Source organism: Bidens hawaiensis, unplaced genomic scaffold (assembly GCF_021521415.1).
Source record: "Bidens hawaiensis isolate Kalapana, Puna unplaced genomic scaffold, B.hawaiensis_p1.1 tig00049939_1, whole genome shotgun sequence".
NCBI classification, from domain to species: Eukaryota; Viridiplantae; Streptophyta; class Magnoliopsida; order Asterales; family Asteraceae; genus Bidens; species Bidens hawaiensis.
In genome coordinates, this window is record NW_027498952.1 from 7,351 (window position 1) to 79,439 (window position 72,089).

The 72,089-nt window shown below is 35.8% G+C and overlaps 2 protein-coding genes and 2 pseudogenes across 5 annotated transcripts; 2 read left to right on the forward strand and 2 right to left on the reverse strand.

Annotated features, from left to right (window-relative positions):
• Positions 1-10,359: 10,359 nt before the first annotated feature.
• Positions 10,360-13,896, reverse strand: LOC143598324 (PH, RCC1 and FYVE domains-containing protein 1-like). Of its 2 annotated transcripts, none has more exons than XM_077076564.1 (4): positions 11,953-13,896; positions 11,422-11,568; positions 11,069-11,331; positions 10,360-10,843 (listed from the first exon to the last, which is right to left on the reverse strand). In XM_077076564.1, the coding sequence occupies exons 1-4, from the start codon at positions 13,894-13,896 to the stop codon at positions 10,687-10,689; spliced, it is 2,511 nt and encodes an 836-aa protein (XP_076932679.1). In that variant the 3' UTR covers positions 10,360-10,686. The 2 variants fall into 2 exon arrangements, with proteins under 2 accessions (XP_076932679.1, XP_076932678.1); XM_077076563.1 differs by having other exon boundaries at positions 11,932-13,896.
• Positions 13,897-16,704: 2,808 nt separating this feature from the next.
• On the reverse strand, positions 16,705-20,378 carry LOC143598320 (UDP-D-apiose/UDP-D-xylose synthase 2-like). Its single transcript, XM_077076561.1, has 9 exons — positions 20,100-20,378; positions 19,315-19,407; positions 19,114-19,221; positions 18,808-18,922; positions 18,587-18,720; positions 18,384-18,485; positions 18,198-18,290; positions 17,973-18,108; positions 16,705-17,049 (listed from the first exon to the last, which is right to left on the reverse strand). The coding sequence occupies exons 1-9, from the start codon at positions 20,376-20,378 to the stop codon at positions 16,937-16,939; spliced, it is 1,173 nt and encodes a 390-aa protein (XP_076932676.1). The 3' UTR covers positions 16,705-16,936.
• Positions 20,379-33,818: 13,440 nt separating this feature from the next.
• LOC143598322 (ribonucleases P/MRP protein subunit POP1-like) lies at positions 33,819-38,931 on the forward strand (annotated as a pseudogene). Its single transcript, XR_013147095.1, has 10 exons — positions 33,819-34,289; positions 35,136-35,232; positions 35,347-35,442; positions 35,541-35,738; positions 36,411-36,508; positions 36,594-36,941; positions 37,033-37,141; positions 37,620-38,143; positions 38,345-38,532; positions 38,733-38,931. The product of XR_013147095.1 is annotated as a ribonucleases P/MRP protein subunit POP1-like (transcript).
• Positions 38,932-55,739: 16,808 nt separating this feature from the next.
• LOC143598319 (protein argonaute MEL1-like) lies at positions 55,740-61,704 on the forward strand (annotated as a pseudogene). Its single transcript, XR_013147094.1, has 22 exons — positions 55,740-56,102; positions 57,302-57,491; positions 57,582-57,731; positions 57,919-58,050; positions 58,127-58,233; positions 58,315-58,418; positions 58,519-58,655; positions 58,764-58,880; positions 58,962-59,072; positions 59,149-59,211; positions 59,296-59,415; positions 59,495-59,637; positions 59,724-59,845; positions 59,929-60,066; positions 60,159-60,286; positions 60,364-60,426; positions 60,500-60,563; positions 60,652-60,787; positions 60,888-60,961; positions 61,047-61,141; positions 61,233-61,264; positions 61,355-61,704. The product of XR_013147094.1 is annotated as a protein argonaute MEL1-like (transcript).
• Positions 61,705-72,089: the final 10,385 nt, after the last annotated feature.

The following is a 72,089-nucleotide window of genomic DNA, read 5'->3' on the forward strand; positions in this document are numbered from 1 at the left end:
AAAAAAGGGCGGTTGATGTAGGTGACGATGGTGGTTGATGCATTAGATGGGAGGTTGACGATAGCCGGTGATAATCGGAAGTTAACCGGTGATGGAGAGGATAGACCGTTGACAGAGAATATGCAAATGAGAGAAATTACGTTAGGGTTTGATGATGGAATTGTTTCATAAATAAATGAGATGATATTACATGTTTAAGGACTATCCGGGGTTGGTAAGAACCCATGACTCGAGAAAAATATTATTTGATGATTAAGGGGTTATTCAAAAAAAAAAAAGAATGTTATAACCAGTTTAAGGGCTATCCAGGTTTGGCGAGGCTCATGACCCGCATAAATTATCATTTGATTATGAAAGGGTTTCACAAATAAATGAGATGTTATAACTCATTTAAGGACTATTCGGGTTTGGTGAGACCCATATCCATGAATTCAGATCAAACGTATAAGAAACCTCAAATCACAAATCAAACAATCTGGTAACTTAAGAGGGGTTGAGGACTGAGGAGCAACCAGAAATAGATAAATATATATTTTTTTAATGCAGAATCCTTTCAACAACTTAATATTAAATAAATAAATAACCTTGTATATCACTAACCACCCCCCTCCCCACACACACACACATTTTCACACATTTCTACTTTCTCAAACTCTCAACTCTTCAAATTAAATTTTGTTTCACATTGAAATACATTTTTGCACAATGAATCCGTTTCAACTTTTTCCAGTTAAAACAGGTAGGCGTAATTTGAATTTGTGTTAGTCGAACCGGTTAAATAAGTAGTTATATTTTTTTATGAATAAATTGTTGCATTTTTATAAAACAGTTATAAAATTTATTGTTATTTTAAATATTAAAAAAAATAAATATGTTTAATATTTTTGTATTTTAAAAAATAAATCAAAACAAGCAAAACCATGACAATGAGACGACACTCTGCTTTGGGGGAAAGTGGAAAGAAACTAGAAAAAAATAGAGATTGCTTTTGTTCATGTTATCGTATAAACCTTGTTTTCAACAAAGGAAATAATTTAACGTAATTTTAACCTCACAAGAGCAAGTTTTCTCAGTCATGGTGTACATTGCGTGTTGTTTTCCAGGACTAAGAATAGGTTTACATGAGAAACCCGCTAGAAGTTCATAGGCTAGAGCCTCGTGGGCACTTCAACGATCAAGTTAGCCATTCAGGAAGGAGATGCCCGAAACAAATAGGCTATCTTTCTTTTACAAGGGAGATCGGGGCAAACCTCTAACGGGCTTTACTAGTATGCGCCTAGAAGTGCACAAACCGGGTATTTTCAGGAATCGGAATCGGGCATGGTTAACAAAAGTCAAAACCGGATCGGGTAGGAACCAGTTCTAGGTATAGTCGCGTATTTGACCTGGTTTTCCAGGTTTTTTTTTCGAGTTTCGGGTAGGTTCGGGCGCGGGTTTTGACCGGGTATTTCCTGTTCCAGTTCCGCGAGTCCGGTTCGGTTCTGGTTCTGATATTCATTTGCATTACCTCTCAACTAAGATATCTATGTTAACATAGCAGTCGCCATTTTCAGCTCACAACCTTCATATAAATTACACGAATAGTATGTGCACACTAACGAGCCTAACATACCCCATTGAATTTAGGCCCATTTTTGTATTAAAAATGAAGCTAATTTAATAAGCCCAATCCATGCCGAAAACACGATAGAATCAATAGAGTATCTTTGGCAAGGAGCTTTTAGGGGCTTCAAGCTTTAATCTTTTAAGAAAAAGCTTCTACACAACAAAAAGTCTTGTTTGGTTCAATGGGCTTAAAGCTTTTATATTAGGAGAAAAAGCTCTTTTTCTAAACGCTAGACTACTAGCGTTTGAGAAAAAGCTAAGCTAGAAGCTTTAACAATTGAATTTACAATTTTAGTACTTCAACTTTCATCAACTTTTGTTAATTTATATAATAGTTACATATTTTATCCTTATTCAAAACTAACTACCCCTATGACTCTTTAAAAGTCCATAACTTTTTCATACGTTAATATTTTTTTAAACACATTACATCATAAAAAATAACATTTTATTCTCTTTAATTTGAGTATGATATTAATATACTTCTTTACCGGTTATGATTGGCAACAAGTCGAGTCAGACGAGCTCGGGTCATGTGTAAGACCAAATTAGGGTCGGAACGAGTCGATAAAAAATGGTTAATTTACTTCGGTTCATGTCGGTACGGTTTTGAGTCGAAAGGGGCCAGGTCAAAACATGCTTCAGAATAAAACGGTGTCGGGTCGGAAAGGGTTTCAGATCAAAAGAGGTTGGTTTAAAAAACTATCTATTTGAAATTACTGTATATTTTAGTTTTATTTCTTGATTTTCGCCACCGATTACACGCTTACTACCTTTGCACGAAGTACACGTTTGCATCCGGGTTATGCGTGCACTAATATCAAGTGAACACATACCGACACTAATTATGCGGTTGATGTCAGGTTGCGCGCGCACTCCACCGCACCGCGCTGGCACCCAATTAGTTTTATTAAAAGCTCCAGCTACTCTGTCAAATACCTAAATATACATCTAAAAAGCTCAAGCTACTCTGCCAAATACATAAATATATCTAAAAAGTACCAGCTTCCAGCTACCAGCTAACAACCACCAGCTAGTTATGCCAAACATACCCGAAAGCTACGAGTTTCAACTTCTCATTTTTCATACAAATTCTAACCATTATACAAATCTAAAGCTTTTCTAATTTGTTTATATAAGGCAAAATAAAATTTTATCGAGGCTCGTTAGTTGGAGAAAGCCTTTAAATAGAGGTGTACAAAACCGGTTTTAAATCCAAACCGAATTGGTTTGGTCAACGCCTGGTCAAAACCGGTTTGACTCAAACCGGTTCGGTTTATAAAACGGTTTAGACACAAGATAGGTCGACCTGGTCACGTTGGTTTGGTTCGGTTTATAAACCGGTTCGGTTTATAAACCGGTTTGGTCGATCTTAAGAGGAACCGGTCCTGAAACTGGCGGTTTGGGTCGGTTTGAGAACCGATTTGGGTAAAACCGGTTTTAAACCCAAACCGGTTCGGTTCGTTTTGCCTAAAACCGGTCCCAAACCGGTTTTTTTATACATCTCTACCTTTAAATACTTTTATTTAAGACCCAATTACAAATTTTGTCCTTTAAAATAAGACGAATTTCGGTTCGTGTCCTTTTCTAAGTTTCCTTGCAGGCGGTGTACTTTAAACTTTTTTTTCCTACAAGTTTTGTCCTTTACGCTAACTGGGTTAGAAAAAGTCAGTTAAATCCCATCACGTGAGGCGCATGTGAGGGTACTTTTGTCCTTTCATATATCTCTGCAACTAAGCCCTCTGTATCACTCTTCCCCCTCCCTCTCAATCGAATCAATTCCCGGCGATTAAAAACCTTAAACCCTCGTGTCCGACGCGACTCAATTAGGGCTTCAATCAATTGCACATCATTCTCAGAACTTAAACACGTAAGATGGATGATCCTCCTCATCCTCGATTCTACATTCGTGAAGCTGATGAACAATCAAATGCTGATGCGTTTTATGGTAAGTTAAAACTTTAGGGTTTATAATTGGGTTTATTTAACTAACAGCTGTTTAATCTTGTTTGTATAGTAAATAATCCACATTTGTTCACGATCAAGATGCACCATGGTGACAGTTTCACTAAATTTCCTGGACGGGTTTATAACAGAGCCGTTGTCCATTTTGTTGACATGCTAGATATTGACAAGTTTTCAGTTCACGAGCTTGATCGAATCTTGCTTGAATTATCCTATCCTACAGATAAGGTTAGATTCTACCATTATGTAGTACCGGGTTCAGAATTGGATTGGGGGCTTAGAGCTTTGGGAAGTGATGATGATGTTAGGGGATTTGCTAAGTATATTGGAGCTTTTAATCACTTAATGAATGTGTATGTTGAGCATGAGTTCACCTCTGTACACACATACTTCTGCTCAACCTCAAAATTTACCATTGAAGAGATAACAAATGAGGAGTTTCTTGCAAGCGAGGTCGTACTAGATAAAGCAAACTCAGTTAAGAAAATGTTGTTGTTGGAATGGCAAGATAGCACAAATGAGGTAGTTGTGGAACAAGACAAACAGGATGCAAATGTGAATGTTCAAGAAGAGAATAATGTTGGTGTTGTTGAACAACAAGACCAGATTGATATATGTCATGAGGATCCAGAATTTGACCCTATGTTTGGAGAGGATGCTTTTGGTGTGCAACCTACAAATGAGGTGGAGATTGATTACAATGGTGATGTAGATGGAGGTGGGGATGGAGGTGGATATGGTGTGCAGCCTACAAATGAGGTGGATATGGATTACAATGGAGGTGGGGATGGAGGTGGGGATGAAGATAGTGAAGATTCTTCAATTTCAGATGAAGAAAGTGGAGATGAGTCTTCAAGTTCAGATGAAAGTGGAACTGATGATAGTAGGGATTCTAACTATGAAATGAGAGATGAGAGTTCTGATGATGATGAACATCTAGAGGGTTGTCCAGTTAAGAAACCAAAGAATGTGAAGAAATCTAAGAACAAAAAAAAATCTAAAAATGTTAAGAAAACTAGGGATGGTGATGAAGATTCAGAAAGTGATTCAGATAGTGACTTCAACTATGAAGATGGTGAAATACATGATGTAGATGTAGATATGAGGGATTTCAGACTGCATACTGATTTTGAAGTTGGACAGCAGGATGCAAATTGTAGTTTAGAGGTTTTGGACATAGAAATGGATGATGTGATGTTGGATAATGATAGGATGTATAATGAGAAACAAAGAAAAGAGGGGGACATGGATTATCTTTTCCATGTGGAACAAGTTTTTGGTACAAAAGCAGAGGTGAAGGATATGATCAAGGCACATGCAGTTGAAACAAGAAGACAAATTAGGATAAGAAAAGATGATTTGGTAAGGGTCAGGGCTGTGTGTGAAGGAGATATGGAAGTGCAGGGGGTTGGATCTAGCAGTGCTAATAAAGATGAGGGACCAGTCCAGAAAAGTATTGGGGGTAGGGGAAAAAGGAAAGACCCACTTGCTATTAGATGCCCTTGGGTACTGTTGTTGTCATACCAAAAGAGAACAGCTTCATGGAAAATTACAAGGTTGATAAATGAACATAAATGCCTTCAATCTAGGGAAATTTATGCTTGCACAGCCGGGTTCCTCTCAAACCATTTGGTTACTGATCTTCAAGATGACCCAAAGCTGAAAGTTAAATCCATCAAAGAAAGGTTTCAAAGGAGGTTTGAAGTTGGTGTGTCTGAGATGAAAGCTTATAGGGCAAAGATGTTGGCCAGGGAACATATAATTGGAAATTTCAGAGGCCAATATGGGTTATTGAGGGATTATATTGAAGAGTTGAAGAGGACTAATCCAGATACAACAGTGAAGCTTGAATTAGAAGAATGCTCAGATCCAACATCTGAGACAAGACAATTCAAGAGGATATACATCTGTTTGGGGTCTTTGAAAAAGGGGTTCAAAGCAATAGGTAGGGATCTGTAGGGACTGGATGAGGCTTTCCTTAAAGGTGCTTGGCCTGGTCAACTTTTAACAGCAGTTGCTCTAGATCCAAACAATGGATACTACCCTGTTGCATATGCTGTAGTTGAAGCTGAAACATTGAACTCTTGGGAATGGTTCTTGGAATGCCTTGGTGATGACTTGGATATAAACAACAGATCCAAGTTTACCTTTATGAGTGACAGGCAAAAGGGTCTTATACAGGCTGTAGATAAGTTGTTTCCTTCTGCAGAGCATAGGTTTTGTGTGAGGCACATTGAAGATAACCTAAGATCACTCTTCAAAGGAAAGCTTTTAAGGGATGCTCTTTGGAAGCTGGCTAGATGTACATCACCTACACAATATGAGAGAGAGATGAACAACCTAAAAAACTTGAACAAAAGGTGTCATCTTTGGGTATCTAAGATCCCACCAGAAACATGGTCAAGGTCACACTTCTCTGGTAAGTTTTTAATTTTGTATCCTTTATTCTCTCATAACTTTCAAGTTTTGTCCTTTATCTGTTGTGTTTTGTTATAATAGGTAGAGCAATGTCTGATGTGTTGACCAACAACATATGTGAATGTTTCAATTCAAAGCTGGTAGATGGAAGGGACAAGCCTATTATCACATTGCTGGAATACATCAGAGAATATGTGATGAGGAAGATTGTTACTGTGTTGAAGGTAATTGATAGGTCATCAGGGTTACTAACACCATATGCTACACAAATTATGGAGTCAGTGAAGAAGGAAGCAAGCGGGTGAGTTGTATGTGAATATTTACTTGTCTTGTAAATGATGTGAATGGTTTACATATTTGGATGATAGGTACTCTGTGCATTGGAACGGTGAGGATCATTATCAGGTAACAGGTCCATATGGTGATCAGTGTGTAGTGAACATGAGCACAAGTACATGTGCATGTAGGAGATGGGAGATAACTGGGATACCTTGTAGACATGTGGTGGCATGTATTTGGGTGAAGGGTGCACATGACAGATCTGTTGGCAGGCCAGAAACATTTGTCAAACCAATTTACACAATGGATAGGTGGAAGGCAGTGTATAGCTACAAGGTGTATCCCATCAATGGTATGAGTATGTGGCCCACATCACAAGTCCCAATCCAGATCACAGCTCCTAAATTAAAAAAGCAAACTGGAAGGCCAAAGAAATCAAGGAAAAAGTCAGCAGTGGAAAGGGAAGATGGTGGTTCAAGGAAAAAGTCAAAGGTTGATGCAAAGGGCAAGGGAAAGGCTGTGGAGGGTGAAGGCCAGAAAGTGAAGGCAGTGAGAAAGACAAAGCCAAAAGGATCAAACACTTGTGGGACATGTGGTCAAAAGGGTCACAACAAGAGATCATGCATGAAAAATTTTGCAGATTAATGTGCCTACTGTTTGACTGTTTTTGTAGTTTTTATGACTTTATGGTATGGATATTTTTATGACTGTTTTTGCAGATTAAGTTGTTAGACTTTTTTTGAAGTTTTTCATGGTATGGATGTATTAAGTTGTTGTCTGGACTTATTTTAAGTTTTTCAAACACTTGTATGGATGTATTAAGTTGTTATGGATGTATTAAGTTTTTCATGTTTTTGAAGTTTTTCATGGTATGGTAATGGTTGTGCATAACTGCAGATGGATGGATCAGATGTTACTTATTTTAAGGGTTTGGACATATTTGCCCTTGGATCAGATTTTACTTAATTTAATGGTTTGGCAGTTTTTACTTATTTGCCCTTGGATCAGATCAGATCATATTATGCAGTATTCATCTCTTGGTTTATGGATGTTGTAGATGGATGTGTAGATAGTGCACAATGTGCAGATTGTGCATGATGTGCAGATTCTGCATAATGTGTAGATTGTGCATAATGTGTAGATAGTGCACAATGTGCAGATTGTGCATCATGTGTAGATAGTGCACAATGTGCAGATTGTGTATACAATCCATCCAAAAGTCCAAAATAAACTAACCAAAGATCCAAATTAAATCCAAAATAAACTGATGATACATTGCTTAAAAGGGATCCAAAATTACATCCAAAATAAAGTCAAAATACATAATACTTAAACTGCATAAAGTCCTAAATTAACTAATAAAGTCAAAATACAAATAGTCAACAACTTCAAATTCAGTCAACTAGTTACATTTTCATTGCAATTACAATTGCAATGAAAATGATCCAACTAATGACCAATCTGTTCTTCATCTTCCTTGCTTGTTCTTTATAACTCTCTAAACTTTGTTCAACCATGTTTTTCGATTTCAATAAGCCCGGGATAATCTCCAATGCCCGTTCACACATTGGTGGGTCACGCCATCCAAGAAAGGGGCAATCCGATGTCTGGAAAAGAGGAGAAACATGAAGTATAAACAATTGACTGGAACTTAAATCGAATTACACACTTACCATGTCCGGACAAGAGAAAAACCGACGACCTGGATTTCTATCAGTCCATGAAGTTCGAACAACTGCTACCTTGCCACAAACACAGTAAGCCATCATCAATTGAGCCCTGGTATTTGAATTTCGCATCGAGCCCTAATTGATTGAAGCCCTAATTGAGTCGCGTCGGACACGAGCCCTAATTGAAGCCCTGATTGAAGCCCTAATTGAGTCGCGTCGCCGGGGAATTGAATCGATTGAAGGTGGGGTTGGATTAAAAAGAGGGGGAAGAGTGATACAGAGGGCTTAGTTGCAGAGATATATGAAAGGACAAAAGTACCCTCACATGCGCCTCACGTGATGGGATTTAACTGACTTTTTATAACCCAGTTAGCGTAAAGGACAAAACTTGTAGGAAAAAAAAGTTTAAAGTACACCGCCTGCAAGGAAACTTAGAAAAGGACACGAACCGAAATTCGTCTTATTTTAAAGGACAAAATTTGTAATTCTGTCTTTATTTAAAGGTAATCTTCGGGTTTAAATCCTAATGGGCTAGCCTTAACTTGGGATAACCACAATTGAGATTTGGGCCCACTTGGAATTATAAGAGTAAAATATTTTTTGAAGTAATATGAATCATATGAGTAAATTAATTTTTTTTATGGAAGCGGGCAGACCCGGCACAATAAAATACAATTCTTTTGTCATATTCGGATTGGTGCAATGTTTTGTTTACTATTGGATCTCGTGTTAGTGATCATAAGGAGAGTCATGTGTGAATGTGTGATCAAGTTTTATGTTTTTAAAACAAACATGTTTTCTACATTAATCTATGATCACCGGTGAACTTCAGTTCTTAATGTGGCTACTAGATCATAAGATGAGTAGTCAAATTTTGAAGTAGAATGAAAATTGATCATGTTTATAATTTTATTATTTGTGTAAAGTGTTTATCGGCACCGTTTATAATCGAAACTCGTTTCAACTCGAATAAAAAAAAGATGGGTTTTGAATGATCTTTTTCTACCAAACACGTTCACACCTCTCAATACTATGTTAACCCAACCAACAAATCAATCAATCAATCAATCAAACATACCCGGTATTTCCCATCACGAAGCCTGGTCTATTATAAGTAGGGTCTGGGGAGGGTGGGATGTAGACACACCTTAACTCTATCCCTAAAGATAGAGAGGTTGATTCCGGCTAGACCCCGACTCAACAAATATCAATATCAAATATCTCATCCTCCAAAATGGCGCCAAAGGCAGCAGAGAAGAAGCCGGCAGCCGAGAAGAAGCCGAAGGCCGGAAAGAAGCTGCCAAAGGAAGCTGGAGGCGTTGATAAGAAGAAGAAGAAGAAGAGTGTTGAGACGTACAAGATATACATATTCAAGGTGTTGAAGCAAGGCCATGGGGATCATGAACTCCTTCATTAACGACATCTTCGAGAAGCTTGCCCAGGAGGCTTCCAGGCTTGCCCGCTACCATCACCTCCCGGGAGATCCAGACCGCCGTCAGGCTGCTCCTGCCCGGTGAGCTGGCAAAGCATGCTGTGTCTGAGGGGACCAAGGCTGTCACTAAGTTTACTAGTTCTTAGATTTGGGGGTTAGGGTTTGTATAAACTTTTATATTAGTGGTATGTAGAATTTGAATTTGTGTTACAATGGAAGAATATTTAGCTTAATTTTAATCAATTCTGCCGTTTTGTGTTGAAATTTTTATCATTTTCATATCGTATTTAATTGATGCTTTAGATATATGAAAATAATTTATAATGTATTTACTATATAAATTGGTTATCAAATAAAAACACAATGCGAGTTGAGCTCGAGCCTAGTAACTTTAGGCTTGACACACAGCACATACAAACATCTATATTAGAATACTTATTCACGATTAAGATAGGTTAGAGGCACGTGACAAGAAGAGAATGAAGGTGTGGCAACACTAAAAAAAACTTTTATCTACAGTAGGTGCATTTAAGAGATGTATTTTGATGATGTGACAAATTTTAAGAAGGATTAGATTGGGCTTTAATATGTCTAAACTATCGCATAGTGTTATGTACTGCTTTGTTAACAAAACCATTTTTGTAATCTGTAATGTTTCATAATCCCAATTAGTCATTAGATGTCCAAAAAACCGCTAAAATCTACAGATTACAAATTCAAGACAAGATAACAACGTGCTACTACTTTAGTTACCACTGATTATTATGCTATAATACTCCACATTATCCCATTTCAACACATAAACCAACCCGTTTGACCCGTCCATCTCACGATGACCACTATAATTTCATTTCATGGAAAGTTAATGATAAGGTGGGGTGGTGTCATATTTTGAGGGAATGTTAGAATTTGCCACATTCGTTTAACAAAAACAAGGCACAAAAGGTCCGACTCAAAACAACAACGAAAGCTAGACCATGAGGACAATACCACTTTGCACAGTCAACCAAAAGAAAAACAATCATCCAAAAGACATAAATGTGAAGCTATCCGATATTTTGTTTTTATGTTTGTAACTCAGTAATAACAGGATGGTCCTTGGGTTATAATTCTTTGATTTTAACTACACATTAGCTAAGATGTTAGAAGTTTAATATTACATCTCCACACTGCTGCCTCTTTCACATGTGACCCAAATTAGTAAAAACAAAAAGATAAATTATCTAATCTAGTGAAGAGCACCAAAATTGAAATCCTGATCGATATATGTCCAAGGCCAGTAAAGGCCAACCTGCTGAATTTTGTTAAGTGGCTAAGCTAGGTAGATGTGGATGGGTCCTGGTCAGGTGGCGCTTGAGCTGCAGATGTACTCGCGCCACGGTATGACCTTGACCGGCTATTATACTTCATCAACACCCTTTCTTTGTTTTCCTTCCACCATTCTTCTGCCTGCTCTGCCCCAAACTTTCTTTTGCTGCATTTTAGATAGATATATACATGAGAAAATATATTTATATATAAAGATTCATGTATTTATGAACTCGTAATGATACGTCTCTCTGCTTTCTATTTTATTTTTATTTTTTATCTATTACCAATATAATTTTCTTACCATTTTATGTTATCAGTAGTTTACTGTTATTATTTTTAGTACCTTTTGTTTTGTACATTTTAAGGTGAACATGCTATAGAAATGTACCTGAATTTAACTCGCTTGAATTTTCGGATCCCATTTGGAAATTCGACGAGAGTTACATATACACCCGGTTCACATTGTTCAACAACTTCTTTCGTTTCCTCGCCAACACAAGATTCATTATCGCTCTCTTCACTCCTGGATTGCCTTCTCCTTGAATTTTTCCTTGAGGGAGATTGTAGGAAGTCATCCACTTTAAAAGTTAATGATTTTATGGTCTCGTCTTCAGATATATCAGGAGGCAGCTTTTCGGTCAACGTCTTTAACTACCATATAAAACATCATTTAATTTAATCAACAACTTGTTTATTATAAAGTTACAATAATATAGATAATACAATAATAGATATAAATACCTTAGATTTGACAAATCTGAGGATATCCACAGCAACTTGACACTTTGAGTTTCGTTCTGATGCTAATGACGCCGACTCTTCAGCATAAGTTTGCAGTTTATGAATCTCTGCATCTTGGCGTTCGGTGCTCCTCTTTAAACTTTTCACCTACCGTTTATGACGAACACAAAGTATAAGTTTTGATATTTTTAACTTTTCATAAAATGACTCATATCAAACCGAGTCCATTTTGGTCAAAATGGATTTTGACCCAAACCAGATAAATATGTTATTTACCAGAACTCATTTTGCCATAACCCGTTGGGAACCGAACCAAACTGATACTTTTTTTATGTAACTCGTTTTGACCCAAACTCATTTTGCCCATAACCTGTTTTGACCCGAACGTGTGATGACACAAACCAAATTAATACCTTTTTAGAACAATCCGTTTTGACCCGAATCAAAGTAATATGTTTTCGAAACAACCCATTTTGACCTGAACACAGCATGTTAAGGAAAAAATAGTACTTGACCCTGCAACTTGGACACCTGTTGGTTCAACAGCTCATTTGATTTGCTAAGATTATCAATGACACCCCTCGAGAACATGGGCGAGCCCGAGCATGAAGGCGTCGTCAGTCTTCTTGAACCGGGCCTGCTACTGGCTGGCAGAGGTGGCGGTTGAGGTTGAGGTGGCAGCTGTTGTGCCGGCAGAAACAGAGACTGCATCTGAAACGATGACGTGGCAGCCAGTCGGAAAGCACTACCTATCGAACTCGGAAATGTAATATCCTTTAGTTGTTGAGATGAAGGAACTTGTGAAGTTCTTACCGAAGAATAAGAACCCGATTTCGGTCCATACATCGCGGACATGATTTCTAAGTATTTCGCGGGTTCGATGTTGGGCGACATTAAAAGCCTGGATGTTCGGGCCGGGCTCGGGCCCGACCCGACTTTCCTGCTTACATCTTGGCTCATTTGGTTACTAAACCTCCTATAGTAACTTGATGTATTTCCACTTGCCATTCCAATATCCGGGGTTTTCTTAATAAGTTTTGCATAACACGAATCACACACTCGATGTGGTTTCCCAGGAATCGGAGCCTGTGCGGCTTTTAATGCCTTCCGAGAACTACACGCGTGGCAATGTACAAACCCGCAGTTGTAGCAATTATGCCTCTTTCTAGTGAACCCAAACGCTTGTTTACAACCCGAGCAAACCGATTGGTCCGCCCCTGGCATCCACTTATGTATGCATATACTGGCAGTGAAACTCGCGCCACACGATATGCTTTTAACAACCCGATCTTTTAACAATTCAACAAGAGTCGGTGTTTTTCGGTCTTCATAATCCCCATGCCCGAGTCTCCCATTCGCACCCATTCCCCAGGTAAATATTTCACTTCTCGATGTCAAAACCGCAACGTGGTACGCCCCACACGCGATTTCTTCAACGAACTCGCCCACTAACCCGTCTTGCACCAATGCAGGCAGTTTCCCGTCTGATTGCGGGTTCCCAAGCTGCCCGTACGAGGTACTACCGAACGAAAAAACATGGCCCGATGTCGTAAGAGCTAATGTCATAGTGTTCCCACACGCGAGCTGATGAAAGTTGTAGTCGATTAACGCAGAAATACACGTCGGTTTCAAATACGTATCCTTGTTCCCGTGACCCAACCGATGCTTTTCGCCATCGCCCCACGTAAACAGCTTTCGTGACGTCGAAAGCCCCCCGTGCTGGTTCGTAATCTCCACAATCGCAGCCGTGTGCCACACCCCGCACGCGACCTTCAACGCTTTCAACCCGTTTAACGACTGAACCTCAAGCGGGTACTTAACACTCACCCGATCCCCGTGCCCCAACACACCAAACGTCCCGTCCCCAAACGTAAAAAGCCGCCCGTCTATGGTCGCAAGAGCCGTATGCCACGTGCTACACGCAACCGAACAAACCACCAAACCTTCAAGCGGACCCGAAACCCGCTTCGGTATCCAATGACTCGCGTCCGTCCCGTGCCCGAGAAGACCCGCATTGTGGGACCCATCCCCCCACGTGTACAAATCACCCGATGTCGAAATAGCACACGTGTGAAACTCCCCACACGCGACATACTCAACATTCGTAACGGCTAGAAACTCAACGAGCCTAGGACGACCGAAGTCCTGATCGAGGCCGTGACCGAGGCGACCACCGGACTCTTCGCCCCACGTGAAGAGCTCACCTTGTTTTGTTACAAGGGAAAAGTGTCTAACGCCGCAGGCGATCTGGTGGACGTCTATGACAACGTTGGACTCTAGGAGGCGAGGAACAGTGACGTCAGTTTTGGATGGGAGTGTGTTGTCAGTGGAGCCCACATCGGACCATAATTCTCCCCACAGGAAAACATCGCCTAGTGATTCGATGTCGTCGTAACCGGAAGTGTGGTTTGAGCAACTTGGGGTGTTTGATACGCTGATCCTGAAACCGTCTGCATTGCTTGTTCTTATTTGCATGGGTGCCACATTTGAGAGCTGAACACAAATATTTTAAAGCTTGAAGTATTAAAATTATTAGTATTAGTATTATGTAAATGTAGCATTACTAAACTAAAACGGGATATTTAATTTAAAGTTACAATAAACGAAATATTTTATAACATAGAACCCCCCCTTGTAAACAATTTTAATTGAATCTTAGATGAATTACTAGGGACTTTGGGTTAAAAAAAATTGGAAATCCAGTTCCAATATCAACAAGTTACGGTATTGATTTCTCTCGGATAGCAGGGAGATGGTTCGGGTTTATCTTAGGCTAAACCGAAATTTTGGCTTTTGAGTTTTTAAAAGCCGTTGGGTTTATGTTATTTTGGTTTTTAGTCGTCTTTGGTTCCATTTCAGTTTTTTCAATTTCGTCATTTAGTTTTAAAAGGTGTGGGCTTAAAAACAATTGGACCAAAACAATGAGTTTAGTGGTTCATAATTTTGTTGTTATTAAACATTTAGGCTAAAATATATGCGTTAATCTATATATTAAACATTTTGGCTCGGGTCAGTTTTTCCAGTTTTAGTTACATGCAAAACCGACATCAAACATTCGTAAAAAAAACATAAAGCTGGATCGTCGGTTTTGCATCGGTTTGGTTATATCAGCTTGGGTTTTTTGGTTTCAGACGCACACCCCTAAAGAATAGTGTTACAAATGTATCTTACATTGATGAGACTGTGGTTGCGTGGGACGATCAGGGAAGAAATCGCGGCGGTGATGGTTTGAATGTGGTGGGTTGGTGTGCGGCCGGCGTTCACCGGTTAAGGAAGGGGGTTTAAATTCGAAGATTTTGACCGGAAAATTGTATATGAAAGAGAGAACGATCGGCTGAAAGAAAAAATTTGCAAAAGGGATATCAAATTTGGTGATCGGCAAAGCCATAAAAATAATTATTGGTCATCAAAATAATGGTTTCCTAGTTTGGAGGTCGATCACTGTTTATATTATGTTCTTTCAACCAGGATTTACTCATTTTATATATGTTAATATAATGTTACATCAACGCAAACCAAATAAATAAATCAAGATTATTAGTGACCGTTTAGTCATATTTAGTTCCCGCTAATTAGCGGATTATTATTTCAATCACAAAATCATTAGACAAAGCGTTGTGGTTGAGGGAGAGGGCGTCACCCTTGTTCACTTGGCAACATTTGATTAGCTCAAAGGGATTCTAGCCTATTTTACCAAGATTTTGGAGGTGATGAGGAAGCCACCTGGTTGGGCTGTTCACGAGGTGAGCCGAACCGAGCTAGCTCGTTGCTTGACTCGTTTACAGCCGAACTGAACCGAACGGCTGAAATTCGAACCAAGCGAAATCGAATCGAACATCAAGCGTTTTTCGAGTATTATTTATTACTTTTCACTCTAAAAATTTCAATAAGAAACAAGTTTGAATGCTGTAAGTAATATATTTTGTAAACAATTATTAGTATTTAAACAAGCGTGTAATATGTTGTAAATTTTTATGAGAATTAAGTTTGAAGTGAGATATAATACACATGCAAACGAATTTTTAGCATTCTGAAAACTTGAATGGAACAAATGAAACTATAAAATTGACTTACTAGGAAAATTTCAAAATGGTTTAAAAAATTATATACCTGTAATTTATGTGTGTTGTCTATATATTTATATATTTGTTTATATATAATAATACATAAAATAAATTGAAAATATTAGAGCCAAAACGAACCGAGCAGACCTTTGCTCGTTGCTTGGCTCGTTTACAAACCGAACCGAATAGAGCAGCCTTCAAGAGATAGGGTCCTATTATCCAAACACCCTCCCAACTTTTGCAAACACCTTAAATACGAGTTGTATATAGTCATACGACTCGGATAACTTTTCTGTGCTTAACACCGTACAAAAATTTCATGCATGTCGTTGACTGGGCTTTTATATGAATTGTATGACTTATACGACTCGTCTTGGGTCCTATGACTCATAACAACAAAATTATTCGGCACGATACAATATTTCGAAATAGGATTCATATAGTTATTAGACACAATACAGGGTTTCATTAATAATTTGACTCGACACAGGATTAAACATTGAATAAAACAAACATAGACATAACTTGGAAAAATAGTTGTTTCAAATCATCCATTAGGAAAGTGTAGGAACGAACATAAACGTAACTTTAAAAAATAGCCGTTGGAAAACTAGCAGTTTATATCATTATTAAGAAAAAAAATATATAATACATTGACGTCGTATAGATGTATATGAGTTGTGTGAAATCAGTCAACGAATTCTTACAAAAACCGGCACTCATACGACTCGTATGACCCTAACAAAAACCGACTCGTACCAACATTCATACGAGTCGTATGACCCTAACAAAAACTGTCACTCATACAAGTCGTATGAACCTGATAAAAACCGACACTCATACGAGTCATATGACCCTAACAAAAACCGACTCGTACCGACACTCATACGAGTTGTATGACCCTGATTTCGGATATTGGGTCTGACGTTTGTATAGCTGAAGCCTTTTATTCGTAAGGGCGTTTTAATCAAGTTAACAGGAAAATAGAATACGCTTGTTAGCTTGTTAACTCAGATACTAACATTTTTTAGATTACTTAGTACACGCTGTCTGTTAGCTCAAATATTAACAATTTTCAAATTATCTTATGTCAAATCACTTCATTTAACAGTTCGTATTAGCCAACATTATATGACGCATTCGCCTCAGCAACTTATCATTTAACAAATAACTTATTAAACTATGACAAGGTCTAGACGAGACCTAACAAAAGGACACTTGCTCTCAAGCAAAACATAAGAGACGAAAAACGACACCAAGCTCACCCCATAGCACACTGCCAGGGGAAGTAGGTATCTTTGCGATTATACAATAACCAGAGTTCCCTTACTACACATTAAAGTCTCACACGACGAAAAAACCAACACATGATCAACAGTTTCTACAAAACTCTTACACAGTAGGACTGCACACAGATTATAAGAACCAGAACCAGAACCAGAACCACACTTCTAGTTGGCTAGTGGTTTTGCAATTGACTGCCTCACTGCTTCAGCATATGTCCTGTGTTGGTAGGTAAGTGTGGATTCCAGCAAGTCCCAGAGTGATGTCTTTGGATCCCACCCTGTACCATTCAAACCGATGCAAATATTATTGCAGATATTTAGTCTAAAAAACTAACAATAGCATTCATGAAACGTTACGGCCCCATTAACCAAGTCGTCCATCTCAACAAACCTCTCACACTACTTATAATAAAGTTTGTAAACGAACCAAACGAATATAAAGCAGGCTTGTTCGTGTTCGTTCGTTTAAATTTAACCGGCCACGCGAACAATCATGGACAGATTTTCTAGTTCATATTTGTTTATGTTCGTTTGTTGATATCTTTATCTTGAAAGAATGGTTCAAGAAGATATATGAACACAAATGAACATAATCAAGCACAAACATAAAAAAAAAAATACCTACTGAAAGGAAAGTATTGCCAAATTAAAGTTGAAAATAGCATTGATAATTACATCCAAATTTTAAAAAATAAAAGATGCTAATAAAGGTGAAATTCAAATCGATTTAAAATCAATATCAGTGATACATAAATTTTAATGAATATTTAAACGAACCCAAACGAACAAATATAAATAAAAAGACATAAAGGAACAAATATGAATAGAAAGATATTAACGACCAAACCTAACTTAACAGATATAACGAACGGAAATGAACGAATGTTCATGAATGTAAATGATCGAACGGCCTTTGTGTTCATGTTCGTTCGTCTATCTAAATGAACAAAATTCTGTGTTCATGTTCGTTCCTTTATTAAGCGAACAAACATAAAAGGACTTTCCAACAAACAGTTCACTAACCACTCGGTTCATTTAGGCTAACAAATAATATCATTCATGAAACAAAACTCCCATTTCAACCCATTAACCAAACAGTCTGACCCACCCATTTCACCATGTCTAAAACCCCATCATAAGTACATATAACTCGATTTCAACATTAATTACTCAAAAAACAAGAAAAAAGTGAGCTAAGTACCTAATTGTTTGTTTATAATGGTCATGTCTGGAATCCTCTTGTCACTGTCATCATAACCTTCACCATAAAACTCTTTAGAACTTACATCAATGGTTGGGGTCTCAATCGAATCTTCTCCACTTACTTTTGCATATACCTGCAATATGCGACTAAATTAGACCATGCGGAATACCAATAACATTTTAATCTATATAATATTTGAGTGAAAAGATAATGTTACATTACCTTAGTCATCATTTCAGCAAGTTGTCTAACAGTAACTTCATTGTTAGGGTTACCCACATTGAAGATATGACCATTAGCTCTAGCAGGATTCTCCTGAAAATGGCATCATCAATTGTCAAGAATTCAGTGTCCATATATTTAGAGAATTGAAAGGAAATCAAGTTTGTGACATTAACGCTAACATACAATCATCAAATGAACAGCTTCAATAGCATCTTTAATATAAACAAAGGTCCTTTGCGATTGACCGCCATCCACAAGCTTCAAAGGCTCACGCCTGAGCAGATTCTGAAACATTTATCAGAAAAAATAAGATCAAAAAGCTTAAACTTATTGACATTTTGAACTCAAAACGATGAAATTAAGTTAGTTTAGTTAGTTAACCATACGTTGCTAAAGCATGCAAGAACCCTGGGAACACCCTCACTCGGACCATCAATCCCGGGAATGAAATCCATCCGAGGACCGATCCAGTTGAAAGGTCTGACAATGGTGAACTCAAGACCGTTCTCAGCACCCTCGGCTGCAAATGTAATGAAAGTAATAAGAGCATGCCAAGCGGATATCGTCAGTTTTAACGCTAAGGTTATTTCAAAACAAGTATGCTCACCATAGATGAGCCTCTCGATCAACTGTTTTGCACATGCATAAGACCATCTTTGTTTCTCAATTGAGCCAAAAATGCAAGGGGAAGTGTCTTCTTTCAAAATGTAATAAGCAGGATCCTGTAAGTGGATGCAATTCATCAACTAAATTAACTATCACAGAATGTTATATACTACTCTGAACAGATGCTTATCAACCAAATCTTATAGATTAGGTTCACACTAGTATACTACCATGAATTGGATCCTGATTTGTGTTTGCATCAAAACACTATTTTAATAAGCAACTAATCTTAATTAATAATCTTTACCTGTCGCAGAGGGCTATCTTGGGGAAGAAAACTACCGATAGTTTTCCCATACACTTCACAAGTGGAAAAGTGAATGAGCCGCTTGTTATTCTCCGAACAGTATTTGACCTGACAGAGGAAGATGACACTAACAATCCATAAATCATAGAATACTTCATATAAATTAACATAAAAAACAAAGCGTAAAAACGTAAATCATACCACAGGGAGCGCATCGATGAAATTGCTGTAAATTGTGTCAAGAGGACGAGTATTGTAATCCGCCGGTGTGCAGATCGCAGCTAGATTAACAGTCTACACATAAACAGAAAACAAAATAAATCAAATTCTAGATTAACATTAAACACTTGACAGAGAACAAAATAAATCAAATGCCAGAGCAGATTTGTCAATTTGCATATGATCTCTGCACTGTTAAATTACACATCCTAATAAAATATACATTCAGATTTAGTGTCTAAACATGAACAGAAAACAAAATAAAAATAAAAAAAATGCTAGATTAATAGTCTAAACATAAGCAGAAAACAAAATAAAATCAAATGCTAGATTAACAGTCTAAACATCAGAAAACAAAAATAAAAATATAATATCAAATGCTAAATTAACAGTCTATGCATCAGAAAACAAAATAAATCAAACACCAGAACAGATTAGTCTTATTGAATATGATCTCTGCAATTAGCTAACTGTTAATTTCAGATTTACTGTCTAAACATGAATAGGAAACAAAAATAAATCAAATGCCTGAACAGATTCGCTTAGTAACAGTCAAAACATGAACAGATATTAAAGCATGCCTTGAAGTATTCATCACTGAACAACTTAGCATCACTCAAATTCTCACTCTAAAACACACAATTAAACACGTAAATGCAGATCTGAACAATTGACAGCAAACATCACAAATTGTCAAATACTGAACAGTAAATATACAAAATAAACATCAAATTACACAAATCGGTAAATATAATGTGATAATTTACCAGATCAGAGCACTTAATGAGACCTTCAAGGCGAGAATCGTTCTTAATATTGAGCCGGTGGAACTGGATGCGGCCGGTCCACGGAAGCGAGTCCGGTTCAAGCAGATGCTTGATCTTATCATTATACACGTCGACTGCTAACACAGTGTGCTGTGTCTCAGCCATCAGCTTCTCGCACAAGTGCGAGCCGATGAATCCTCCGGCGCCGATCATGCATATTGTTAACGGCTTTATCGGATTTCCGTCCAGATCTACTCTCGCCGACACTGCTGACGTCATCCTGTATTTATTTATTTATGAACCGTTTGTGTGAATTGAAATGAAATTTGGATATGGCGTTGGAGGTATGGAGGAAGATGAGGGGCATATAAAGCAGAGGGTGGTGGGCCCATGGCTGTTAATTGTGACGTTAATTTGTGATTTAGATATTTGCATGTTTAGAAATAAAATGATATGGTGATGCCACGTAGATAGTGATGATGGTGAAAACACCACATGGTGAAAACGTGAGACTTTGTGTCGGTTTCGTTTTTATTTTTATTAATCTCGTGGATATCTAGGCGGGCATTGGTTTTGATGTTTCAGGTCTAGCTCACCTAATTATATCGAGAAGAAGGCCCATAACTATAGAAAAAACCCTTTTGAATCAGGTTCCGAATATCTTAAGTCTTAATCATCAATTCATCACCAACATGTCCTTAGACTAGAATGCCAATTGTCAGTTTGGTTTTAATTAGTTCTTTAATGGTAAATTGAAAATTAAATAATCTCAGCTCTTGTGTATTGCCCAATATTAATCTCACGTTGAAAAATCACTACTAGAGGTCCAACTTTTCAACTATTTTTGTCTCAATTGACCTCCGTTAAAAAACACTTAACACCGTTTTTTCAAGTTTCAAACCGATGTTTTAATTAATAAATAGAAAAAGGTTAATTTGTTAGTAGTTGCGACTTGTTAGTCGTTGAAAAGAAAACGGTTAATTTGTTTTAATTAATAAACATAAGAAAAAAATTCTATTTGTACACCTGTGGTTTATTGCTTCCATCCATTTGTATACAAATTCGAAACCTTTAACACTTTGAATACATATTAATTCAAATTGTATCCATTTGTATACAAGTTCCAAACGGAGTTAACCAATGCCGTTAAAACCTCCCCCACATGAGAGATATTTTCGTCTATTCAAATAAAAAATAAATCCAAATTTCATATCATACCAATTCAAAAATTTAAGCCAATTACAAAAATACATTGTTTAGTTTTTTTATTATTATACCAATTACAAAAATTTCATATCATACCAATTACAAAAAATTAAGCCAATTTCATATCATACCAATTACAAAAATTTAAGCCAACAACATTTAAACCTTATAACCTAATTTTGATTTTTAATGATATTAGGGAAAGAGGATACATTGTATAAAAATGATAATGTCTTTATGCTACCGTTAGTGAAAGTTCATTGTGAGTGCAGGTACCTAATGGCATATTGTTAGTGAAAGTTCATTGTGATTGAAGGTACATTTTGGTAGATGCTTGAATGGGTAATTAGATTAATAATTCAATAGTTTGACCAAAAGGTCAACTATTGATCATGATGTGAACCTTAATTATACCACGTTTATGTGTTTTTAAATTGTGGTTAAATTATATCAGAATCGCCTCCTTTTTATACAAATAAATTATGTTTCATTTAAATCATATAAACACAGTTTGACTATTGTCAAACTATTATAGAAAATCAACTACTGCTATTTCTTTGAGTTAGCCTAATTACAACATTATATGTAGGCATGTAAACGAACCAAACGCAAACGAGCATGTTCATAGGTGTGTATTTAACTTTTAGTGAAAACGAACACTTAATCAAACAAAATTTTGTGTTCATGTACGTTCGTTTTAAAATTGAACATGTTCTTGTTCGTTTAAAAAAATGAACATATTCATGTTCGTTTATGTTCTTTTAAAAATGAACGGTTTAAAGCATGAACGGTTTTATTGGAATAGACGAAAATATCCCTCATGTGGGGGAGGTTTTAAGGGTTTGGTTAACTCTGTTTGGAACTTGTATACAAATGAATACAATTGAAATATGTATTCAAAGTGTTAAAGTTTTAGAATTTATATACAAATGGATGAAAGCAACAAACCACGTGTGTACAAACAGAATTTTTTTCCAAACAGAAAGTTGTCATGGAAATTGTTCTAGATAGAGTGGAGCGAGAAATATGAGTATGAGCTGTATGAGAATATGAGTTTCACACCCACCGACTGACTAGTCACGTGAACGGCCATCGCTATCTACATAGATCATCTTTTCATGCTAACTCATTAACAGCTAACCTTACGCGCCTCTAATTATATGATTATAGTTTTACAAAACTTTGTATAAAAATATTTTAAAACAATACAACTTATTCTTCAAGAAAAGAATAATGAGCTTTGTTAGCAATCTATTAATATGATATCAGGTTTTGTGTTGATTGAAATCTAAATATTTGTTGCTACATGAGTTAGAAACATATCACAAAAGTTATCATATAGCTAGAAATCATAAAAATAAAAACCCATCGTTGATAAATGATTTGTGTATGGACGTATATTTGTGTTTTGGGAGAGACTATGCACTTTTTCTGAATATAATGCCACTTTAGATGTATATAAATTGTTTTAGACATTGGATAGAATTAGTTGAAATAACCAATATGTTGGGATTTGCATCACTAATGCATGTGATGTTCGTATGGTTGTTTTTAGGAAGTCAACAAATTGCATAATGGCATGTTAAACTTAGGGTCCTAATTAAGAGCACATGTGACTTAACACTACCATGAGTAGGAAAGTATATGTCTACGCTCTATGCAATGCGGTTGAATTTGATAAACTACGTGTGAGTTTGTATGCTAAATTTCATATGGAATGATATGCATGTGATATAAGTAGAAATCCATGCATGTTGCTTAAAAGTCTCATCATGAGATTTATGAGATTACATTGATGTACATAATCAAAAAGTTAACAATGAGATCACATGGTTGTGATCAAGTTGAAGCTGTAGGTGATCAAGTGGAGTCACGAAGTTTTTTTTTTTCCCAGTAATTGAACAATTGATTGTAATTAACTAAATGTGACTGTAGTACTTGCACTGTGGTGATAAAATGAACACATTAAAACTTTTGGAACTTATGAAATAATAATTATATTTGTCATAATATAATTGTTATTTAATAATAAAGTTTAGATGAATGAGAGATCGAATCATAAAGTTTGTGTGGTGAAACTTAAATAGTGTACATTGGTGGAGAAATAAATCATCAACCGGCGTGCCCGTGTTTGCGCTCACACTCGGGCATGGGTTTTAACGAGTCGTTTGCTAGTGCGGCTTGAACCTTGGCTTGGCTGAATTAGTTGGAATATTTAGAAGAGACTCTTGAGATTTCCACTTGTCGAGAGCATTGAAGTCTTTACAATTCAATAATTAATTAAACATTCAAGTCGGTATTGAATTAGACCAACTCTTCACATGGTTAGGAAAAGCTTATAAATAAAGGTTTGGGTTTTTGTTAAACATAGGAAAAACCTTATGTCCAATACACCTCACACGATTGCAGAGGAATTTCAAGACTTCCCTGTTTTACATTTTTACGCACTCTTGTTTCAGGTATAATTAGTGCTAGGCTAGCCCCGACAATATAATATGCTTAGGCTATTGTATCCTAAGAAACAGACGGGTTCACCTGGATGGCCCAGAAGTCTGTTTTAAAGCGTGTTTTACATGTGCCTCGTTCACCATGTTTATTGCTTTGTTATTTATTTGTAGTTTGGTTTCTAAACTGTAACTTTCATTTCTTCTTTATGTATTGTAATATGGATTATTATTAATAAAATTTTCGGTTTTACTTTATGAATGGCATTCCTACAAAAACATCGAATTCTTGTTATACTTAGAGAATTAGAGCACTATGGGTTTTCAATTTTCATAGTTGAGTTGAGTAAGAACTTAGGACACTTGAATATGAAAAACACAAAAAAAAATAAATAAATAAAAAATGATGTAGGTGGCGTATCGTACATCGGGTCTAGAAATCATACTCCAAAAGCCCAAAACCGATGTCATACGCCAAGAATACAACAGTGCCATGAGTAGGTAGGCTGTTCCAACTTTGAAGAATCTGAAAAATAAATTCATACTTTACACGACTAATTATGGAAGTATTATTCTGAAATACATACTAAGTTTTGAGAGCCACTAGTGTTACAATAAGTTTTTTATTGGATTACTAATATGGATAAACATGTGTCAATGTGTCATTATATGACTGGGTAGAAAGTTAGAAACCATAAATTACATGGTTGGAAAGCTAAAAGCGAGCATGTAACGAGATTAATTAATGCCGTATTTGTTTATCATAAATTTGCTCCGACTTTAGTTAACCCATAAATAAAAATAGGATGACGGTTATTTTTTTAATAGTATTTGAAACTACTCTTAATATTCGAGTGAGCCTTTCAGATATGAGAATGCCATTAAGATGAAAACACCTCACTATGGAAAAACTCCATCGAGTATCAAACTCGAGACTATAAGATTTAAAGTCTTGATCGACGTTAATAGGTCAATTAAAAACATTTATAAAAATAGATATATAAAGCTAAATTAATCATGAAACTAATCAAACTGCAATCTAATTCTAGACACGAAACACAAATACATTTAGTTCAAGCACAAAACCCTACACTTAAAGTGGTCACAAGTGGTTTAGTTTTGCCTCTATATGATGGACTCGATTATGGATGGAAATGATGCAACCATGGAAGAATCAATGAACCGAGAACTCCGAGATGGTGTAAAATGACCTTATAGGTCATCTACAACTGCTGGAACAGAAGATAGGTCGCATGGGGGGCTTAAAACTGATTATATCATCAATTAGGTTACTTTTCCCGTTTTTTAACTGGGTCGCGTAGCGCGACGCATTTTTGGTAAGTCCTTCGTGAAAGACAAAATAGTCGGCCTTGTCTTATGACTCCTTCGCTCATCTCGAGGGAGGTGTCTTCAACCCGTTGTGTAGCGCGATGGGGCCTGACTGCAAGTTTTCTGCGTTTCACTCGTTTAAACTTTGAAATGCGTGCGTGTATCATCCAGACGTCAATGTAAGCTCGTAACTAGCCCTAATAAGCACCATAAGCATTCAACAACCTGAAATACAAAAGCGTGCTTTAAGACCACAGTTCATACCAAAAATTAATAAAACCAAATAGTTAACACAATAAAATACACGATTTAAACCTAAGTCCCAACCATCAAGTCTTAACCTTTATTCCAAACAATGGACTATAATTCAATAACAGAAAGACGGTGTGAGAAAGGTACAATAATACAAGTGGTTCATGTGGAATCCGAGAGACCTATTATTAGCTACACGTGTTTTGGGTAATGTTGAGATGTGCTCCTTTTTGTAATATCAACTTGTCAGTGAAAAGTTTATAAAAAATAATTGAATAGTTTATGTAATTTAATTAATCTAAATTAAATATACAGTTAAGAAAAACTTTATGTAAATATGTAATTTAAGTTTTTCTTTGTTTCAATAAATTACTAAAAAATATTTCTATTTAAAGTCACTTAAGTTTCATTACATATTCCAACTTTTTTTTAGTTAAAAACGTTATGAACTAATACAAAATATGAGTTGACATGTTATCAAGAAAACCTGATAATTACGCAAATTTGAAACAATAATTGAATTTGTGTGACTTTTAAGATGAAAAATAGTTGCGCCAACTAAATAACTGGAAAGTTTGAATTTATTTTATAAGGTTACCCCATATGGAATGAACGATCTTCAAATGTCAAGTTTGGACATTACGCTGAAGCCCAAAATTCAAACTAACCCTGCTCAAGTCACAACTCCATGCGCATCTTTTCTCTCAACTACACAATATGAATTTGTGACGAAAAAAACGATGACTATAATATATTTAAACTAAAAATATTTAGTTGACTCAAACATTATATAAATGAAACAAAGTTATAAAACTTGAAGTTCATGAATTCATAAAACTAGTTTTCACTTTACGAACACAACAATTAAAATTTATAGTGGTATGCCTTATGCACTTTTATTGCTGTTGAATCACTAAAAATGATTTTTTTTAAACTTGTTATAGTTTTGCCTGTTTGAGGGTCATTAAACGGTAGGGCCGGCTATTTAAAAATCAGTCTTTTTTATAAGCAGTCAAAACCAGCCTTTTATGCGAACACGTGTTGAGACGTGGGTGGTTGCCAAAACGGACGGGATGTAAGCTTTAAACGGTTGGAACTGGCCAGTCTTAGGATGATTATTTTGGGTATTTCTAAAAAGCGAGGAAGTTCAGGAACATGGCCACTTGGTCAAAAAATTTATTTTGGTCATTTTCCCTTTAAAATTTGTCTATATAAACGTATTTATAAATACAACTTAAAATTAACTATAGAAGCTCGATAAAGGAATTAAACATGCCACAAGCGTAGCGTGTCACAGAGTGTTCTTGTGACAGATTAATATCACGATTGTCACAGGTAACTATGATGCTGAGGAAGTGATGCAGAGGATTGAAGCCTCTCATTGCAAATTCCATCGATACATGAGAAATAATATGGTTAAGAAAACTCAGATGTGAAACAGTTAGGACAATATTGTCCATATAAAGTAATAAACGCGCAACTTGGTCCCCGTGTTGATAGATGAACAGAGAGGGGTCACATAAGCTATTTCGAAACCCCAAAGACAAAAAGGAATGATTAATGCCTTTTATACTGAACCCGTGGTGCCTGTTAGAGCCTGTAAATGGACTTTTTCAAAACATACATGATTTGGGTAAAGATAGAATTGCAAACCCTCGAGGTTATTGCATGAATACGATTTCCTGTAGCGAATCGTGAAGGAAAGCGTTCTTGATGTCCAAATGACGCGTAGGCCATAATCTAGAACTGGCCAATGATAGAACAGTTTGAGTTATTAATTTTTTATGAATGTGGACGACGGAGAAACATTTTAGTTATTTTACTTTTTGCGTTTTTTATTTATATTTTGAGTTATTAATTTTTTATGAATTTTTTTTAGGGGTTTTTGAAACCCTTTGTATTTCAACCTATACTTGGTTCAAGATATGTTAACTTTACCCATCTTGACCCATACCCTTCCAAAACCAAATAGAAACCGAGAAATCGAAACCGAACAAAAACTGAAAACATTGAAACCGAATAGATACCGAAAAGAAAAAAAAAGCAAAGCTGAATTAAAAAAAAAAACGAATTTGAACCGAGACAAAACCGAGTTTTTTATTTTTTATTTTTTTTAATGAACGAGGACAACAGGGGAAACATTTTAGTTATTTTACTTTTGCGTTTTTAATTTATATTTTGAGTTATTATTTTTTTATTAACTTTTTTGAATATTTTTTTTGTGGGGTTTTTAAACCCTTTCTTTGTATTTAACCTTTACTTGGGTTAAGATAAATTAACTTTATCCATCTTAACCCTTAACCATCATAATCATCTATTTTAAAAATTCATCATGACCCAAATCTATTCTAACCCATCACTTAAATCCAACCCAACCCATTCATATTGCCACCTCTAGTTACGGTACCATGATGTACGCAACTGAAACCAACTGAATATGCGTCGACTTACCGCCTCAACACCATGGACTGACAATGCTTGGGGTTTACCGAACCATTGACGTTAACACTAGTTTTTTTCCCTTGTCGGTATGACCCGGACGTTTTGGTGGTGTAGGTATATATGCTACGTTCTAAAAAAAATATGATATGCAATTTGAAAATAATGTAAAGTGTATATACTAAATAACATTCCTAGCGTAAATAAATTCGATGGGCCGGACCGTAGGTAACAAAAACTTATTTAGACGTGGGGTTGGAAACCTATATATATATCCCTATCCCTATAAATACTAAAGAAGAAAACTTAAAGAAGCCATTAATCGTATTTTGATCGACAAATCGAAGTCGGCGGCTTGAGGTATGATTTTTATTTTAAACTTCGTATAATTAATTACAACTGAATGTTTATTATTTATTTTTAATCATTATCTTCCGTTATGATTAAACAGTTTTATGTTTCTTGTTAAATCTGTAAACAGTGTTTGTTTTAACGAATTAAAGATCTTGGATGGAGCAGAGACAGGATTGTTGTTTGCTTGATCTGTCTCTAAAGTATCCTTGGTTTGTTACTGAGAACCTGGAAGCCAAAGATGACAAAGGAGACCAAATTTTCTATCCCATGCACGACCCGCTATCTCAATATCAGTTTCGAATCCCTGGGGGACGTATCCAAGGTTGTTTTCATGGCTGGGTGATTCTCTCAAACAACCTCACGTGGTCTATCTGGAACCCCTTGACCAGTAACGTCATACGTCTCCCTCCCTTGATTTTGAAAGATGTCGATTCTGACTCTATCGGAGAATGTTGTTTGTCGTGTTCTCCTGGTGACCCTAGATCACTTCTCCTGTTAACTATGCATGAAAAACCTACCATTGTTTTTTGTAGACTGGACGGTAAGTTATGATGGACTGAAATGTCATATGCTAGACAAATGATCGACATGGAGTTGTGGAATGGTCTATTGTATTGTCTAACTTGTTGCAATGGTACAGTATATGCCTTGATTACTGAGTACGATTTTGTAATGCATGTTGATGTTGATGTGGTTAAGGATGAAGAAGTTGTGATAAATCTATTGCCATTTGTGGAACTACCATATCCTTTCAACTGCTGTTCTTCCTTGGAATCTTTTCTAAAAGGAAGTTGTGTGGATCAATTGTTCTACATTTTAATTGGTTTTGATGAATTAACACTTGGTAGTGTGCATCTATATAAACTGGACATGACTAGTTTGAAATGGGAAGAATTACAAGACCTCAAAGATGCTATCTTCTTCTTGGATCTTGCTCATGATGAGAGCTCGGCATATTACTGCTCTGAAATTGCATCCGAGTTAGGGGGTTATATACACATTCTTGGCCAAAATGACAAAGCAATGCATTCCCTAAACTTTGAAGATAAGATCGTTTCCGTATCTTCTATGCCTTCTTGTCTAATGTCATCAAGCAGCCGCTTGTTATTATGGGAAAGCACCAGGTATTTTCTTTTCTTCTCTGTATTTTTATATATTGTACACGGAGAGAACGTAACTCTTAGGAATCGTTTGGTGTGTAGGTTACCACTTGACCATAGAGATATCAAGTGTACGACTGATTTTAAACCAGTAGAGGGCGATGGAGATATCATCATGCTTGATATTAATAGCACGAAGAATGACGAGAACAATGAATCACATCTTCTGAATATTCCATTTAATGTTTTGGAGATGATTGCAGAGCTTTGTGATGGTGTTGAATACCTCCACTTCCGTGCTACGTGCAAGACATGCCAATTAGGAGCACCTATTATAAAATGGAGTAAAGAAACAGCATTAGGCAGATTGCAGACACCATGGCTTGTGGTGGTAAACCATCATCAAGGCCTTATCACTTTTACAGACCCGATGCTTGGTGACAATTACTTTGTAAATACACCACGAGTACTAAAGGGTGACATGCGAATAGTCTCTTCCAGGTTTGGTTGGTTGCTGATGATGATAAATGAAATTCGAAGCTCCCGGTTGGTTTTCTTTAATCCCTTCACACGTGATATCCGTGAACTTCCAGTAATGTATTTAAGCATGTTTTGTTTCTCATCACCTCCTACTTCCCCCAATTGTATGGTTGTTGGATTTAATGAATGTTTGAAGAATGTTTACATCCTCTTTGTAGCTGGAGAACCATATTAACGTAAGCTATTTGTTGGTGCAAATCCGCATTATCTTCGTCTTCCAACATTTCATGGCTCGGATCTTTATGCCATGTGTAAAGATGGGGGACTTCTTATTATTAGAGAAATAAAGGACGTGCAATTAGAGCATTCTTGGGTGCGAGTTACAACCAAAGCCCCAACAAGTTTGGGGAAGACCTTACAATATTTTCTAGTGAAAGGGGATGAACATTTTTTACTAGTCAAAATGGGCGAATTTGGAGAAGACATTCAAGTATTCAAGTTGAATTCTACTACCAAAAATTGGGAGGAAATAGATGGCTTAGGAAAACATGTGATTTATATTTGTGATACAACATGCATTTACGTTGAAGCCAAAACACAAGAAATGGAGAACAAGATTTATTTTCCACGACGGCGCTTAGAGAACCAAAAGATGGTGTTTTATTCACTTGAAACATGCACGTATCACACATCCGATGGCAAAAGCATGGAACAAAATTTTTTTGGAACTCAACACCATACATATACTCGTACTTGGATTCAACCAAGTTGGTCCTAGCTAGCAGTGGCGGATCCATGAATTTTTTTTAGGTGGTTCCCTCTTAATTTATAAGGTGGTTCCTACGCGCCTTCTATATATCCGTACACTATTATTTCGAAACTCGGGTGGTTCCGGGGAACCACCCGTTTGTATGCTGGATCCGCCCATGCTAGCTAGCTAGCTAACTTTATTCATCCCTCATTAATTCAGTATGATGTTTTACTCATAGTTGCACTTATTCATTTATTTATTACACTATATGTTTATATAGTTTGTTTAGTACACTATATGTTTGAACTATCAAGTTGGGTTTATTGTTCGGGTTGGGTCTGGTTGTACGGTTTTTGGGCTTAGATATAATTGAAAAAAAAACGTTCAAGTTGTTTTCCAAACTAACAATGTTCGTTTTTAGGGTTTAGATATAATAATAAAAAAATGTTTGGGTTGTTCGGTTTCGGGCTTACATATGATTGAATAAAAAAAATGTTCGGTTTTTTTCGGTGGTCAAAAGTAAGACAATAAATGTTTGGGTTATTTATTTACGGGTTTGAGTCATGTTTGCCTTTGTATGGGAGAGTTTGCGTCGGTTTGTTTGTTTTTTGTTTGCGTTAGTTCGGGTCGTGTTCGGTTTTTGTTTGGGTTGGTTCACGTTGGTTTGTTTGATTTTTGTTTGCGTTAGTTCGGGTCGGGTTTTGGTTTGTTTGGGTTCTTATATTTGAGGTTGTGGTTTTCGGATTATTTTAGGTTGTTTTGGTTATTCTAACTTGTATTTATTATTTTTTTAAATTTGGCAAAACTCGACGGTGCCACACTAACCTAGCTTGATTTGATTATGAGATTAATTACTAAACTATTTGATGGATTGTTTCTAACGGCCCAATGATTCTCATACATAATAATCTTGGATTTATGTATTTTGATATTGTTGTTAGTGAATTTAAATCTGTAATTTTGTGTATTGGTATAAAATTTGAATTTTTGCTGCTGAATATTTGTATTTTAATGTTGCTCGATAAGTTGTAATCTTAGTTATAAAACTGAATATTTTTAGGTATTAGGTATAAACATAACGCTCAATATAATGCTCAACAATAACAAAGCTGGCTTGTTTGCTAAAAATCGTTTCCAAGAAAACAAAAAAAACAATGCAAACATAATTTGATAATCGCTTCATAAGTAAACTGCTGTTAATCACAACTCTCAATTGATTAACAGTGATACCATCTAAAGCGGTTCAAACCGCTTTTAACTTAGCAAATAGCCGCTGTTTAAGATCCTTATTTGTAGTAGTGTACATATATGGTTAAGGTGAATTTCAGGTTCGATGAGGAATTTATCTATGAAGACTTGAGAGTAGAAATGCTCGTTATTCGAATCAAATTCTTATTTGAATTCAAATTCAAGTTAGAATCAAATTCAAATTTAAATAACTTAAACAATTCCACTTAAAGAACCCGAATTCACATAATATATAACTTTTTATATAATACATGAGCATTCGGGTTTTATCTAAGACCTTGCAGGTAGACTCCCAGCATTCGAATACACCACTACATTGACGTGTTTGCTACTCTGATACAACTCTGTTCACAAATCACAACTTTTTCCGAGCTCTGTTTATTAAATGACGATAAATCGATATTTATAACGTAAACTAAATCAAATGACATATTCTAACTCTGATAAAGAAAAATATAGTAAAGCTTAAATATTAGAGTAAATTGCAATGTAATGTTTGTACACTCTCGTAGCTTTCATTCATTTTATTTTTTTTACTCGTGTACATCGTGGTTTCGTTTTTTTTTGTTATTTCAGTCTAACTAACACTGTCAAGACTAATATGCCTTTACTAACACAAATAAAATAGAGTAAACTATCTCCATATATATGTTATGCTTAATAAGTTAGCTTATGATATATTTAAGATTATCTCCGTTCGTAGGGGCTAAAAACACAAACAAACATGCCCAATCAATTGTGATATCAGATTTCCATTAAATCCTTCAAAAACACTCATTTTCTTCACATTAGGTACAAGACAATAATGCCACTGACTTAACTTTAAAGACGGATTTAACGATTTGACCGAAACTGACAACAATGATAAACTTGATGAATCCAACCGCAAAAAAGAATTTTTGGAAACCTTTTTCTTTTTGAATGACCAATCAAGAAATTTATTAATAATAAAAGCCCAGACTAACAAGCAACTAGTCCATAAAATCCAAACAATCACCACTATAAAACCAAGGCTTAAATTCCTTGATCTATTCCAAACCCATAAAAAGCCTAACAGCATTCTCATCCAACCCCTCATTTTATGTGAGGGATGTTTTTATAATTTAGAGAGTGATTTTGAGTGTTGTGAGTGAAGAGTTTTTATATTTTAGAAAAAACAGTGATTTTTCTGTATATTTGAAAAATTACTGTTCACCCCCTATAATTTTTTAATATTTTTGAAAGTGGCTGTGAGTGAGAGAAAGAGAAGAATTAATGATAGATGTGTAAAAAGTATTATTTAATTGAAATGGAGAGAGAAAATATAGTAAGTTTTAGTGTAATTTTTGGTTTAGAGATAGGGGGTTGGATGAGAATGCTCTGACGCCTTTATTTCACTACTAATAACACCATTGAGATTGAACGTTTTTAACTTAGAGAGTGTTTGGGATTCCATGTTTTTATCTTTTGAAAAGTTAAAAAAAAAAGGTATTTAAGATTAATTATTATATGAAAGAATAAGTTGATAAGTTACAAACTTATAACCTATTGCTACAAGTGATTCATGAGCAGGTAAAATTAGGGATGGGTAAAAATCGGAATGGTACCGATACCGATTCGGTACCGACATACCAAGGTTTTGAGTTTTTGGGACCGGTATGGTACCGATATTTCCTGAATTTTACCTTAAATACCAGTACCGGTACGTACTGAACCAAACATTTCGATATAAAAAATTTGCGATTTTTGTGATTGGTACCTTTACTATCGCCTTCACGAACATCATAAATACGTACACACATAATATAATAATCAAAAACCCTAGCCGAGAGGGTTTTACAAAGCCCCAATCGGCCTTCGGATTGTTGATTACAGATTCTCTACTTCTTCTTCTTCGTCTTCGATTGTTGATTGCTTCTGCGTCTTATCCATCAGTTTTGTTCATCGACATCGAGCCCAGCTTAAACTCTAGTTTAATTTAGGGTTCCTCTGCTCTATCCAGGTACCCTATCGGTTTATTGCCTTTTCTGTTCAATTCGGGTTTTAATTTAATTTTAACTATTGTAACCAAGTTAATCCAATTCACTCAATACTATGTAAACAAGTTGTTTTTGTTGCATTTGACTATAGGTGTGTTCCAACAATGACTGCTGATGGAAGCAAACAGCTCAAATGCCACGTCATACCGCCCGGTGAGGTTCTCGTGCAGAAGTTTACCGAATCACGAGCGCCTGAACTCGATTCACTCTACTCGACTGTTGCTAGCCGGTTGAACAACGATTTTAGGTCTCAGAGAAATAAGAGGAGGAGAACTACGGGTTTTGATAATCGGGCTTTGAAAACTAGATTTAGAAATAATAATAATAATAAAAAGCGAAAAGTGGGAATTCTGAACCAAACGGAAAGTGATGAAATTTTGGAGAAAAATGTTAAATAAGGCTCCGCCTCGGCACATTAGGCGCAAAAAGGAGCTTAACAAGAATCTTGAAAGTGGATTCTGCGTGTCGGGTGATGGGACGAAGAGGCTTCGAACGCATGTTTGGCATGCAAAACGGTTCACTATGATTAAACGGTGGGGGTTTCACCTTCCTCTTGGTTTGCATGGCAGGTAATGATAATATTATTTGGTCAACATGCTAATTGTGAATAAATGTTAATTGCATTCATGTAAAGAAGATGTGACAATATGGGTGGGTCGGGTTGGCTTATAAATGTACTGAATGAAGCAGGTTCATGTTTGTTTGATAAATTGAAGTGAACAAATGATTGAACATGAACAGTTAAATGAACAGGGGTTTCTTGTTTGTGTTCGTTTTGAAAGAAAATGAATGTGTTCATGTTTGTTTGTTAATAGTATAAACGAATGGTTCACGAACGTAAATGAAAATCTTAAACAAACGTGCCTGTAATGTGCCTATAAGTTTTAATGCATATATTAGCGAGCATAAATGAATGTAAATGAGCGGACATAAGTGAAACTAAATGACCCAACATGAGGAGAACGTTCACGAACATAAATGAATGAACAAGACATGTGTTCATTTTCTCGTTTAACTAAATGAACAAAAACTCTTGTCCATGTTCTTTCATTTATTAAATATACGAACACACATGAACTTCCTGTTGAACGGTTCATTGAATGTTTGGTTCGTTTACAGTTTACAGGCCTAGACACCTAGTTGAAACGAATCAGTTTAGGTTGACCCGTCAGTGTGCTGAATACTTGATTGAATATAATCACAAAAAGTATAATATTTCGATAATAATCTTGTTTTTTTTAAATAAGTCATTAGGAAGTTTTATGCATTAAAATTACACTTTGGGTGACTTCCGACCCGTCTGTCACCTGACACATTCCCTTTTAGCTAATATTGCATATTTACCTTGTTTGACCCGTTAGAGATAAAATATAACCAAATTGGCCCGTTTATAACTTATATTTTGTTTAATGTAGTGGTAAAGGCTCAAGAGCACTTCTAAAATGGTTAAAAAACGGAACTGTTGTTCATGATGCAAGTTATCACAATGCGGTTCAACTGCAAGGTTCACAGGTCATGTTTTTTTCTTATTTATTTTTCTTGAGTGTGAAGCCTCACATAGTTATATGTATATTTGATTATTTTCCATATAATTTTAGCTTTGATTGTTGTTTTGCCTTCTTTCAGGATTCCTTGTTGTCGATTTTAAGGACCGTAATGTCACCCTTTTCTTCATCAGATACTGAAAATGTACTTTCTGGTGGTGTTTATTATTCTTCAATGGTGGGTGGTTGTATGCATATACATGTATATTCATACAAGGTCAATCTGTCTGTTTACTATTTCGTAGTCTTTTGTTAAGCTATGTTTCACTTTTGCAGCTTCGTCATGATGATGCAAACAATTCACACACAATTGCACCGGTTATTTATATGTGGAGACCGATTCAGCAGTCCACGGATGCTGAGTCAGCATGTGGTCAAACCAGTGAGTCAAGACAGTTATGGATATGGATACATGCTGCTGCATTAACCGAAGGCTACAATGCTCTGAAAAGTGTTTGTGAGAGTCAGGGTAAGGTAGAATTTGAGAATTTCAGTTTGTTAATTACAGTTAAAAGCTAATTGCATAAGGGGAAAGTTAACGTACAAACTAAAAAACTGTACTAAACATGGGAATCAAATAGTGTAATTATATATACAGGTAGTGTAATTATGTAAAGTAGTTGTTTTGTATGCAGTGTTTTGTATGTACTGTAATTACACTACCCGGATGTATATATAATTACACTATTTGATTCGCAGCACATTAATTTTATTTGTATTTGATCCAAACCCGTTACATAATGATCCATGTGGTTTTCTATTTAATAAGTGGTTAATAGTAAATTCTGCCCACAAACAGTTGCAAAAGTAAATTTTAAATAAGAGTTAGTTATACAAATAGTGTTAACACCCCAAACATGTTAAAACAGTACAGCGTAAAGACTATTTATGTAATTAGTTAAAAGGGCACATCTGTCACTTTTCTTAAATTTTATAGAGTTTTTAACAAAAGTTAAGTGTTAGACCTTTATATATGTTACAAGTTGAAAACCGTATACATACAAACTTGTTATCTTTTAAAGTTAGCCCCCAAAGGCCCAAACAGTAGTTAACTCTTATAGTTGTATCATTAAACTTTTTTGTATAGAGTTTCTTTTCTGTATATAAATTGTAATCTCTTCAGTTAAATCAATTCCATTTACACAGGTCAGATGTATTTCACTTGAAGGGCAATTTGGAACTTTGGAAGTAATAGGTTCAAAAGCATCTCAGCTTCTTCAAAAAATATTACATCCAGTTAACAGGTTCATCATCCTATATTCTAATGTTTTTATCTAGTATTCATTATTTAATTGTGATAGTTTCTTAACGTTGTTGATGATCATGCAGCACGTCTGAGAAATCTTCTTTTTTGAAGAAGTGTTCATCAGTTGGAGTTGTTGATGAACACGCCCCTTGTTCTGAAATAGTTCCTCTTATAGTTAATGATCCTCGTTTGGCTAACGAAAACAAGGAGTTTGACCCGAGTTATACAGATTTGTGGGATGCTGAAACAGGGTTGTACTGTCCAGTAGAAGAAAGCGTTCTTTGTATGGAAAAACATCATCAACGTCTTGTGTCGTTTTGTTTAACCGACACCCATTCGGTTGACATTAATGCTTCAACCGGGATACATTCTTCAAGAGTTTGCCCTATTATTCTTTTAAGAAGGAATAACATAATGGATTCAGTTACAAGGTTTATGAATTAACAGAATATTGATGCTCGCCACCTAATTTAAATATGCAACATCCATTTCTGACAGCTGCATTGTTTAATAACGATACAGGTGGACTATTATACTTCCTTTGAGTTGGGTCAAAGCTTTTTGGGTTCCTCTTGTCTCGATTGGTGCTTGGGCTATCGGTTTGAGAGAGCGGTCTTGGGTTGCTTGTGAAGTAAGTTACATTCATTTCCTTCTTCACATTAGAGGGTTAAGTTTGTTTTTTAGAATTCTTTTACCCCAGTTGACCCGTTAAGTTCAAAGTATAACCCGAGTGGACCCTCTAAGTACAAAGTATAACCCAGGTTGACCCGTTAAGTTCAAAGTATAACCCGAATTAACTCGTTAAGTACAAAGCATTTATCGAGTTAACTTGTTAAATACAACTACAACCCGAGTTGACTTGTTTAAATACAAAGCATAACCCGAGTTGACTCGTGAAATACAAAGTATAACTGCGTTGACTCGTCAAATACAAAGTATAACCGAGTTGACTCATTAAATACAAAAGTATAACTCGAGTTGACCCATTAAAGACAACGTATAATAACCCGAGTTGAACCGGTAACAAACAAACATGTCAAAGTTGTGACCTCTACTCGGTACTTCTAATTTTAAACAGTTTACACCTTTTAAAACTTGTACATTTGCAGGCGGGGATACCAAACTTTCCATCTGAGTATCCCGAATGTGATTCCTACTCTTCTTTAATGGAAGCTGAGGTGGCAGCCATGGACAAAGAAGCAGCTCTTCATCCCGCTTCTGTAAAAACGTTTAGCGTTCCCGTTCCACCTCCATGGAAGTGTGTTCGTCTTGCTTTCAAAACCAGTCAAATCTGTTCTAGTGAACTAGATGCAGTTGGTGAGCTGGCACCATCAAACAATGATATTGTTTTCGCCAGGTCATCAAGAATGTTGTGTGATTTCTTGAATACTATAAACGGTGATCGTTTGCCTCTTTTCCCACATTTTTCTGATAAGAACACGTGCTTATCGAAAATCATGAAGGATGAGAAAATACTTGATCGTGACCTGAATATAGATAGTTTTCTTCGAAACCGATGTAGAAAGGTGTGTTTTGTTAGAGTTATTCTTCGCACGTTTAAAGAAGGTACTATTGAGGATGGAGCTGTTATTTGTGCGCCCCATTTGGATGATATTACACTTTGGATTTCGGGGTAAGTTTTTAACTTGTTTATGTTAATGTTTGTTTTATCACCACTGTCATTACAAAAACCATTTTATATTAATAGGTCTAATTTATGTTATTAAAACGATTTATGATGTTTTGTAAATTTATGTTAATAAAACTTTGTTAGGCTACATATGCTATTTGTCATTTCATATTTGAGTGTAATGTCTCTTTTGCCCCTAACGAGATGATATACGGTGAATTAATGCAGTTCAAACGACAAGTGCGAACTGCAAGTACTGCAGTCATCAATATCAACTTACTTTGTGAAACAAGATTCTGGTAAATGGAATGTCAAGTGCCTGAAGATCCTGCGGCCGTGGAATCTGATAGGTGGCCAATTGGATTTGTCACTTCCAAAATTGTTCATGGAAGGTTAGTATAATTATGTCAACTCTTTGTACCATATATATATTACGCATATGACTTATTTGGTCAAACATACATTACTGATTACATATCTTTTTAACACAACTGATTATGTATCTTAAAACACTAAATATGGAAGATGGTTGCTGTTTTATTGATTTCATCGGCTCTAATTATGACTGAAGTTGACTTCTGTTGACTTGCAGCCACAAGCCATCCGCAGGGGGTCTCTGTGATGCAGTGTTGCTTGGCTGTCTTAGACACGAGCAGTGGAGTTCGGTGCCTTTGAAGCAAAGGAAGAAGGAAATATACGTTCTAACAAGAAATTTAAGATCAACGGCTTATCGACTTGCACTCGCCACAATTGTTCTTGAACACCAGCAAGAAGATTTTGATTACATTTGAAATTAGAGTCGGGGTTTTTTCAAGTTTTTTATAAATTTGATACGGTTATTTTTTTTCTTTTTCGCTTTTTCCTAGTTTAAGCAAAATTGGCCTATATTGTGGTCGTGAGTCATGACTGAGCCGGCCAAAACTGGTTTGGTTTGATAAGTTAAAAAGTTTTAAGCTATTTTTTGTTTGGTTTAATGTAAACTGTTATGTTTGAAACAGAATTTTTTAAAAATAAAACACTCTTTTCATATTGTAAGTTTTTGAGTGCCCGTGCCATACTAATATCGATGGCAAACTGAACAGATTCTACTGAACAACATCGTTACCGGTATCGATATTAAATCCAATTCAATTTTAACCACCCATGTTATAAAATTTTTATTTTTTGTAAAAACATATAAAGCAATTAATAAAAACAACAAAGTTAAAAAAAACAAAAAAAATAAAGTTTTAAGCTATTTTTTGTTTGGTTTAATGTAAACTGTTATGTTTGAAACAGAATTTTTTTAAAAACAAAACACTCTTTTCATATTGTAAGTTTTTGAGTGCCCGTGCCATACGGCCCATACTAATATCGATGGCAAACTGAACAGATTCTACTGAACAACATCGTTACCGGTATCGATATTAAATCCAATTCAATTTTAACCACCCATGTTATAAAATTTTTATTTTTTGTAAAAACATATAAAGCAATTAATAAAAACAACAAAGTTAAAAAAAATTAATAATGTAAAACTTATGTTTTAATTTGGTTTTCTAAAACAAAATAATTAAAATTTTTAAAACAGCCTTCAAATACATTTTTTTTGAAGTATTTTGCAAAAACTGGGACGAAATATAAGATTGTAAATTTTGTTATTGTTTAATTCATTTTTCTATTATCTTAACCTTGTTAGGAAAGCCCAGTGGGACAAAACTATAGCTAAGGGAAAAAGAGTGCAGCGCGTATTGTCTCCTCCTGATTTACATATTCGTTAAAATGGTAAATATCGATCTTATATGAAAGCTTCAAAACTTTTGTACTCAATCATTTGTGTTTTCGTCTCTTGACATGCGAATTGTTAAGGAGAACAATGTTGCATGATCTTCATGTGATAACTTCTATTGTGCCATCTCGAATACCATTGTATTAATATCCTGTTGCGTTTCTGTGCATAACAAGACTAACAAACTTGTTTTGATGGGTTAGTAAAATACAAACGCATATCTTTCATACCTGAAATATATGTTTTAACCCATTCCGATGTCTACTAGTTAGACACATGATGATAAATATAAATAAAAGAAAATAATAATTTATATTATTACATATAAAAGATTTAAGGAGGACAAAATGGTAATTTGGAAAATTTAACATTTATTTCCTTTAATCGCCGGCGTCATTACATCTCCGTGTCTGTAACCACCGACCATACGATTAAACCCGGTCTTCAATTATCCCCATTCTACAATAAACCCTATCTTCAATTGCATTAACACCTAATTAAAGGGCCACCAGAGTCAATTGCAATCACCATGATTTATCCTACAACAGTCTCATCCACTCTTTCCATTCAGCCTGCTTCATCCGACCTCCACCGCATACCAGGTAACATTTGGGTCTCCTATTATAATTACTTCATCTGCAATTGTGCTCCTGCTGTTCGACAGCCTACAGATTCATACCTCTTTGGGGTGTTGATTTGCTATTGTTACTATTGGGTTCAACAACAGGTTATATTTTTAGGGGATTTATGGGAAAACAAAAGTACCTGCATTTTTAATTTTTAGGGGTTTGGGTTTACTATTGTTTATGTAAGACCTGCTGATATCGTTATCTTGATGTCATTTTTGGGAAAACAAACTACCTGGATTTTAACTTCTGTGTGATGCAACTCATGTGAGGCCTGAAAAAATTGGACGCTCATGACTGTGATTAGCAAAATGTAAATCTGCAATAGGTTTTCAGAATATACAGAACTTGAATAAAAATTAATAACATTTACATATAATAATGATAGGTGCTCTATGTGAATTAATAAGAGGCCATTCTGCTACAAAAAACTGTTGTGATGATTTGTTAGTTGAAGAATACTCACTCATGATCACTCTTGATTGCTTACAACACGTACCTCAATGTGCTAATAAATACCTTCAGTTTGTGGTTTTCATTTTCTGTTTGTGTACGATTAAGATTCCGACTCGGTGAGAGTTTTAGACTCATGACTGTGATTAAATGTAAATCTGCAATAGGTTTTCAGTACATACAGAACTTGAATAAAAATTAATAAGATACATTTGACATTAAAAATCATTGACAAGAAGATGGACAAATAATACAAAATTTAGACAGTGGGCACATGGTATTTGCAAAAGATATAAAAATTGGAACACAAATACAAGAAAAAACTTCAAAAATTGCAATGAGAATGCAAGTTAAAATTTAGAGCCGCTTTGATTTATTTCTTTAAAAGCTTTTAAATATTTCCTCAAAATATAATGGGACACAAGAGTTGTCAACAGAAACTGCAAGAAAAATGTACTAATAATGTTTAGGCTTGGACAACCTATAAGGGGCGGATCTTTGTGTCACACTCTTTTATTATATAAATTTTATTCAGTTCGGTTTCCTATCCATTCGGTTTACTTTTGTCATTTTCTTAGTTTTGGCTATGATGTCTACTGCATTTGGCTTGCTGCACTTAATCTACCTATGCATATCAAAACATGAAATCCTCTCAAACTGGGTTGTTACACATTATTATTGCTAACCGTTTGGATTAGTAAATGTATATTTAACTTTAAGACCTTATGGCTTGCTTAGTGTGTTTTGAACCATTTTCACCTATAATTTAGCCCACATCGGTTAGTTTACGAGCGAAGCCGGGTCTGGTTATCATTTATCATCTTCTTTTTATGTATTGTTTATGATAAAACTGTTTAATTTTTCGAACAGATAATCAGACACTCGATGAAGGAGCACTGAATGCCTTCGTCTCCATTGTTACCGGGCCACCAGGCTCGAACCCAGTTCAGTTGATGCCTAACATTAAACTTCTTGTCTTAATCCTGTGAGGAGACCAAGACCCATTTAAATCTATGGTACATTTTCAATGACACACTATTTTAGCGTCCGAAATAATTAAATCCCCACTTTGCATTACAAGTTTTAATGCACAGTGCACATGTGCAGATACATTTGCACTTTAATAGGGTGAAGGTGTGTGAATAACACCCTTTCCATTAATATTTGTATCTTCTTTGTTGTAGTGATATGCAGAAGGTACCCAAAAAAACGGGGGCGTTGGGTGTTTGCTGGTCTCTTACCACAACTTAACCCGCCAAGGCATGATAGTGTTGAAACAATTAGACGGGCCCTAACTTGGTGTGAATGTGAAGATTGCTAATCGAAAAGGCTCAAGGCTTTGCTGGAATATTTATTTTGGTAATTACATAAATTTATTTTTATTAATACTTTATTGATTCATAACTGAAGTTATAAAACCGGCTAACAAAACCAGAGCACATGATGAAATTGTGAGGAAGTTACGGGAGAGAACATATAGCTCCATATAGTTAAAAATGAACCGGGTAGAGAGCATTTTCTAACGCATATAATCTCATATCACTTTATTTAAAAAGTTAGAATATTTATTAAAAGTTTATATTTGTTTCATCATATTTTTATTCTAAATATATGATGAAGCAAATATAAATTTAGTGCATATTTTGAGTTATGAGGATGTTTTGGATGCACATGGAACAAATTTAGTGCATATTTGTATTTGTTTCATCATATTTGACATAAGACAAATAGAATAAAAATTAATTGCAAAATGTATTTTGTTTCAATCCTTTGATTTTGCCAAAGAACTCTTTTACCCAAACCCGTTTGACCTGTGACCTGAGGTACAGTTTTTTCCACCATTTCTGACTTATGCAGGGGCGAAGGTTAGAAGGGACCGGGGTTGACCCCGGTCACTGCGGTTTTCTCCGTTAATAGAGTAAATTTCACGATTTTTTCCGAAAATTTTTATAGGTATTAAGCGTGATCACTGCCAATTTATTTTTCCAAAAAGCTACCGGTCACCACCGTTTTTCTTTTTAATATAATACCCTATCGTTTGATTTTTTTTATAAAACCTCACCGTTTTTATAAACAAAAGTTATAAAAATTGTAAAAAAACTTGGTTTTCAATAACAATCAAATTTGGAGGGGCTTGTTGTAAACTTTTACATAACATAACTTAAAAAAAAACAAACGGGAATTCTTTCAAACAATCGCCCTACCTGCTGCCTCCCTTCTACCTTGCCTTCTGAGTTCGCCACCGCCCACCGCCCCACCACCTTCCACCGGTTTTTTTTGGAAAAATGCGAAGTGCCACATTACGCCATCAAAACGCCACATTACGCCCATCGTCCGAGTCCGAGTCCGTGCGCGTGTGCGTCGGGTGCGCCATCAAAACGCCATCAGAAAAATGCGATGTGAGCATGCGAAGTGCGCCATCAAAACGCCACATTACGCCCATCGTCCGAGTCCGTGTGCGTGTGCGTCGGGTGCTTCGCACCCTTCGCTAGGACTATAGAGAGTGGTTAGCCACATTAAAACATTTATATGGAATCTTGCTTCCTTATAAAGAGCTTCCATTTCTTTGTTTGTTTCCATGTGGGATGAAAATTCAATTCCTTATCTATACCCATGGGGAATGCTTCCCTTTTCTTCCATCTTTCCATGTGTGATAGAATTTTCTTATTTCCTTAACATAAGAATACTTAATGTTTCTCATTTCATTTTTCCATGACTTATCTTGAGGATATTTTTAATCCCCCAACTTTCAAAGTTGTTAACTTTAGTCCAAAATAAATATGGGCTTTTTCCTAGATGTTACACACTAGCACATGTTTTAAACTTTGAAAGCCTAGCAGGTGAGTGCCTAACATATTTGATCGCATTGCGAATACAATTAATAATATCATCTTGTGCTTTCAGCCCCTCTTGCACAATTAGGTTTATTGTGTGGGCTAGACAACAACATGTATATACTTACCTCTACTAAACAAATTTGGCACCTACGTTTCAGTTCTCTAGCTGCAGCGTCATTACACGAGGCATTATCCATTGTAAATGTCATTACACACTCTATTCCCCATTCATCGAGGCATTCCTCGATGACCGTTGCAATATTCTCACCCTTATGACTATCTATTGGTTTAAAGTTGATTATTATTTTGTGATAAACCCAGTTATCATCAATAAAATGTGCTGTCAAACACATGTAGTTGACACGCTGGTTCGAAGTCCAAGTGTCCGTTGTAAACGACACTGTTTGCTTGTTTTTCACAAAAAATTCTTTTCAACTTTAGTTTTTCATGTAAATAATAGTCAAGAATATCGCGGGTTACTGTCCATCTAGAGGGGATGTTAAAACTTGGACAAAGGGCCTCCATGAATTCCCTAAACCCCTCATGTTCGACAAAAGAAAATGGAAGTTCGTCCACAATGATCATTTTGATCAACAACATCCTGACTTTTACGGGATCAAACTTCCATGTTTTCAAAGTACTCTGACCATTATTACCTTTTTTTTGTAACTATAGTACTTTGATCTATCATAGCATTTGGATTTTTAGGACACCTAGGAATGTGCTTACCTAATGAAGATGTGCCATTATTCTTTGAGTCTGCACACAATACATTGTTACAATAGTTGCATCTTCCTTTCCTAAGCCCATTAATATATATTTCTTCAAAATGGTCCCAAACATAAGAAGAGTTCTTTCTTTTTTTGGCTTGTCGTTTCGCATTTTTTTCCTTTTCATGGATGTTTTCCCATTCTCGGGTTTTTTCCCATTATCGGGCTTGCCTCCGCTTTCAGTCCTTTCACTGTCGTCGCTCGGTATGAGTTGTGGTTCTTGAGAATCCATATCCATCTACAACAAACAACTAAATATTAACAGATTGTATTATGGAGCTCGATGTATAGTGTAACAGATTGTATATATACAGATTGTATATATATATATATATACTAGTAGGAGTGCCCGCGCGTTGCGGCGGGTAAACTCAATATTGAATAAAATTCATATCGGAACATAGATAAGCTAAGAACATGATAACAATACTAATAGGTATATTTTGAATTCTTGAAAAAGGTAGATGTAAACCGCAAACGGCATCATATATTTAAACGAAAAAAGTGAAATCGTGAAATAGTTTTAGTAACTTGTATGTTTGTAGTTATATTAAAAGTAATGTCAAAACGTACAAGCACCACATAACAAAATAAACAAAATTTAAAAAGAAATAAGTAGTGTTTACCAAATACTAAGTTGGTAAAAAAGAGGATTTATTAAAAAAGAGGGTATATTTTTACAAGGAAGTTTCCAACGGATTAAGTAATGTTTACCAAATACTAAGTTGTTTATAATTTATATATAGAATAATAAGTGTTACCCAAATGTATAATAATCAATTAACTATTAAATAACAAAAGGATTTATGCACAAGTTCATTATTTTGGTCGAATTTTGGCCGTCCCAAAAATAACAAGTCCAAATGGTAAAACCAAAGAAATCGCATCCGAAAACAAAAACTGGACAAAAACTCAAAACTAAATTTGTTCGCTTCTCAGTTGGGTTTTAGCCCAAAACCGACTCACGCGCACCCTTAATTTCCATAATCATAGTTAGTACAACACGCATTCATAAGATTCTACATATGATAACATATACACAAGACAAATATAGCATTTACTGTTTGTTTACTTCAAACAAGCAATGAGATTGTATGTACAGTCAATCAACTAACTAATATAGAATAATCACAAATCACGTTTTCAATTAAAGTTACAGCTAATTAAGTATTAGCCCCTCAAATATTAGCATCGTGGTCCTTGTTTTCGGTTCCAAAAATTCATCAGCCTTCCTTAAAGGGTTGTTTTCGGTTCCAAAAATTTCACCACCCTTCCTTAAAGGCTCCTATAGTAATCACAATTATTAGAGACAACATCACAGAAATGGTAACAAGTGCTTGTAGAAACACACCTCCTTCGATTGTTTCTGATAGTTGGGTACTTGAGTTCCTTCACATTGGCTAAGAATGCAGCAAACTACCTGTATGATAATCGGCCCCTAATAAGAAACACTAATATAAGTTACAACTGTCTATTTTTCGCCTAAAGTATATTAAATGCTTTATAAGGTCCGAAATCATTTTATATGAACAAACTTGTGTAATTTTATTTTTTGGAGTTGCAGGGTCACGTATATTTACCTGACTTGGCTAAAATCCGTGTCATCCACCCGAGTCCTTCATGAAATAAACACAAAGAAGTAGAATGTTTATGAATGTGTTGGACTGTCGGTTAACCGTAAGTTTTACACTTTTATCTCTAATAATGAGACAAATTAGTAAATTACAAATATATAAAATACACAAAAAAACTTTAAAAATGGGGTCTAACCGTTCGTGAACTTTTTGTAGGAAGTTCGTTTTTAAATTCTTTTGTTCATTTAGTTAAATGAGCGAACATGAACACATGTCTTGTTCGTTCATTTATGTCCGTGAGCAAATTCTTTTATGCTCGTTTAGTTTGCACCATTTATGTTCATTATGTTCGTCAATTTACGTTTTGGTTTAAGTTTGTTTATATATCAGTTAAATTTTGAGACCCAGTGCAATTTAACCTAGAATTATTTACTTTTTAGAGGTTTAGTTTTATTCAGCGTTCACTCGGTTATGTTTGTTCATTCATTTTCAATTATTTTGTTTGCTTATGTTTGTAAACCGTTCGTTTATAGAGCATAAACAAATAAACAAACAGGAAGAATAAAACTCTGTTCATTTAATTGATCGTGTTTGATCGTTTGTTCTGATAAAGTTAAACGAACACAAACACATTCGGTTCGTTTAGAAGCCTACCTTTAGTACCTGAAATTGAGGCATAGAACTCGAACTTAAACAAACATAAACGAACGAACACAAATGAACGTAAACAAACGAACATTCATGAAAAATAAGACATGTGTTCATGTTCGTTTGTTTAACTAAATGAACAAAAAATTTGTTCAAGTCCATTCATCTATTAAATAGAAACGGTTCACAAACATTCGGTACGTTTAAAAGCATACAAAACTCAACTAAAACGAAACAAAAGTCACCCTAAGTGTTCCGAATTATATTATATCATATCATCACTTTTAAGTTAACAATTTTCCAACTACTTTCATTAAGAAAAGTTGATAGAAAAAATTTGTTTTGGGCCTATCAAGGTTCCAGCCTATGGTATATCGGGCTCGGTTCGGGTAAAAAAGTCAAACCTGTCTTTGCCTTCGACGCTGCAAGATGCTGATGGCCCAGGCCGCATGGAAGAAGAAACCTAGCAACCCGAAGCAAGAAAAGCTATAATAAAACATAAATCAAATATTAAAAATATATATATACTTTTAATTAAGAAAGTAAACCAACTTACAGTCAAGAAAGTAGATGCGTCTTCGTCTCCTTCAGATTCTGGCACAGTTACTGCATGCCTTACCAACATGAGTAAGGCTGTAAACATAATGAACGTTCAAAGAACTATTTATGAACTGCTCGACGGAAAGTTCGTTTCTTTTAGGGGTGCAAAAAAGTTGAGCCGCTCGTGAGCTGCTTGAGCTCGGATCGATAGGAAGCTCGAAACGATGAGCTTGAGTCGAGCCCGAGCCTCAAACAAACTCGATTAACTATCGAGCTCAAGCGTTGTATGGGAAGCTCGTTTAGGCTCGTTGAGCCTTAACGACTCTTGTGTATTTTTTTTTTGGCATATATGAAAAGTAGCTCGTTGACTCATGGACAGAGAAACGGTACAAGAACAACATAGACTCTCCATCAAAAGATCCTGCAAGTTCGGATAGGGCTAAATGAACAGCTATGTGTTTTTCCGCAGCTTTAATGTCATCATGAAGCTTATCATGTTCAACATCTGAAGCTACAACTGCAATCTAAAGCTTCAACTGCAAATATAATAATAAAATCCAAGTCAAATTGAATTCACATTATTAAACTTAAATATAACAGTATATTTTGCATCAAAATAAAGGATATAAGTAACAGACACCAAACATGTTAAAATCCAACCATATGCCAGTTTATGAGACATAAAAGAAACTCCAAATTGGAATGGACTGAAATGCACAAGAAATTAAACGAAACCCTAGAATCAAGAGAAGATGAATATGTACCTGGTTTTCATGATGCGATGCGAAGGTGAGGGCTGAGAGAGATGCCACAGAGGTGGAAATCAACATTTGAAACCCTAAAAGTGGATGTACAGAGGACGATGATTGTGATTTTATCGGACAAAAGAGATGGGAGGTCGCGAATTCAAGGGGGTAAATTGAAGGAGCAATTAACCTCAGTTGTTAATGATTGAATGTTAACGCTGGTAACGGATAATGATGGCTTGTTAATGCGCACCGGAGATCGTGATTTTCACCGGATAGTTGGAGGAGGAGAGTTTAGTGAGGCATTTAATTTTAAGGTGTCTTGTGGAGAGAGAGAGAGAGTAAGGAAGTTTAAAGGTTGCCGCTTTATAATTTAATATATATATATATATATAATATATATATACAGGATTAGGTTTATTTCAGAAGGATTTTTAGTGCGAGAAGTAATTACGACCAATCATATTTTTTCTTTTTATTTTTCCTTTAAATTATATAGAAGGGTATTTTTGTAATCTAACCTAAATTTATATATGGTAACTCTTAATTGTTGGAGGTTTCAATTATTTTTTATTACTTTGTTAATTATATTCTATTTATACGATGTCAACCAAACAAAACATAAAGATATCCCTGCTAACAATCCCAAATTTCTAGCACCACAATTGTTATCCAGTAGAAGATGAGTATTGAATCAAAGATATTCGATTATGCCTAATCTTATTATGCCCCAATTCGAGATCGGATTTGCCTAATTCAGTATGCCCTAATTTTATCACCATACATCAAATCAGTCTCAGCATAATCAGGTTTAATTCAATTCCTTTACATCAATTTCAAATTTGTAAACATTCATTTTTTAGCCCAATAGGATGATTATGCTCACCTGCATTACCTTTAATTTGATATTTATACTGGATTATCACTTAAAATATAACTTAAAAAGACAATTAATGTGCCTATGTTTACTTTTCCATTTGATTTCTATTGAATTTCCCATTGATTTCTATTCTGATTTTTCAAGTCAGATAATACCCAAATCAAGATTCATAGATTTCGTTAATGTTATTACTACTTAATTCCATACAGTCACAACTTCAATTTCATGTTGATTCAAGCGAGATGCCTATTAACCATTATTGTATAATATTATGTACTTTATTGTATTTTCTTCATTGTCAAGTTTATGTTGTATTTACACCGTTGATGTTTTCTGTAGATTATAATTGTAGAAGGTTCTTTATGTTGTGTGGGATATATATATATATATAAGGTGTGTATGTATTTCTATTATGTTATGTTAACTAGTGTAGTTAGTTGTATTGTTCAAGAGACTAAATAGCATATTGTGTAGGGTGTTTCATAAAAATATAGGTATTGATCACAATTGTGTAGGATTTTTTTGTTTATTGTGCATGCTCTTTATATGACTTTCAACCATATTAAGTAAGAAGCTATGTAACTGTTTATTGTATTTCTTGTAGGATATGGAACATATGTTATGTTATACTTAACAGTTGCATATAAAAAGAATCGTTTCTTTTTTTATTAGCGAGTATATGTTCTGTTATTTTGTGTTTGTAGTTTCATTATTCATGAGAATAAATATTTATTTGTGTAATCTGTTATCTACAGATTTAAGCATCAATCTAGTAAATTATGTATGTGTTTCTGTTTACTGTGTATACTGTCTAGGACTTTTGCCATGTTAACTAAGATGCAGTGTATGGGTTATTATACATTATGTAGGATTTGTGAAAGATCAAGGACAGAGTATATCTAAATACCCAAATGAACCGGCATATAGGAAGTAAGAAGTTATTCTAAAGTTGCGTGGTTACTCTGCAGTTGTTGGACCAGATGAATAGAATATGAAGGTTTCGGTACTTGTCGTTGCATGATTGGCCTGGCGAAAAAGCTGCAAAGAGAAGCAAGAAATCAAAAACGTGTGTCACACATGCAATCTGTATATAAACGCTCATTACTCTCGCAACTGCAAGAAAAGATAGTTTTACCTTTTCAAACTTATGTTACTATCATTGTTTTTGGGTTTTTGTTTGCGTGTGCTTATGCCTTTTTTTGTTTTGAGTATTGCTTGTTTCTAAAGATTTGACATTTATGACATACCATATTCTGTAGTATTTTTTAATTTTACTTGAATTCATTGGTTACATATTGTTTAACCATATATAAATCAAATAAAAAACAGAGATAATAATGTCAAAGTATGTAATGATTGAAAATTACCCGATTGAAAATTCATTAGTTACATAATAATGTGACTATTAAGACTAACTTGTAATGTAACCATTAAGAGTAATTTGGGTATTATTAACTTTAGGATAAAATGCAAAAGTATGTAATTCAATTGAAAATTTCCCAACTGAATTGTAGGACATCTTACAAATAAAAAAAAATACCCTGCACAATCCAACATAAATTGTAGGGGCAATTGGGTACTGCAAATTATTACAGTGTAAGAACAATTTTATGTAGTGTATGGATAATTTGCTACAATGTAGGAAAAATTTGTTGAAGGAAAAAAACATACCACACTAGTAATGCATTTCTTTTGTTTAGAAATAAACTTTATAGTAATATTATGGATCCATCACATTGAAAAGTAATTTAAACAAAATATAGAGTGCAAACTTTTGTCTACATAGTTTAGCTTAATCACATACATAATTTAAATATAATGGGAATAAACCTAAATAATATCAAATGTTCTTAGTTTTGTTCTGTTTTTATCGCCCTTAACAACGTGTGAAATCGTGTTTCTAACCAGAGCATCCCCTTTGTGATTTGGCATGCTTTCAAAGGCCAAATGTCTTCAAAACTGTTTTAAGTCAAAACAAAACAAATTAATTCACCACACAACTTTTGTAAAACAACTGATAAAATACCCAACACAAATGACACCAATGATACACAATTGTATTTACCATTTTATCTATATTTTAAATAACACCAAATAAACTATATAAGCGTACTAGTTATACAAAAAAAACTATTCCATTTCAACTATAATCCCAAACTAGTTTTTAACCCGACACGTCGCATCGGACAAGTTCTGTTTTCTGTTATGTCACAACAAAACTCAAATCAAACAAAAGTAGTACACTAAGAGTGAAATTCAACTGGGTATCAACAGAAATTGACCAAATTAAAAACCAAAATTTTTCAAAAGCAAACATCCAGCTTCGAAAATAAAAATACCAAATCTAATTAAAATAAAAACAAAAGCCAATAAAATAAATAAGATGAAAGAATATATGTTCAACTGAATTTCCTTTCTCAATTAAAATGTATACATTATCTAAAGTAACAGAATTTTCAAAACAAATGTAACTAAAAAGTAAAAACAACAAATAAGATCTAATAATAAAATTTTATCTACTATATGTTCTAAATCAAGAATAAAAAACATATCAAACAACAAAGAAAACAGTTTGTAGAAGTTGACTAAAGAACAACTTAACATGTTAAGTAACATCAACCACACTCCTAACCAAAAATAAGAACTAAGATTAAAAGCTAACCTCAAAACATTTATTGCAAAGTAAAAAAAAAAATAGTACTAAGCACAAGAATGCCTCGAACAACAAAACTGAGCCCTAACATAAAGAACAACACATATATCGACTCAATCAAAATCTAAAAATAATTCGATTTCTCATACGGACAAACACAAAACAAATACGCCCGTTAATTTAAACATAGATTAAAAATAAAAACAATCAGAATCGAAAATACCTAACCTGTGCGAAGGTTGTCGGCCTAAGAAAACGGTGTTATGATAAAGAACGTATGCAAAAAATTAAAACCAAAACCCGTAAATATAAAAGAGGTTAGTGGAGTAAGATGTGTGGCTTAGACACGTGCCACAACGGAAAAAGAACTTAACGTCTTCTGACCAGTTAGGCGAAACCAAAAAACACATAAGCAAACGGGATTTGATCATGATAAAAAATAGGTCATACGATATTCGACAACCACCATCACGCCACCACATATAACATATTATCTGCCTAGACAACCAATACTTACACTCAAGTACTCAAAATGATGGCTTTTAAAGTTTCTATGGCGCCAACACTTGCTATTTATCTATATGTATAATAACCTACATCTTTAGAAAACCACATACACAATCCATAATGTTCCATACATAGATAACAATGACCTAAACTAAAGAAAAATAAAATTATACATAAGTTTATAGTACAATAACCAAAAAACATATTTTCCTACACAAATCAGAAATAGGAATCTACAGATCAAGCATACAACACCTACACATAGCATCATGTATTTACACAAAGCATCATACACAAGCAACAAATTACTATACCACACAAACAATAAAATAGCAATCTACATATAAAACACAACTAGTACAAACCAACTGTCATCTACAAAGGTATGCAGGTAGGTATGTACCTATATACATACGCTACTTCATGAATGTATGTAGGTACGTATGTCTATACATGCCTATGTATGTACGTACGTATGCACACAACACTGTTCGTATGTAGGTATGTACGCATGATGTTTGTATGTAGGTGCGTACTCACGCATGACTGCTTGTATGTAGGTATGCCTACATATGTACATATATACGCATGATGTTCATATGTAGGTACGTCTGCCTACATATGTAGGTATGTATGTCTGTCTGTACGTTCGTAGGGACGTACACACCTGGGTATGTCCGTGCGAAGGGATGTACACATGTAGGGACGTAGGTACGTACCATGTACGTAAGTATGTCTTTATCATTAATTATTTTATGGTTTAACAAACATACACCTATGCCTAATCCTTATTTATTATTATTATAACTACACAATATAAATCTGTTTTTACACACAAAAAAAAAAACTACCAGATTCATAAACTTTGAAAAGGAACTAAATCTTGGCATCCTATGGATAAAGTAGCATCAACCATTCACCTTACATAACATTCATGTTCTTTAAGTAACGAAGCATCCACCTAGTTATTTATATATTACTAACAACACAACACACACAATTTAAATGTATCAACTCTTTGTAAAAAAATGTTTTACCTACTGTTGTGGTATGGAAACCTTATATTACTATTAGGTGTAGGGAACTATGATGAACTACAGCTAAATAATCTAATTGTATGCATTATTTAGTTTATATGCTACTTTGATTTTAAAAAAACATTAATGATCCAACACACCTTTAATTTCTCGACTAGGGTTTGTCAATATAGCATATGAAAAGCCCCCAATTAAACTTCAAACCACACCGATAAACAACATAGATGAACGATTTCTTCTTATAGACACCCGAACAAAATCAACTGACCTTAAACTCATCAATTCTGTATATCAGTTTTATGTGCTGAGATGGATTGAATTCGCGTGAGAATTTACGTTGAGTAGTTTTGGAGTGAAAGCAGGGATATACCATACGTTACTTATTGTAAGCTGCAGGATATTGACAATCGTACCCTTTTAAACATAAAACATCAGTGCAAATGTTCAAACTATTTACAAAAATGCCATTATGTATCATGAACCATTGATTTGCGGTAATGAATGGTTGAGATTTACTTCTCGCACTTCTCTCTCTAATATCACTTCTCGCAAGATCCATCCCTATATATATATATATATATATATATATATATATATTGAACGAAAATGTAAAAGTATAAGGTTGATTGTGTTAAATGCATAACTTATTTTCGTATATACAAACTGAACTTTGTGTATATATATACAGATTGTATATTATATATATTGAAGAAAAGTTATTCTCACAATTTATTTAACATTTTAATAATCTAATTATTTCAAATGAACGAAAATAAGGTTGATTGTTGTTGTATATACAGTTGAACAAAAATAAGGCTAAATCAAAAATAAGAATGAATCAAAATAATTGATGAAGAACAACATACCTCATAATCAGGACTAGACATTGCTGACTGAATCAAAGTAAAGTTGATTGTTGAAGAAAGTAAAAAACAAACTGCCGTCAATTCACTTCAACCCTAATTGCATAATATAAGTCGCAAATATGGGAACCGTATGAGGGTTTCCGCAAATAGAGGGTTTGTTGAGACTTTTACGCTTCATGGAGGAGGGCAGGAGTCAGTTGTCATTTAATCTTCTACGGGTTAACGGGTTTTTTTGTTTTCTAGCGGGTTTTAACCGGACTGGACCGTTTCCCGGTTATCTCTTATTTACAGAACCGGAAGTCAGATATATATGCTACTACCGGGTCGGTTTCGCGGGTTACGTGAACCGGGTTCACGGGTTTGGCGGGTCTAACCCATTTTCTGCACACCCCTAGACGTGAATGTATTGTATGCTAATTGATTAACTAGAACTCACTCAGCGTAGCTGACTTTTAGTATGCACGCAGGTGAATAGGATGAGACAGGTTGCATGAGGGGGACACGTGGCAAATAAAAGAAGATTGACATCAAAGAAAAGAAGAGTCACGCGTTATTTCTATTTAATGTTTAGAACTTATGTTATTCATGTTTAAGACAAAGTATATAAGTTATGTAAGAATGGTTGACTTTTATTCCGCGAAATGTTTTAATTAACTCTGATTTTACGAATTATGTGAATGAGTAAATCCAACCAGCGAGAAAGTAGGGCACCTGGGCTCGGGAGCCTTACAAAAAGGTGTAGAGTTCATATTTGAATTTTGAAATGATGAACCATTTAGGGCAAACCACATACAACTTTCATACATATCCAGATCCAGTTAAACATTAAAGGGCTTTTTATGCATCAATGGGTTGTAATCTATGCCAAAACACATCTACACTTCTTAAAATTCAACTTCTCTCACTTATATGTATTATAGTAGTAGTCATTCCAACATTTATTATAATGACTAGTGAGAAGTTAAAGCTAGACAAAATTGATGAAATACGTAATTACCAATTATTTTCTGAGTGAAGATCCGTATTATTTATTGATATAATCATTATGACATAAACGTTATCCATGATATAGAATTACAACATAACCAAAACCATTACTTTTTAACAATATACATTTTAAGATGAGCTCAGTATCATATCGATATCGATACTAAATTTTTTAAAATTTGATACCAATACAAGTATCTGTATTGAAATGCTCGTTTCAATACCCGGTACGAGTTGTTTATTCCTAAGACATGCATAATTTTAAACTTAATAATAAAATTTTATAAATATTTCATATTTATTTCAAAATTTTCAATGTTCTTCTTGTAAGTTACATAGCAACATCATAAAAAAGAGATTATGATCGCGTGATACCACTGGTGGCATGATGATACTCTAGTGGTGCTTGAGTGATCCAAATTAGTCGTTAAAAAAAAAATAAATAAATAAAATAAAAATAAAAAAGAGACCATGGGCAAAAGCAGTCAAAACAAGTCAATAAGACGGCTTCTTCAACAAGCTTTGACGCTTGCCACTCTCGCCCGTATCAAGTGAATGCACTTTCACAAATTAATTTTCCCATTTTACCCTCCAACCCCTTGGCTATATAAGACGCCAAACCACGCACCCACTCGGTCTCTCAGTCTTCACGCCTCTACCAATTCCTTCCATACTCCCTCTCTCTAAAACCGTCAGTTATTTTTCCAATGTCCGGACGTGGCCGTGGACGCCAAACCGGTCCGGCACCTGCCGCCGGTCCGTCACTCTCTCAGTCCGTTCAGAATCTCTCAATCGGCTCAGCGCCAACCGATTCTAGGGCTACGGTGACGACGACAGGTCCAGTTTCGCAACAACCGCCGCCAATGCAACAGCGTACGGCTCCTGCACCGTCGGTAACTGCTCAACAACCGGTGGCTGACGCACCGCCGGCCGTACAGTTGGCGCCGTCGTCATCGAAGAGGCTAAGCGCACCGGTGAGGAACGGTTATGGAACAAGCGGACGAAAGTGTGTGATTAGGGCCAATCACTTCCTTGTGGATCTAGGACAAAAGGATCCTCATCAGTATGATGTAAGCGTTCTTCTTATTATTATTATTATTATTATTATTATTGCGAGTGTATTTTTGGAATATGTGTTTACTTGTGCTGGTGTTATTCGATTTTATGCATGTTTGATCGGATTCCTGTATTTTTTTTAATGTATTTAAGCATAATGCTCTACAAACTGTTTATACAGAGCAACATTTGTCTCTAATTTATAACTGCGTTATGCCTAATTTTTAACTGTTTTATGCTTAATTTTTAACTGCTTTATGACTCTAATTTTCAGTTTGTGTTGATTTCATCGGATTTCACTGCTATGTGATCGATCCTGCATTTAGTAACTGTGATGGGTTTTTTTCGTCCGGCTAGGGCTTTCAGTTGTTTACATATTTTATTTTTGTTGTTGTGTTTTTGGAATCAGTGCTTACTTGTACCAATATTATTCGAATTTATGCATGTTTACATTCGTAGAGAAATTTATATGCTGATCGAATTCTTGTGTTTTTTATATTTGTTCAAGCATAATGCTTTTAAAACTTTTTATTCAGAGCAACATCAATTTCTAACTGCTTTATGCCTGGTTTTTAACCGCTTTTTGTGAGATCTAGTCTGTGTTGCTTTCAATGAACTGCACTGTTGTGTAACTGATCCGGCATTTAGTCCTTGCCATAGTGTTTTTTTTTTGGGCTTTATTCTGGCTATGGTTTTTAGCTATTTACATATATGTTGTTTTTTTTACTGTTTCATGTTTTTTTTTTGTAAAATTTGTGGCAAAATCATCTTTGTATATTTTTTTCCCTGTGCTCTGTTTATAATGCTTATGAAGCGACAATGTATGGATTATATTGGAATTTGTTCTATGTAACTTCAGTTTAATTTAGGCGGCAATTTTGATATTTTATTTTATTTCAGGTTACTTTGTCACTAATTTGTTTAAAGGCGCTTTATTTTCATATATTCTGTTGATATATTGAAGAACATCGATGTGTAATTCATCAATTTAGTCGTTGCGATTGTTTTTGCTTGATTCCGGCTAGGGTTTTAAGTTGTTTTTTTTGTAAATTTTTTTGGCAAAATCGTCTTTGTATTTTATTTTCTGTCTTCTGTTAATTATGCTTGTGAGGAGGCTAGGGTTTTCAGTTGTTTATTTTTGTAAAATTTGTGTGCTGTTTATTATGTTTATGATGATGGCCTTTGTTTTATGTCATTTTAATTTTGGTTTCAGGTGGCAATTTCTCCTGAGGTCACCTCAAAGACCAAATTCAGGGAAATCATGAAAACTCTAGTTCTTTGTACCGCGCTTCGCACATGGGTAATTTGCGGTTGGCTTTTGATGGAAAGAAGAGTGCATTTGCTGCTGGTTCGTTGCCCTTTGAGTCAAAGGAATTTACTGTTAAAATCACTGAGCAGGATGGGTATACCATATTCTCCTTTAATTTGTGTTTGGTTATTGCTAGTTTTTTTTTTAAATCATTGTCTTATGTAGCTGTTGGTATGTGTTTTAGGCGGGAGCGTGAATTCAGGGTTACAATTAAGTTTGCTGCTAAAAAGGATGTACACTACCTGAGGCAGTTTCTAAATGGCAGACAACATGACTGCCCTCAAGAAACTATTCAAGCTCTTGATGTGGTCTTAAGGGAATCAGCCTCATTCGAGTAACATGACTTTTTTTGTTTCATTTAAGTGTACTTTTTGGTGAATTGGATGATCATTGTTTGATGTGTTTTTGTTTAGTTTGATTGTTAACTATACCTTTTTAATGTTGGGCAATCATTGTTTAAATTTTTTGTGGTTAATTATACTTTCTTTGTAGTTAATCCTAACCATATCTATAAATTGCAGTCGTGAAGTGGTTGGGGTGTTCAATTTTCCACACAGCTTTTGGCCATGGCGTGCTTGGTGACGGCATTGAGTTTTGGAAAGGGTTTTACCAAAGTCTAAGACCAACACAGGTGGGTTTATCGTTAAATATAGGTATATGTTATGAACTATTGTCTGTGTATTTGGGTTAATTATACTATCATTGCTAATGATTTTGATTTTTTTATAGATATGTCCGCTAGGGCTTTCTATGAGCCAAGGCTGGTCTCTGATTTTATTGGGGAGTTTCTTAACAAAGATTTAACCAGACCACTTACAGATCAAGAACGAATTAGGGTATACATTAACCATTGATTTGCTTACCAACCTTATGCATAAAAATCTCAAAGTTGACTTTACGATGATTGTAAATTTCAGGTGAAAAGAGCTCTGAGAGGTGTTAGGGTGGAAGTCCGCCGCCAAAATTACATGAGGCGTTACAAGGTTCATGCACTAACAGCTCAACCAATTAGCCAGCTTACGTGAGTTGGAATAATAAATTCCATTCATTTATGGTCTTACTATTTGATATTCAGTTTATTTCATCTTACGCTAATCTTTTATTTTACTTTACTTTGTTAGTTTTCCTGATGAAACTGGAGCTATTATCTCTGTTGTTCAATACTACCGTCAGCGATACAACATTAATCTGCGTTACCCCTGCGCTTCCTGCAATTTAAGCAGGCACAGATGCAAAGCCGACATATTTGCCAACAGAGGTTAGCTGTTATTATATTTTATAAAGAACATTATTTTGAATCTTCAGAAAGCATTATAGCAACTAAGTCTGTATAATAATTGCGGACTTTTAATTTGTGCACCTTTAGATTTGTTACCTTGCTGATGGTCAAAGATATGCACTGAAACTCAATGAAAAGCAAGTTACTAACTTGCTAAGGGCTACATGTCAACGTCCAAAGGATCGGGAGGACAGTATTCTGAAGGTATGTTTTTTCACATTAATCGCGTATGCTGACACTATTCTGGTTTTATTATTTCAATAACATCTTTTTATTTAAAATTAGACTATGCGAAGTAACAAATACAATGAGGACGCACTTGTCAACAGTGATTTTGGCATGCGAGTAAGAGAACAACTCACATCCATTGATGCACGTGTGCTTCCTCCACCATCAGTAAGTTCACACTTGTAAATCTCTGATAAATCCTAATTCTATTATTACATTGATTCTGATTTATTTTGTGTTTCAGCTCCAATATCATGGTTCTTCAGAGGTGAAACCACTTGTCGGTCAATGGAACATGATTGACTTGGTGAGTTGCTATTATTTTATTTCACTATTCAGAAAGTGAATATATATAGATAATCAGTATTTAACTTTTTTATTTTATTTGTAGAAAATGATTAACGGAGGCACGGTAAATTATTGGGCGATTGCTAACTTTTCAAGGCAGAGAGAGGATGCAGTCATGCGTTTTTGTAATGAACTTGTTCAAATGTGTCAGAACAAGGGAATTGTATGTATTTCTTTATCCCTTTGTCACAATGCCAATACAGAAGGAAAATAATTCAGACACTCTAATGTTTCTTTTGAAGGTTTTTAATCCCCAGCCGTTGATCCGAATGGTATCTGCTCCGCCACACAACCTTGAGAAAGCTTTAGTTACTAAAAAGAATTGCACCTAACAACCAACTGCAACTGCTGTTTGTGATCCTTCCAGAAGCTAAAGGAACCTATGGTAATTTAATTTCATGATAACCCACATGGCCACATTTACCATATATAAGTTATACTGATACATGTTTAATAATGACTGTTTTTCAGGAAGAATTAAACGAGTGTGTGAAACCGAGCTCGGTATTGTTTCTCAGTGCTGCAGGCCGACACATGTAACGAAGCTTAGCAAGCAGTATTTCGAGAATGTGGCTATGAAAATAAATGTCAAGGTCTTTTATTATTTTTTTAATTATCTTTTAATATTTTCTTTTATCTGTTAACTAATGTTTATAAGTTTTTTGAACTGTTTTAGGTAGGAGGAAGGAACAGCGTTTTGTCTGCATCTCTTAATGGTAGGCTCCCGTATGTAACTGACCGTCCGACCATAATCTTTGGTGCTGATGTCACTCATCCATCACCGGGAGAAGATTCAAGTCCTTCAGTTGCTGCTGTATGTTGCTATTCCCTTGCCTTCGTGCTCTTACATTCAGGAATTAAGGAGTTTTCTAGAGTTTTGCTTTTTGCTGTTTTTTTCGCTTTTAGGTTGTTGCTTCTATGGACTGGCCTCAAGTAACCAAGTATAAAGCTTTGGTATCCGCACAACAGCATAGACAGGAGATTATACAAGATCTGTACCACAGAAGTGGTGATGCTCATGGAGGAATGATTAGGCAATGGTTAACTGCTTTTATAAAGATTATTGGTTTGTTGTTTTATTAATTTTCTTTTTTACATCTTGCTTTTGCAGAGATCTTTTGATATCTTTCAAGAAGTCAACCGGACTCAAGCCACACCGTATCATTTTCTACAGGTATGAGAACTCGTCTTTCCTCTTAAAATTACTCACTAAACAATAATCACTAATATTTCTAATCAATTTACAGAGACGGTGTAAGTGAAGGACAATTTAACGAGGTTTTACTGAGTGAAATGGACAACATTCGTAAGGTAGGTTTATCACGTTTTCTGTTTTTATATTATATTTATATTTTAATTTATAAAATTTATGGTCATTGAAACATGGTTGTTTTTTCAGGCATGTGTTTCACTGGAGGCGGATTATATGCCACCTGTCACGTTTATTGTGGTGCAAAAGAGGCATCATACACGCTTCTTCCCGGATAAGCATGGTGATAGGAACTCTACTGACAGGAGTGGCAATATTCTTCCTGGTTTGTTATTTCTGTTATTTAAAACTTTTTAAAATTTCTACATTATTTGGTTTATAATTATTTCTAATACTATACTTTTTATTTGGATTAAATTTATTAGGAACCGTTGTGGACACCAAGATATGTCACCCCACTGAATTTGACTTCTATCTGTGCAGCCATGCTGGAATTCAGGTGAACTGTTTTTTAATTCACCTTTACATTGTTTCAAACGAGTCAAAAACAGTTTTGATTTAATTGAGTTTTGGTTTCTTTGCAGGGGACTAGTCGGCCAACACATTATCATGTGCTGTATGATGAGAACAAGTTTACTGCAGATGCTTTACAGATGCTAACCAACTCTCTTTGCTACACGTATTTCAACTAACTACTCAAGTCTTAAAAGCTAAAATTATAATTTCCTTTGTTAAATTCTAACCCGCTTGATCTTTTCAACTAATTTCAGGTACGCGAGGTGTACTCGATCAGTCTCTATGGGTATGATCTGTATCTTTGTTTTTCATCATTTAAGTTTGTAAAAGATTTCTACCTTATAATAATATAGCTTATAAATTCTCTGTTTTGTAGTTCCCCCGGCTTACTATGCACACTTGGCTGCTTTTCGGGCTCGTTTTTACATGGAGGGTGCAGATCTATCTGACAGTGATTCACGTGGGGGGCGTGCAACAAGAGACAGGGCTGCGGAAGTGAGGCCACTCCCGGTGATACATGAGAGTGTCAAGAGCGTCATGTTTTATTGCTGAGGTGGGTGTGCTTTGGGGTTGTGAAATTATGGGGCATGCTTGACTTTTGGTTTTTGGCTGTTTTGGGTTATGTTGGTATGTAGATGATGTAAATAACGCGACTAGGTAAAGCATGGCATAGGATGGTGGTTTTTTTGCCTTTGCGAATGATGTTGGATTTGATTTGCTTGACCGGCTTTTGATTTTGAACTTGATAGCAAAGGTTGACATTTGGTAGCAATGTTATAAGTCCTCATATTTTCAGGTCCATTGATTTATGTCTTGAAGCTTTTTATATGCTATATCTTGTCCCAACTAAAGCTAGAACACACTGGTTTTATTTGCAGCTGAAAACTATTTTGTCCATTGTTGATACTATTCCAGGGCTGTTTGTGTTAAGAATCAGGTCTCTCTTCAAAGGAAAACCAGGCCAACATAGTCAAGAATCAGGTCTCTCTTCAAAGGAAAAATCTCATGAAGATCTGTAACTCCCCTCCAATCCGCGATTCAAATAGTTCAATTTCATCGGAGTCTAATACAATTATCTCTTACATTGATTTCAACCAGTTTGATTTAAATGTAATAATGTACCTCCGGTGGTGACGTTCATGTTTGCGTCGATGGATTCTTAACAATGGAACTTTCCACACCACCTTCGCTTTTCTCAAAGTTAACCTTTAGCCCGGACGCCAATGGAAACACTTAAGGATTCTAGGGAGCCTTTGAAGATTTAAACGTGACCACTCTTTCAAGCAGATCACATTGCCCACATAAAATAAATAATAGGAACATGGAACTCGTACGAGGAAAACACTAAATTAACCATTGATACCTTGCTCTATAGCCCTTTTTAACCCGTTTACGTTCCCCGGTTGATGACAAAACTGAGGTTATGTAAGAATAGAGCTAATTTTAGTGGGAGGACCCTTTGCTTGTTTCAATTGAGAGATGAGAAATATAGGGTGAATATTGACTTGCCTGGTAGGTCGAGCTTATATGCTACGTCAATTTCAAAAGAGCCGTGAAATGTAGGGTGAATGTCTCTCATTTCTTTTTATGCGAACATGATCGGTGGCAATCTAGGAATTTTTTTTCTAGGGTTCATGTTTTATAAGTGCTCGGATTTCTCAAAGCCAAACGTTAAATTTTTTTTATCAAGTCGGGTCGTTGGTTCGGGTTGGCGGCTCATCAATTTTGGGAACCCATTTATTAGAACTTTCGGTCAGGTCTTTGAATTCAGTTTTGATTAAAATGTTGATGATTTTCTTTCCATTAGCCCAAAATTCAAGTTCTAAGAACAGCAAAATCACAAAATTCATATTCACAAGATTCACAAAACACAAAATTCATATTCACAAATTCAAATTTATAACCACATTCTTAGATTCATATTCACAATATGTTCAAGTTTATTGTAGGAAATATATCAATATCAGGTGTGCTGAAAAATAATTAAACAAACAATAAGTAAACATATACTGAGAAAATATTAAGAATGAGGAAAACCTGTAAGCGACTTGTTAGAAACAGAGAGTTAATCGAAGAACGCGCAACTAGCGATAAAACGATGATGGAAATCTTTATTAATTAAAATATTAAACCCAAACCAAAAAACCACCAAACCCTAGAAGAACTCACACAAAACTATTGAGTTCTTCAACATACAAAACAAAACAAAAGAAATTAAAACAAACCAGACGATACAAAACTCCATTAATGATCAAAGATGTTGATCATCTATTCTTGCTTAGAGCTTTTGATATAAGAAGATGAACCCATACAAACGCGGACTATGCTTCAGATGACAACTCTAACTTTAAGCCCAATATCTATCCAAGCGCATCAGCTATGAGTCCATTAGATCAGCTCCAGGCCCATTAACCAAACCTCATTAACAAAACAAGCATAAGATATTAGAACTAAAATAGAAAGAGTTAAAATAAAAATACATAGTTTTCTAGGAAACGTAGGAAATACATAAAACATATTTCAACACGACTAAATAACACCGATTCCCATTTGATATAAGAGGCTGGACGGATTGTGAAACAGAGCATGTAATCTGCAGCAAACAAAAGCGATTTCTCATAATATTCAAGTTCAAGATCTGAAAACGATAAAGAGTTTGCCAATTTTGCCCCTTGAAACTTACAGCGTTGACAAAAGGATCATAAGTCTCTTCAGTGAGGCTGCCTGATACTAATTGAGGTCAAAGATCATAACTTAAACACGGGCCCAATTCAGATCTTTAAAACAATCATGTAATTTTAATGTAGAGATAATCAAAATGTGGAAAAGAGCACGAAATTTGCTAAAAAGTTTGTTTATTTTTCTTAATATAAATGCCATTAAAGGGCACGCGTCGATGAGGAGTGTAATGGTCAATTTAACTAATAAGTGTCAAAGATTATAACTTAAACACGGGATCCATTCAAACCTTTGAAATAATCTCATTATTATGAAGATAATCAAAATGTGGAAAATGATAGTGGCGAACAACCTTAGAGACAAAAGGTTTAAAGATTAGCCGATCTAAGACGGAGTACCTCCACTGTGATTTTGGTGGGATAAACGACAATGAAGACGCACAGATCACAATTGAAGGGCAGGTGGTCCCGCAGGTAACGAAGTTCAAGTATTTAGGATCATTTGTACAGAGCGATGGGGAATTAGACAGTGATGTGACCCACCGAGTTCAGGTAGGATGGTGTAGATGGAAAGCAGCCACAGGTATATTGTGCGACAAGAGTTTCCCGACTAAACTAAAGGGAAAATTCTATAGGGTGGCAGTTAGACCTGCAATGCTATATGGAACAGATTGTTGGGCCATCAAGAAGGCACAAGTGCGGAAGATGGAGGTAGCAGAATGAGAATGCTACGTTGGATGTGTGGGCACACAAGGCTAAACCGAATAAGAAACGTTATGTTTCGCGTGAGATTAGGGGTGGCAGACATAGCAGACAAGATAAGAGAGTGGAGATTGAGATGGTTTGGATATGTAAAGAGAAGACAGACGACGAATCCTGTTAGATTCGTAGAAAACATTACTATAGAGGGGAGGAGGGGTAGAGGACGACCGAAATTGACTTGGGATGAGAGGATTAGGCATGATTTGATAGACCTAAACCTCTCCGAGGACATGGTTGAGGATATGAATTCGTGGAGAAGTAGAATTAAAGTTAAGGATTTTTAGAGAGAATTGAATACCTTAGGGCTTAGACTTAACTTATTTAGGTCACATACCATGTTGGTATTTCCCTTACATATATTATTATTATTATTAGCTTTTATATAGCTGTTAAACTGTGATCTTATTATTAATATTATTATAATTAGTAGTAGTTTTTATATAACTGTTAAACTTTGATTTCCTTTATTTTGCTTCATACACATGTACTTAGAGCCGAGGGTCTCTCTGGAAGCCACCTCTTTATCCCTTTGGATAGAGGTACAGTGTGCCTACATCCCACCCTCCCCAGACCCTACTTATAGCTTTGCTGTCGGTGGGATTTTACTGGGCATGATTGATTGATAAGAACTGCGCATCTACGAAAGGTGTAATGGTCACAACTTAACCAATAAAGGTCATTATAACTTTAAACATGGGTTCTATTCAGATATTGATTATAATCTATGATTAAATCATCTTATTAATGTAATGATAACCAAAATGCGGAAAAAGAGCAAGAAGTTTGTTAAAGAATTTGGTTATTCTAAGCTAGTTATATAAATACCATTAAGGGATACACGTCTATAAGGGACATGGTGGTCATTTTATTGTGATGTGATAAGTGGCGTATAGACCATGTTTGGCTCAATTATTTGACCGAGAACAGAAATACCACCACCCGTGCAATTACCAACAAGACAATGAGAAAATGCATTCAGTGCTATCTCTTGTGAAGAAAGTTGTGAAATGATCGATAAGCCCTGCTGACCAAACCCAAAGATCCCATCAACCGAACCATCAGATTTGGTCATACCCCTAATTAGACTCGTGCTACATCTATTCCATAAAACAATAATTGTTTTTACATGAAATCTAAAACAATTAAGAGTTAACTATTTTAATGGATAATGGCAAAGCATTAACTCGCCCAAACACAATAGATGTTGAAGCACTTGATGTTGTATATGCAAATATTGTGTCTAAATGGATTTGATCCGACATGTAATAACCCGGGGTTTCACTACAGTCACCATACAAGAGTATTATTTGTATTTATGGGAAATATTTTGTTTTGAGTTTCATATTTGTATTGAAAAAATTGGTTGCCTTTGTAGGCTCTATATTAAAAAAGTTCAACTAGGTTCACCTCAAGGAATAATATTATGTGCAAATTGATCGGAAGTGACGTGTTATGGGCCCGTTGTCAATCGGGTGACGGTTTCCCAAAATCTAGTGGACTTCATGTATTACTTTTAATTTTTTATATGGTTTATATCATAAAAAAAACTAGCATACTTGCTTCGTCTTGTGTGAAAAAGTATTTCAACTCAATATTTCAACTCAATTTTGATATGCTATAGTACTTGAAGTTGTTTAAAATACACGTATGCGAGAAAATAAAAATAATAACATTTATCGATACAATCGTCAGGATTTTGCTCATCTAACTCAACGTTCATTAAAAGTTAAAATCCTAAGAAATTTTTATTATAGATGTTAAAAAAAATTAAAATTTGAGTCGAGCAAATGAAATGTATATGAATCTTTATTACATTTTTAAAAAATATTTTTAATTTTACTGAATGAAGTTTGACAAATGAAACATATATAGAACCCTCAAATTCAATTTGTACTATAAGTGTGTTATAACACTACACATAATTATTAGTGGGGGCCCTCCATTAGGTTTTTACTCAGCAAAACTCAAATCTAGCCATGGATATGCACGCTCCTCGGAATGCTGAAGTCATCTTGCCAAAAAACAGATGGGGAGGGGCTTTACTCAGATAAAGAAATATTTGATGAAGATGAAGGGTTTTAATTTTAACATATACAAGGCTGTGACCAATTAGTACAGTCTTACAGCGGAAACATAATCTTATATAAAAACTGAAATATTTGTTACATGTCTAACGATTATAATACAACAAAAAGTAAAACATTCAAACTCGTCTAACACTTAGCAGCTAACCTCCCATCCTTGTCAACCTGTAATACATGTTCGGGATAAAAATACGTCAGCACACAGCTGGTGAGTCACATAAACTGACACATTTAATAAACTGATACTAATACAATTTTATTGATCAAGTATGAGCTCATTGCATGTCATGCCATAATTATAACCCGCCCACTTCACGTTAAAGTCGGGTCAGCATTATATATTGGTACATACAGACTTTACGCACATCTGCTGCTGTATTAAGTGCATGTCCCCTCAAGAAAATATAATGATTAGTATAATATATATAACACTTTGGGTGCCACACCATATACACCATGCAAATATATGATCAATCACAGTCAAATTAATTTTACGAGCATGTATCAGAGATTTGAAAATAGTTTAAATAATTCACCTGAACAGATTTTCTTCTGTTAATGTGTCTCCTTTCACTTCAACTGAAATCTAAGATTTAATATACTTGTTTACTTACTCATGTCCCAAAAGTAATATTCTAATACTTATAGGCTTGTCACATAACAACCGTCATTATCGTGCACAACTATTTAAGTCCAGACATATTATGGTCCAACAACCAAACCCAGTCATTTACATTTTATCTTAACCATTTATAACCAAAGCAGTCATATCATACCACAAAGTCAGTTGTGTACGTACCAGACAGGTTATGTTAAAGTCATACGCTCTAATCTAATGGGCCGATACCCTAAGGGCTCCAAAATATAAAAGAGGTTACAATTGGTCAACCCCGACCCTAAATTATTCCTGCTAATTAAAACTGTATTCTATAATAATTAAGAGAGAGGAAAATAAATAAATAATCAATTAAATATACCTTAGTCATGGAACCAGAGAAGATTGAGTCTTCATTTCTCAGTATGCATGTAAACTTTTTTTTTTTGGTTTTTTCCAAATATTATTAAAATCAAAACGATTACAATAAAGTGGCAGGCAAACGAGCAACAAGCTGCGTCGCAACCCCCTTTTGAATAGCAAAACCAATTCTACTAAAAACAAAGCGTTGGGTCGTAGGAGACGACAAAATACCATGAACGACACGCTGAACCCTGTTTAGAAAATTCACGGGCTCCGGGGCCAGAAACCCAAATGTATCAAAAGCAAAAGGGAGAAACACATGTTGATTTTCTAAACAAGCTTTCTCATGTTTGGCAACTTTGCCCGATTCGGCCTTCAACGCAGCCTGACCCACAACAAATCCGCGGTCCCCGAGCCCAACCAGAGGAGACACGCCTGTAAGGTCCACACAAGCGTGTTTCCCCCTGCCCATCCAAACACAAGAATATCAGCTGGTCGTAACGTGGACCTCCCTTCGAGCGGATCTGTAAGAAAGTTAACTGGGGCCTCCTTTTTGCAGAAATCCCTGCTCGTTTAAGAACATCGCACAGGACATCCCTAACCAAATCATGCCTATATTTAAAGCCGGGTAATTCTTTACAATGCACCGCATGATCTCCAAAGGAATCCAAACAGACTTTGTGGCAAACTGGGCAAAGCTCATCAATCGGAAACATAAGGATCATTAACCGGTACTTAAGGATAGCCCGGTACTCCAACCCCGACATGTGTTGGCCTAATCCTTTAATAGGGATGACCGTTAGAAAATCCTGGGCCCGAGGAACTCGAAGGCATTTAAACACCGCTTTTTGGCGAGAAGATAGATCAAACTTTGCTTCTAAACTCTGGACGATTCCACTAAATAAGGCACTCGCCAAAGCATGTTGGGCTTTAGTGTGACATCTGCCCCGATCCGACCCGACCCAGGTACCCGTTTTCCGATCCGATCTCTTTCTTTTATGATTTAATATTTATTTATACTTATTTTACTTTTAATAATAATAATATATTTTCCTTCCCGCCTCTTTCTCTCTCTTTCTTTCCGCCGTCCCGTCCCTCTCCTTCTCTCTTTCCGCCTTCTTTTCCCTCTTGTCGCCATCCCGCCCTTGCGCCTTGTTTCCCTCTTTTTCTTCTAACTCTTTGCTTGTCCTTTGTTCCTTCCCGCCTAAGGTTGTCTGCGCAGCTCCACGCGCCAGACCCCTTACAAGGAATCCGGCGTGAAGACCACCTGTTACAGCGATACGCGAGACGAACTCTTCTCGCAGCACGCTAAGAATTGTAATTCTTCTCGCAGCGCGCTAAGAACAGTAGTTCTTCCCGCGACGCGCTAAGGATTTGTAGTTCTTCTCGCAGCGCGCTAAGAATCGTAGTTCATCCCTCGACACACGAAGAATTATAGTTCTTCCCGCGGCGCGCTAGGAATTTTAGTTCCTCCCGCGGCGCGCTAAGAAATGTGATTCTTCCCGCGGCACGCTTAGAAATGTAGTTCTTTCCGCGACGCGTTAAGGTTGGTTCCGTCTGCCTTCGCGCTCGCGCTCTCTTGACCTTCTGTGTCTGCCTTCGCGCTCGAGCCTCCTCGCGCTAAACCCTTTGAGTTTTCTTCTGTTTAATCTAGCCGTTTGCTTTTGTGTTGTCTTATCTTTTGTGCTGTTGACCTAATCTGCTTTATGTCTGAAAAGTTACTTTCGGCGCAGCATGCGCACCAACCCCATTGGTTGGCAGAAAAAGTGACTGACATAATCTTTTGAGATCTGCTTTTGCCATGCTTGACCAGTACATTTTTCTGAACCGCCCATGCTTTTTACTGTTCCCTGTCAGCTTTATCTTGCCCCCTGCAGCTGCCATATCTTTTGATATCTTTTGCTTTTGGAATCTTTTGCTCTTTGAGATCTTTTTCCCCTTTTCTAGGGATTGTGTTCCCTAGGGTTTTTCTATAAATAATAATAATATTTTCCTAACACATCACACACAAAACACTTAATCTCTCCTGTTCTCTTGCTCCTTGCTCTCTCTGCCGCCTCCCTCTCTGCCTCCGTCTTCCTCCCTGTTCTGCCCTGCTTTTCCGGTAAAATATATTATATATAATAATTTACTTATTAATTATGCTAACTTATAATCAAGACTTAAAACAAATCATTAAAACAATAATCTTGTTTATAGGTTAACTTGTGCTTGTTTAAAGTTGGTTCTTGCTTTATCTTACACCGCATCGTTTATCATGTGAGTAATCTCGTACCTAATCCCTTTTTGCTTTTAACGTTTTGGGATGTTCATGTGTTCATACAAACTTAGAGTCTTAAACTGTTTATGAACTTTAGTCGCGCAGTATCCCATGTGTTGAGGACGTAGACTTGGCTGTTTATTTGTATGTGTGGATCATTAACCGTCTTGTCGGTCTATTCCGCAGTTCTCATGGTACCATTAGATGAACACGGGAGAACTATCGTTTATGATTTTCTCTTTTGTTTGCACATGCACAGTTTGTCTTGTTTGTGAGCTCAATTGTGAGCACTGGCAGTCTATGAATCTTAGAGTTGGTCCCGATCAGATTACACCCTTGTTGAAAACCAGACATACACATGTTGCGCGCAGATTTATTGTTATCTATGTATTGTATTAAACTTGATTTCTCACCAACACGCAAGTGTTTGACGTTTATTTTAACACATGTTCAGGTTTGCTGTAGCTACATTTGGAGCTTGTGGACACGTAGGACGTTTTTACTTTTGGACCTAGATTAAAATGTATCAAGACAAGTTTTTGCTGTTCGAATATTATGATTTATAATATATTGATTTATGTTATCTTGTGTTTACCTTGCGCGTGCGTGAACGAATGTATTTATTAAATATTGACACCCAATAGTGTCACGAGTAATGAAACAATATGTGGCGCCCCGATGTATAATCCGCCTTTGGTCGGGGTGTTACAGATTGGTATCAGAGCTCGTTGACTTTAGGATAGGTGGTTAGACGTAACGGCCTAGAATACCTAAGAGTCCCTTCTCGCGCATGAGAGAAATCTCATGTTTGCGCGCTTATTGTTAATTACTCGTTATTTATGAATATGCTCGCGCTTGCGCAGTATATGACTTTATGTTTTATTCCGCGATATTTCGATTTTTATTGATTTTACTTACATATTCGTTTGTTGGATTTGAAAATCCGAAAAGTCATGGTGATACATGAATAGTTGATTTTCAATTTCCATTTACGATTATGTTCTGAGGTTGGAGACTTGAAAAGTCATGGTGATACATGAATTGTCAACCTCCAATACTCATTTTCTTGTATATTTTATATTGAAGATTGAAAAGTCATGGTGATACATGAATCGTCAATCTCCAATACTCGTTTGCTCGTATATTTTAAATTGGGAATTCGGAAAGTCATGGTGATACATGAATTGTCGATTCTTGATTCGAATTCGTTACCTTTATTAAGTCTGCATTTAGGATCATTTATTTTACTTTAACTTTTGATAGTATCTAACTCCGCGGAACCAAGCTTTATAGGGTTATACTTTGCGCTAAAACCAAGATATTAACTAAGAATTAAAACTTTTATAGAATGCCTCCGCTATCAGCTCGCCATCTCAAGAAGAAAGAAGCCTCGCGCAGACGTTCGCAGCAACGTTCCCAGGAAATGGCCGCCGCAATAGCCCAAGCTTTGAGCCAAAACAATACCAACACCTCTGGTTACAACATTAAGTCCTTTAACGCGGGTAACCCTCCAAAGTTCACAGGTCTTGAAGGAGCCACCGTGATGCTCCAGTGGCTTGAGAAAATAGAAAACACTTTCCTCCACACCCAATGCCCCTCAGACAGACGAACCCTGTATGCTTCCAGTGTCCTGGAATCCAGAGCGCTTACATGGTGGAATGGAGTAGCTCATGCGCGTGGCGCTGAAACTGCTTCTAACATGCCCTGGGAGGAATTCAAGGAAATTCTGACGCGAGAATTCTGCCCTCCCAACGAAGTTAAGCGCCTGGAGGAAGAATTTTGGAATCTTAAGCAGTACAGCGGTGAAGCGCGCGAGTACGCGACGCGTTTCCATGAACTAAGCCTGCTTGTCCCTCACCTTGTTACCCCTTCCCGCCGAGCCATAGAGAAATTCCTTGGGGGTCTCCCCATGGAAATTCAAGATTCTGTATGGGCCAGAAACCCAGTAACCCTCTCTGACGCCATCGAGTTGGCCGCTGTGCTCAGCGACAACCATGTCAGAGCAGGAACCCTGTTCCTGCGGGGAACAGAAAAGACCAAACTCACCAAAACTGCCCCTGAACCCGCAGAAACCAAACCAGAACCCTCAAACCATAACCAGAAACGTAGGCGCAGACAAGCTTATGCGCTTACCAACCCGCCCATTGTCCAGCAACCCATCTACCAACCTCCAGTTTACGCGCCTAACCCACTGTCAGCCTACCCAACTCCCCCTGTAGTCCACAACTATGCCTTAACCAATCCAGCACTCCCTGCCCCGCCAACTAAGAAACCTTACACAGGAAACCACCCCTTTTGCCCAACCTGTAGACTCCACCACCCACCTCAAGTCCCATGTCGACTTTGTAACCGATGTGGCCGCGCTGGTC

What these genes read in the sequence shown, in the direction of transcription:
- LOC143598324 (XM_077076563.1), bottom strand. Translation starts at nt 13,896, where the DNA reads ATGCAAATAAGAACAAGCAATGCAGACGGTTTCAGGATCAGCGTATCA. An exon ending in TGTCCAAGTTGCAGGGTCAA is followed by an intron (nt 11,569 to 11,931) that starts GTACTATTTTTT and finishes CATAAACGGTAG; the next exon opens with GTGAAAAGTTTAAAGAGGAG. An exon ending in TCAGATTTGTCAAATCTAAG is followed by an intron (nt 11,332 to 11,421) that starts GTATTTATATCT and finishes TTTATATGGTAG; the next exon opens with TTAAAGACGTTGACCGAAAA.
- LOC143598320 (XM_077076561.1), bottom strand. Translation starts at nt 20,378, where the DNA reads ATGACGTCAGCAGTGTCGGCGAGAGTAGATCTGGACGGAAATCCGATA. An exon ending in TCATTAAGTGCTCTGATCTG is followed by an intron (nt 19,408 to 20,099) that starts GTAAATTATCAC and finishes GTTTATGTGTAG; the next exon opens with ACTGTTAATCTAGCTGCGAT. An exon ending in CATTATAAACAAACAATTAG is followed by an intron (nt 17,050 to 17,972) that starts GTACTTAGCTCA and finishes TGAATGGTACAG; the next exon opens with GGTGGGATCCAAAGACATCA.